The sequence below is a fragment of the Ixodes scapularis genome, unplaced genomic scaffold, assembly GCF_016920785.2.
Source record: "Ixodes scapularis isolate PalLabHiFi unplaced genomic scaffold, ASM1692078v2 PGA_scaffold5__190_contigs__length_132052651, whole genome shotgun sequence".
NCBI classification, from domain to species: domain Eukaryota; kingdom Metazoa; phylum Arthropoda; class Arachnida; order Ixodida; family Ixodidae; genus Ixodes; species Ixodes scapularis.
Window position 1 is genome coordinate 119,231,381 of NW_024609880.1, and position 72,089 is coordinate 119,303,469.

The window sequence follows — 72,089 nt, forward strand, 5'->3', positions numbered from 1 at the left end:
ACGAAAAGGCATCTGAATAATTGGACGCTCTAGATAAAATAACGGTGTCGTCAGCATATTGAAATAGCGAAACTGGTACCACCATGGAGAGGTCATTAACATAAAGATTACATAACAGTGGACTTAAAACCGAGCCCTGGGGGACACCCGCTTTGATTGAAAAGAATCCGCTTTGATACCCTCCAAATGAAACACATTGACGCCTATCCTGTAGAAAGTTTTCCAGTAAATTTAGAAAAGAACCTCGAAAGCCTAACTTTGAAAGCTTTGTTATTAAAATGTGATGGTTAACACTGTCAAATGCCTTGCGGACATCAAGGAACAGTGCGCAGGCAACTTGATTCCGTTCAAAAGATAAATTGAGCATGTCAGAAAAGTCCTCAAGGAGCATTTGAGTACCTCGGCCTTGTGTGAATCCGTACTGATAAGGAGATAGTAAACTGTGTTTATCTAAAAAGCTATTCATAGTTATCCACATATGTTTTTCCAGGATTTTAGCAAAGCAAGACAGAATGGAAATAGGTCTATAATGTTCTACGTTATTTCGCGCGCCTCCCTTGAATAATGGAATCACCAAAGCGGTTTTCATTGCTAATGGGATGATACCATTAGATATTATGTGATTAAAAATCGAAAGTAGAACAGCCCTAATCCCTTCAAAGTTTCTGCGCAAGTCATTAACTGAAATACCGTCGATACCTGGAGATTTATTGGGCTTAAGGCTAAAAGGGATTGACCTAAGCTCTTCTTCAGAGAGAAGAGGAAGATAAGCCGAGTCTAAGACACTTTTGTTTAAGGTACATGAAGCTGGGTGTTGCCCTGCAATACCTGATACTTGAGAGAAAAAATTGTTAAATTCATTAGCAATACTTTGTGTCCATCAGTAGAGAATTGCGAAAGAAGGTAGCTATCATTGCTTTTAGTGCACTTCTTCGTACCATGGAGATCGTTGATGAGCGACCAAGTTTTTTTTTATATCAGAACGAGCGTCCTTAAATTTATTTCTAAAGTGCATGCGTTTGGCCTGACGAATCATGGCATTAACCTTGTTTCTGTATTGCTTAAATTTCAATCGTAGCATAGTGTTACCGGGGGAGCGTTTTGACTGTGCCCATAAAAGATCTTTTTCTGTGACGGCTGCCAATATTTCTGAAGACATCCATTTCTGGTCTATGTTGCGATGTTTAATTTTTACAGTGCGTGTAGCCGCCTTTTTAAAAAGGTTAAACTGAGCTACAAACTGTTCATAACCGTCAGCTGGAGATGTAGTTAGAAGAAAAGTATTCCAATCATGTTCCTCCACAAGTTTATCGAAGTGCCTGGGATCAACTATTGACAACTCCCTCACAGCGCCAACATAAGTCAACGGCTTAGATATCTCTGTTAATGAACAACAGACAAAATAATGATCAGCAAGCTTCGTTTCAATAATTGCAGACTGAATTACTACGTTCTGTGCTCGTACGTTTATATGATCAATGTTAGATACCACCAACTGGCCAGAGATGAATTCCTCCCGTGTTGCCTTCTGAATTGTTCCTTTTAGGCCCCATTTAGACAAAACATCAAGGTAGTCCGCGACTATGGTCACTGTGGGACGAAGTACGTCGATATTAATATCGCCGTTTACACATACAAGCTCTTCAGATGAAAGAGTGGACAAAGCTAAATCTAATTCGGCCAGAAATAACCGTGCATTACAGCACGGTGGACGATAGATTGAGAAAAGGACCAGGGATAACAAAGGAGTGCTTAAGTGCAGCGTAACTACTTCTGCCTGTTGGAATGAAAATTTTAACTCGGCCACCGACCAACTATTTTTTATAAACACAGCCACACCCCCTCCTCTTCCCATTGGACGAGTATAAGAGAACACCTCATAGCCTGGTATTTTATACTTAGAGAAACTGTCCGAAGAAATGTTAATCTCGGTCAGTACAAAAGCATCAAAACAAGAGCAAAAAGGGGAGATTAATGCGAGAAAATGGTCCCAGTATTTCCGGATGCTTCGGATATTAACATGGATAATACGAAAAGTATTACCTTTGAAACTTGTAAAAAAGTTCTGTACTTCTGAAAATAAAACAAAAGTACGAAAGTCATCACAGTCCATAATCAGACGGTCCTCTCTGGATCCAATATCCTTTTAGTTTATCAGTTCAAGATCGTGTTCACAGCTGATGCGCACTGGGGTTGCCTCATCTTGCCGCTTGGCAAAGATCTTGCCATTTCGAACCCAAACATACTTGAATCTTTTCTCCTTTCCCCGTGTTCGAGCCTTCCAGAACAGGTTTCGGTTGATTTGGGTGAGATTCTCGTTAAAATAAAGCTGGGGTAAAGTTCCCGCTTGTGCGAGTTCGCGCAGACCGCCACGTGCCTTCATCCATATCTCTCGTGCAGCTGATGACGAAAATCGAACCAAAATCGGGGGGATCTTATCCTTTTTGCTTGGGAGCCTGTGGACAGCCACTATGTCAGAAGGTTGAGAAGATGTGATTGACAGTTTGTCTGCGAGGTCAAAGACGGATTTTTTTAGGTCTTCATTGGTTGACACCGGCATGCCATGGATTTCTAAATTAGGCAGGCGGTTGTACTGTTCAGCGTCGTTTAACTCGACCTGGAGATGGGAGATGCATGCAGCGTTCTCAGACACAACATTTTTCAGTTGAGTCATCTCTGCTTTCAGGTCTTTTATTTCCTTTTTACTTGTAGTCATTTCGACAAGTAGCTGGTCATATTGGCCTGAGTTGAACTCCACGGAGGTCTTCAGCTCGTTCACAGTGGCCTTCATTTCTTCGAATGTTGTTTTTAAGGTCAACAGGTCATTCACTTGGGCTGGTAGTCCAAGGAGACTATCTACTTTGTCCTTAAGTGAAAGAAGTTGATCCAGCTTTTCGTTCACTTCAGCAAACTGAGCTGACAGGTTCGCAATATCCAACTGTGAGGAGACCTTATCAGGGGCCGATGACTCCCGTCCGTCTTTCGCGCGACATGACCGACAGCGCCATTTTTCTCGTTTCTTAGTTCCCATAACCTGGAACGTAGATTCCGCCACACCTGAGCAAGGAGTACCCATGCGGTACGGAAAAGAGCATTCTACGCAGGTTAGAAAGCGTCCATCATCAGGCAGCAGTTTTGAACATGCTATGCACTCTTTCACAGGCATGGTAAAGTGGCAAACGAAAAGTGCGAATACTTGCTGCAGTTGGGTGAGGCAGACGTCTTCGCTTGTGATGACTGTTGCCGGTGAAAGCCACGCAGTTCCTTGAAGGCGCGGGTAACAGACGTGTCAGCTTCCGTGATGCGATACCTGGGTCGTTCTTAGCATATCGAGAACGAATGTGATCCCGTAGAAAGGCAGAAGTCCGTCACCAGACTGGAGGTCGCCGGATGATTATAGCGGTAGTCGAGTCCGTGGCACAAATCTGTAGTTGGCAAGTCATTTGTGAGTCATCAGGATTGCTATTCAAGATAATATATACAGAGCGGTGGAAACAAACGTTCGGATGCTACGGCTTCTTCTTCTTCTCCTCCTTTGATTGGGAAGACTGAACTTATAGGCAGACCGGCACTACGCCTACCCAGATGCCGTGGTGGTTGGAGCATTCCCTGCCTGCCAACGTTTGCTCGCTTATTGGCTTAAAAATGTGTGCTCAATGTTTAAGAGGACACAGAGTATGTTCGTCGCCCCCTTGTATTTTATTGATTGGGTTACCTACGCTGTTATGAATCGACGCCCAGCCTGGTCTCTCGGGTAGCATAGCCATCTCGCTGGCGTCCAACCTTTCTCGCGAACAACGTCCCAGCCAGACGGTCGGGAAAACAGATCGGGAAAACTTAACAGGACAGAAAACTAGTTTATTTACATGGGTATATCGTTTAGCATGTTGGCAAAAGGAGCGCGCCGAATGGGCAGCCGAACAGGTCTTTATATAATAAAATCGGGGTTCTGGAGCTGCCGTGCCATTGGTTGGTTAACGCCGCATTCCAATGTTGGCCTCGACGTCAGCCTCCTCCTCTCGGCCCCGAAGTTCGGTCGTTGTTCTTCTCCGAATTGTGGGCGACTAGTAGGCGATTGTCTTGCATGCGGTAGACGCAGACACAACAGACTGCCCATCTGCTCAGGGTGGGATTCTGTCTGGCGTTCCCGTGGAATGCAGACGCCTCCGTGGAATGCAGACGCCGTATACAGAACACACCGACGGCAACGTCGGTTCTGATGCCCTTGAGCCGAGGCCCGAGAGAAACGCTTCTCCGGTTTCGGTCGAACGTGCGAAAAGGGTTCGGATCGCACGCCAACCGTCTCGGCGTTCGCTTGGTCGTCGTCCGCACCAGAATGCAAGGTCAATCCTCACAAACACAGGGAGATGGAGACGGGTCATAACAGCACCTCCGCCGCCCGAAGTCGATCCTGAGGTGGAGTCGGTCAGCAGCCACTCGACCGAAGATCGCAGTCTATGACGCTGGGATGGTGCCGCTGTAATCCCAGCCGCTTTAGGTCTTGCATCTGCCGTGTCTTGGGTGGGTTCAACAACAATGATAACCAGGACTCCCGCAGTCGACAACCTCAAACCACCCAGTAGGCAAGCGCCCAGCCCATCCCCCGAGACACACCAGGCATAACACCACAAGGTTCTTAACAAAAGCAAAACAAAATTCAACATTGAAGCAATAAACTCGGACTCCCGTGAAAAGAAACCCCAAGATAACTAGCGTAAATGCACAGTTAAGAGTCAAACAAACTAGGAATACTCCTTAAACCCAGTATCAGTACTTCACTAACAATTCTGTTTACGCACACATAGACTTTCCGCATAAGGGTAAAATGCGTTACATGAATTCCATCAGCCTAGGAGCAGCGGCTCAAGCTGTCGGCGTTCGTATGCAGTTTGCCCCGCTTGTACTTAATGTCAAACGAATATTGCTGCAGCGCGAGGCTCCAGCGGAGCAGACGACCATTTTTGGGCGACATGTTCCTTAGCCAGGTGAGAGGACAATGGTCTGTTTCAATGGTAAACCTCGTCCCGGCAACGTAGCAGGCCAGTTTCTGCACCGCCCAAACCAAACAGGCACATTCTTTCTCGGAGGCGCTATAAGATTCTTCCCGAGTCGTGAGCTTGCGACTAGCGTACAGGATCGGGTGTTCCTCGTTGTTACAATCAGTCTGGCTCAACACCACCCCCATTCCGCGATCGCTCGCGTCACATTGAATGACAAAGGGCCTCTCGTAATCCGGCGCTCTCAAGACTGGCCTCCGCATCAACACGCCTTTCAAGGTGCTGAAGGCCTGCTCTTCCCGATCATTCCAAAGAACCTGCTGCGGTTCCGTCTTTCGGAGCGCGTCAGTCAGCGGGCTGGCTATTTCAGAGTAATTAGCGATATAGTGCTGGTAGTAGCCGGTTAGGCCGAGAAAGGCACGAATCGCCGTCTTTGTGAGCGGACGCGGGTACTGTTCGATGGCGGCAAGTTTTATCTCGGAGGGCCTTCTACGCCCGCGACCGATCTGGTGTCCGAGGTAGGTTACCTCTCCTCTAGCTAGCTGGCACTTTTTGGCTCTGACAGTGAGGCCGGCGCCGCGTATCCTTTCTAGGACACTTCTAAGATGCGCCATGTGTTCCTCCCACGTTCGAGAGAACACCGCGACGTCGTCAAGGTAGGGCAGCGCGAAGCCCTCGCATCCGCGGAGTACCTTATCCATCAGGCCCGAAAAACAAAACGGTGCGTTTTTGAGCCCAAAACTCAACATTAGTGGCCGAAATGTACCTAAAGGAGAAATAAATGCCGCGTAGCGACTAGCACGCTCGGTGAGGGGTACCTGCCAGTAGCCCCTGACCAAATCTAAGGTTGAAATGAAATGGGCCGAGCTCACAGTCTCGAGCCTCTCTTCGATGTTGGGAATCGGATAGGTCTGATCTCGCGTGATTGCGTTAAGTTTCCTGTAATCAATACAGGGCCTTGGGTCTTTTCCCGGCACTTCAACTAGGATCAATGGAGACGTGTAGTCGCTCTCTCCGGGTTCAATTACACCCAGTTCTAACATGCGTCGAACTTCAGCTTCCATTATCTCGCGCTGTCGCGGAGAGACTCTGTAAGGCTTTGACCTTACCGGCGCGTCCGACGTTAACTCAATGTCGTGAGTGACGAGTGGCGTCCTGCCCGGTGTTTCTGAAAATACATCCGAAAACTCTCGGACAAGTTCAGTCACCTCCTTAACTTGATCAGGTTGGAAGTCCCCCTTTGTTACTACTTCGCGCAACATATCTTCGACAGCGACTTTCCCGCCTCCTTCACCCAGTATAGGCATCTCTAGGTCCATTTCCTCAGGTGCGTTTAGAGTCATGTTTACCACTACCTCGCGTTGCCGGTAAGGTTTCATTAAATTGGTGTGGTAAATTCTTAGTTCCTTTCGCCTTCCAGGCAGTTTCACCACATAGTTAGTCTCGGAGAGCTTTTCCGTGACCTCAGCGGGTCCCTCCCATTGAACCTCTAAACGATTCTTTTTCGAAGGCCTCAATAGCATGACCTGATCCTTAGGCTCGTAACCGCGAGCTTTAGCGTTTTTGTCATAATAGGCTTTTGATTTTGTCTGAGCTGCCTTCATGTTGTCGGCCACTACCTGCTTGGCGCAGTGCAGGCGTTCGAGTAGCTGCAAAACATACTCTATAACCGTTCGGTCCTCTCCCCGGTCCTCCCAGGTCTCCCGAACCATCTGTAGCGGCGATCTCAACGTGCGGCCATACACGAGCTCTGCCGGGCTAAATCCGGTTGCCTCGTGAGGCGTTGTTCGGAGCGCGAACATTGTTGCAGGCAAGCACGACTCCCAGTCCCGTTTGTGCTCGAAGCACAGGGCTCTCAAGACACGCTTGAGCACCGAGTGCCATTTTTCCACACTGTTGCTTTGAGGATGGCACACCGAGCTGTGGATAATGCGAATCCCACACTTCTCTAAGAACGTGGTGGTTAGCGCGCTTGTGAACGAACTTCCCAAGTCGCTCTGGATCTCAGAAGGAAAACCCACGCGAGCGAATACCGACAACATCACGTCAACGATTTCAGCCGAGCTGAGATCCCGAAGTGGGACTGCCTCTGGGAACTTGGTTGCCGGACAGAGCATTGTGAGGATATATCGGTATCCCGACTCAGTCACCGGAAGCGGTCCCACGGTGTCAATCACAAGCCGCCTAAAAGGCTCTGTGATGATTGGAACCAGCTTCATGGGCGCTTTCTACTTATCGTGGGGCTTCCCCACACGTTGGCATGCGTCACAGGTTTTGACGAACTCCTCCACCTCTTTGAAACAACCAGGCCAGTAATATTCCTGCAGCAAGCGTGCCTTCGTTTTTTTGATCCCCAAATGGCCAGACCACGAGCTGCCGTGGGACAGGTGGAGAAGGTCTCGTCGGTACCTGCTTGGCACAACAAGTTGATCAAATTGTACCCCTTTGCGGTCTCGATATTTTCGGTACAGGACACCCGATCGCTTGTGGAACGTAACGTTCTTCCGAGCTAGGCCTTCCTGGCAACACTCATTCAAGTTTTGGAGCGAATGATCCCCCTCCTGCTCTGCGATCAAAGTTGATCGCTCGACGCTCAAAAGCCTCTGAAAACTAGCTGACGCCGGTGTCAAGGCGATTCCCTCTGGCTCCAGCTCCCCTGCGAGATGCTGAGCATCTTTCGCCGTGCTTGGCTCAGCCTCCGTGATCTCGGGATCAGTCTCCCTTACAGGCGCCTGAGCACTGTCCGCCTGATCCTTAGTTTTTTCGTCGGTAACTTCTTTACACACCGTCTCAGCCGAATCCGAGCACTCCGATTCGTACTGAAATTTTGTAGCAAGGTCCCGTGCCTTAGAGCGAGTTAGAGCTTGAACAGAACCCACTGAAAAGCTAAGACCCTTCTCTCGGAGCATCTGATCAGACTTGTTTGAGAAGATGTAGGGGTAATGAAGCGGCAGGCTGCTGGACACCGCAGCCTCGGTGTGGAGCGTACCGAACGGACCCTCTATGCAAACTCGGGCGACCGGGAGGCACACACTGTGCTCCTCGACCACCTGCCTGATCCACGCACAACCTCCTGTATACCCGTTGGGGTCTACGTAGGTTGGGTGGATCACGTCCATTGTGGCAGCCGAGTCTCGGAGAACCCTGCACGCCTTCCCGTTCACCGTCAGGTCGCTCAAGTACGGCTCCAGCAGCCGCCGGTTTTCCTCGTTCTCACTTATGTAGGAAAACACGACGTTGGGAGACCTACATCCGGCCGCGATATGCCCCGGTTTCTGACACTTGAAGCACACCATTGGCTTCTTGGCTTCAAACGCCCTCTTTTGTTCAGGCTTTGTGCCCGAACTCTGCCTGATCGCTTGATTTGCCTCATTAGGACCACTCCTCCTTTCGTTTCCTTGGGTTTCGGGCGCAGCCTTCTTTGTGAGATTTTCTCGTTCTCCGAATTTTCCTTTTCGTGAATAACCTTTTGGCTCTGTGTCCCGGCGACCCGAACCATAGCGGTCCTCCTCGCGAAGGTTTCTGCGTACCGCGTACTCCTCCGCCAGCTCTGCTGCCCTCTGGGTTGTTTTTACTTCCCTCTGGTCGAGGATCCAGAGTCGCGTCTGCTCAGGGATGGAGCGGTAAAACTGCTCCAAGCAGAAGCACTCCACCACACTCTCGAGATTGTCGAATACTTCAGCACTCTTTAGCCATTCAATGAGATTGGCCTTTAGGTCATACGCAAACTCGAGGTATGATTCGTCCTTCCCCTTTTTGGCCTGTCGAAAGCGCAGCCGGAACGCCTCCGTGGAAAGACGGTATCTCTTAAGGAGATTCGACTTCACCACGTCGTAGCTCTCAGCGTCCTACTTTGAGAGCCGCGCTACGACGTCAGCTGCTTGACACGGCAACAGGGTTAGCAGTCTCTGCGGCCAGGTATTACGAGCGAACGCTAGCTTCTCGCAAGTCCGCTCGAAATTGACCAGAAACAGGCCAATATCCTCTCCTACCTTATAGGGCTGCATAAGGTTTTTCATCTTGAAGGATATCCTGTCTCCGTCGCCAGAGCCCGCTCCGCTTCCGTCGTCCGATGGAGATTTCTTTAACTCGAGATCTAGTTTCTTAAGCTCTATTTCCTGCTGTTGCCTCTTTAGCTCAAGCTCGAGCTCCTCGCGACGAATACGGTCGCTTCGCTCCCTCTCTTCGAGCTCCTCGTGACGAATGCGGTCGCTTCGCTCCCTCGTTTCGATCTCCTCTCTATGTCTGTCCTTAGCTAAGTCCAAACTCTCCGCTAGCTCATCCGCATCTGCTCCCGTGGCTTTGATGGCCTCAATGATGAGCGCCTTCGTTTTGTTTTTCACCCCCTCCACACCCAGTTCCTCGCAAATCAGAATCAGATCTGCCTTGCCTAACGAACTGAGGTTCATGATTGCTCTGAATGTTGGCTCTGTTACTATCCTGACGGCTTCGTTAAAACCCACGCCTCAGAATAATCTCCACCACCCGCTTCGTCTAACAAAACAATTAAATGTAGCGAAAGCCTGGTGTGTCTCTAGGGACAAAAGCCGAACACTCACCCACATGTGTGGTCATCGGTTTGTGGAGTCTGTGGGGGGGTCTTGATCCGCGTTGTTCAGCATCCCACCGCAGCCATCCGCTGTTATGAATCGACGCCCAGCCTGGTCTCTCGGGTAGCATAGCCATCTCGCTGGCGTCCAACCTTTCTCGCGAACAACGTCCCAGCCAGACGGTCGGGAAAACAGATCGGGAAAACTTAACAGGACAGAAAACTAGTTTATTTACATGGGTATATCGTTTAGCATGTTGGCAAAAGGAGCGCGCCGAATGGGCAGCCGAACAGGTCTTTATATAATAAAATCGGGGTTCTGGAGCTGCCGTGCCATTGGTTGGTTAACGCCGCATTCCAATGCTGGCCTCGACGTCAGCCTCCTCCTCTCGGCCCCGAAGTTCGGTCGTTGTTCTTCTCCGAATTGTGGGCGACTAGTAGGCGATTGTCTTGCATGCGGTAGACGCAGACACAACAGACTGCCCATCTGCTCAGGGTGGGATTCTGTCTGGCGTTCCCGTGGAATGCAGACGCCTCCGTGGAATGCAGACGCCGTATACAGAACACACCGACGGCAACGTCGGTTCTGATGCCCGTGAGCCGAGGCCCGAGAGAAACGCTTCTCCGGTTTCGGTCGAACGTGCGAAAAGGGTTCGGATCGCACGCCAACCGTCTCGACGTTCGCTTGGTCGTCGTCCGCACCAGAATGCAAGGTCAATCCTCACAAACACAGGGAGATGGAGACGGGTCATAACAACGCCGAACTCTCGTACCCAGGGGGCTTGGCAAAATGTGCCCTGCGGCGCAGACTCCTTTTCTCTATCATGTTTCTGTCGTCACGATACGATGCAGCGTCGGACGATTGAAGGGTTAGCAAGTGTACACGTTCAGGAGAGTCCAGCATTGCTAATTTGTGACGCACTTTGTGTGGCTGACGTGTCTGTCCCACACCAAGCCCGGAGTTCCCAGGTAATTTGGAATGACATGTTAACGCAGACGTACCAGCGGACGCTGCCGATACTGGCTCGAAGTGCGTGTGTGTGTGTGTGGGGGGGGGGGGGGGGGGTGGCCCACCAGGGACAGATTATCACATTAGAGCGTTAACACGACGGACATCTGCCCGAACTGTACTTACCCAGAGAAGAGTTAGCTTGTTTTCACCCCTTGTGTTGGTGAGCGTACATTCTTCCCTCTTGTGTCTCGAGTGTTTGGGACGCACGTCCATTGCCAGAGGCGTACATACAATCGCTTTGAGAAACTTGTAGTGATACTAGCACGCCAAGTCCTGTGGAAGTATAGATGTAGGGCCGAGATTCCGCGTCGCCGTTTTAGGCTCATGTTCTCTATGCCTCGCACGTTGCGGAAGAAGATAGCGGACCACCTGGAGAATGAACTGTGGACGCTTCGAGAGCAGGAAGTCTTGTGACAATGGCATTTTTAGTTTTTCATAATGAGTATAACCAGGGTCACACCGCACCCCATATCCATATTTAGAAAATTAGAATTTAGGGTCTCTGGGTGTGGCCTTTGCGCCACTAAATTTGTAAATATGTAGATAAACTTTTCTTAAAGGAATCACAAGAAAAATATTGTGCTTTTTTGTATGTCATCGTGACGACAACATTCAATGCGTTGCCCTTTCAGTTACGAAGAGGCGCAAATTTTAACTCTAGCTTGTTGAAATGAAATACTTGAATACATCCTTACCTAAAAATTGTGATTGGAGGGTATTTCTTACGCTCATTGCATACGCTAGAAGAATATTTGTGGCTACGAATTGGTCACAATAAGTGTCAATCAACGCTCCCAAGGTCACTGAAACAATCTCGACCAAAATTGCAGGGCCCTTTTCTCTGCCTTTTTCTTACAAATGAATGACAAAACTCTATATGTATACGGCTCGGCCGGCGATTAGATTTCCTGTACAGGCTCCCTACGGGAGCCAGAGTTGTGCGCTTATACCCGTAGTGCCGGCTTTCCTGCATGGGATTTGGAGTCTGCTCCTCACGTGAATAAATTCGGAGAATAGCAGCGCCGCGCGTTCCAGGTGCGCGGCACGCTCAAAAGCAGGGGAGCGCACGCCGGAACGCGTGCAACGTCTACTTTCCTGCACGGCATTTGAGTCTGCTCCTCACGTGATCGGATCTGGGCGAATAGCGGCGCGACGGCACGTGGAAAAAAAGACGCGCAACTCTGGCTCCCGTAGGGAGCCTATACAGGAACTCTGCGGGCGACAACCCTTTTGCGACACCCGGCGGCAGCGCTTCGTGCTGGCTCCGGATACGGCACCTAGTGGCAGCGCGCCAACACAGGCGTCAAGTGGTGCAATGTCACGTGGCGACCACGTAGTACGTCAGGCAGTACAGTCACAACAAGGGTACTTCATGTGGTACCACCTCACATCGTACCACGTGATGCGTCATGTGGGGGTTTCTTCTCGACGGCAACTTGGTCACGGCACCTGGCGGCAGCACCGCGCGCTCCGCCTGGCGCCGGATGTTCGGAAGGCGTTATGTCATGATGACGTCGTTGCCCAGCCATGAACAGGTGATTTATGACTTGATAATTGTGCGTGAATCCAGCGTTAATTAGAGCGACTAGTCTTGAAATTCCGCATATCTGCTGGCGATTACAGCTACCGGTCTTGAAATCGCGGAATACCTATTGGAGATTGAAGCTACCGATCTTGAAATAGCGCAAAACCTATTGACTTGTTATTGGTCTGATCGGGTACTTTTCCTACTACTGTAATTCTTAGGATAGCCAGCCGCTCCAAAGCTGTCAAAGTGGCGTTGAAAAGAAGACCCGATCGAATAAGAGGAGGACTTTTTGAGTGCGCTACTGGCAAGATTCCGAACGATGCCAGCCTTGACTTTTTTTTTCAAAGCGCAGCTCTTAGGCGCTCGTTTCCTGCTTGAACGGCCTCGCCATTGGCGTAACCGCGCAGTGTATTATGGGACGCGTGACGTCACAGCGTCATCAGGGACGATGCCGATGCCGATCACGTCATCAGTGACGACGCCGATGACGTCATCAGTGATGATGACATCTTCAGTGAAGATGACGTCGTCGTGATGACGTCATCGTCATCGTCACGTAACCTCACACGGGTCACGTGACCTCGGTGACGTCACGTGACCCTCGTGAGGCGAAGGCGATGCCGCTCGGAGGGAGGACTAGCAGACAGGATGAGGAGGTGAGGAGGAGGGAGGAGGGGTATACCTTCCCCTCAGTACCCTTCCCTCCTCCTCCTCAAGAGCTGCGCTCTAATTCGGTGTTACAGGGAGTTGTAAACGGCTTGCATTTTAGAGCGCAGCTCTTAGGCGCCCATTTCCTGCTTGAGCGGCGTCCCCGTTGCCGTCGGCGTAACCGCGCAATGCATGATAGGTAAATGTCCCCGCTAAATTTAGCGAAAACTTTTCCGCGCGTTTTAGCGGAAAAATATCCCCGCTAAATTTACAGGAAAAAAATATTTTGATCAAATCTTGCGAAGAATGTTCTCCGCTAAGTTTAGCAGAAAAAAATTCTGCGCTAAGTCTAGCAGAAAATTTTTCCCGCTAAATTTAGCGGAAAATTTTCTCCACAAAATTTAGCGGAAAAATTCGCCGCTATATTTAGTGGAAAAATTTCCCCGCTAAATCTTTTACTCTCTAAATCTAGCGGAAAAATTTCCCCGCTAAATTTAGCGGAAACGTTTCCTGCTAAATTCAGAGGAAAATTCTCCCGCTAAATTTAGAGGAAAAAAATTTTTCCATCAAATCTTGCGAAGAATGTTCTCCGCTAAGTTTAGCGGAAAAAAAATTCTGCGCTAAGTCTAGCAGAAAATTTTCCCCGCTAAATTTAGCGGAAAATTTTCTCCACGAAATTTAGCGGAAAAATTCGCCGCTATATTTAGTGGAAAAATTTCCCCGCTAAATCTTTTACCCTCTAAATCTAGCGGAAAAATTTCCCCGCTAAATTTAGCGGAAAAGTTTCCCGCTAAATTTAGAGGAAAATTTTCCCGCCAGATTTAGCGGAAATTTTCCCCTCTAAATTTAGCGGGAAATATTTTTTAGCTAAATTTAGCGGTACATTTTTTCTTAAATGGTGGCGAGCAGGAGAAGAGGAGGGGCATAGCCCCGTCTCCGCACCTTCCCCTCCTCCTCCTCAAGAGCTGCGCTCTAGTTCGGCGTTACAGGGAGTTTTTAATCAGCTTTCATTTTTTAGTGACAGCTATTAAACGGCAGCAGCAGTTTTGATGTTGGTTTTTTGTATTACTAGCACAAATTAGAGGGTTCTTCAGATGAAGATCTAAAATTGTAAACCATCATTGCTCGGTCTCTCAATAGGGCGCTTCAACTCTGGAGCACTGTCGTATACATCCTTCTCCAGTGATGCTGTCACTGTAGAATAAGTACTGCGAACCAAGAGGTCTTCTAAAGAGTGACTTACAAGGACTTCGCATTTACAAACGAGAGCATGCAGATGAATATCCAGATAACTTAGATAAATCTCGGAAAATAGTATCCGGATGCACACTACCTGTTTCTGAATGAAATCCTGCTCCCCTTACCGAACGCGGTTGCCTGCAAATAAAACTCTAAAATTTCAAGAAAATCAGTGATGGCGATTCCAGGCTTCGACTGAAAGCGAACATGATTGCCCTCCAAGAAATGTTTAATACTAGCGAGTAAAATCTTCGGTTCTGTAGTGAGTAGTAAAGGACTTTGATGTTCATCGAGAATACGGTACGCCGTTTCCCATGGAAGGTATCTAACTCTCTCTTCTGAACAAAAAAGCACTCCGAAGGAAAGATGCAACCTGTTTCTGCCACGTACCATTCTCATTCACCACGACTCTGAGGGGAAGGCTTACCTTATAATCTTAAAAAAAAAAAAAAAAATTCCAAATGAGTTTACTGAGATACCGTCCAACCTGGAGGCCAGCGACGAATTTTTCACTATCAAATTTGAGGATGCCGACGATTTCCTTCTTGATCTGCTTTAGGTTACCGTCCAACTGCTTGAACAGACCCTCAACGGCTAAGTCAGACTTTTCACTTTTCTTTATGCCAAGGCAGTTAGAAAAAGGACTTCAAGAACGCGTCTCGGTTCCTATATGCCACAACATTCGTCACGATCCTGGACTAAAGCGGCTTCTGTCTTCGATTGTGTCGAAACGGACTAATCTTGTGGTTGATTCGTTCGGCATTGAACTGTCAAGGGTTACTGAAGTGTGTGTGTCTAACGGTTCTAATTTTTTTTTTAATGTGAGGCCTTCTAGATTTGATATAGCATCGGCGATCCACAGTCTATCAAATGCAATACCGGATCTTACCGAGAAGACTGCCCTTTATTCATGCTCGTTGAAAACACTATATTCAATGATGGATTCCTCCTTGAGGACTAACAACAGTAGAAACTTTCGCAAAAATGTTTCGGTAGTGAAGAAACAAAAACAAAAAACAACAAAAATCAACACGTGATGCATTTTGAAACTAGCAAAGCTGGAAATTTCGCTGTGCTACCCGAGGAATGTATAATTATTCCATAAGAATATTTCGCTAGTAAATAAAATTACATTATGTGACACACCTAAGTAGAAATTATAAGACTGCAAAGTTTGTGATGCTACGTTTTGACGACTCACAAGCCGGTTTATATAAATAAGTGAGAGCAATTGCTGAAAAGTAAATTCGATTTTGACGAAAAAGCACACATATAACTAGCTGATATTTATTTATATTTAATTAGTCTTCAACTTAACAAACCGATGTCTTTTTTTCCGCCCTTCTTCCTCTAATTTTCTTTTGTGCTGGAGAGGCGAAATTGGACAAGAGATGCTCGCTGTTATTTTGAATGCAAATTGTAAAAATACTTTGTGTGTGGACGATAAGGTAATTGATGGGCACTGAGAAAAAGTATTGAATGCAGATATAGATATTATCTGGGTCTGCAGCGAAGTCTATATATTTAGTTCTCACTTGAGATAAACTGATAATAAAGAATATTATATATGTATAGTTTCTGGAAAATTCATATAGTATACTGCATTGTTGAAGTATTCTGTTTATTTTATTGTTACATTACGTATAGAGAAGAATATATATACCCACACATTTATAAAGAAGAATGTATCAGGATTTTTTTTTAACTTGGTACCTTCTTCAGAAAATCTGTCGGAACGCCTGATATAATTATTCCTATTGGAGGTTTTCATCTTAAAAGTAAACATTTCGCCGGAACTCCGCCTGGTTAGTTAAGTAATAGGAAAGGGTACCTTGTAGACTCTAAACAATTTCTTCAAAGTGCCCAAAGTTTCGAAGCCGGCTCGGCTCCTTGTTCACGGGTGACTGTATGTGGGCCCAAAGGTAGCAGTCGGTCGTTGTTTTCTTCTCTCTCTTAGTATTGTTCTTTTATTCGGTTTTTGTGTGTGGCGCATCGTAGCCCGTGTATATAGCTGCTTGGAAGCGTTCTGGTGGATCGGTTCAAATTGTTGCTACTATTTTGTATGTGCCAAGATTCCAATAAAAGCCGCTTTCTCCAGTTTCTTTCTCTGTCGCTTACGTCAAAAGCAAATCCCGGTCGTACCGTTTTTGCAAGCTTGTCAGTTTTGCTTGCGTCACCAGTAATAGAAAGCATAAATGACGCAAGAAAAGTAAAGTTGGAGATTTAACTAGGGCCTTTGCTTGTACATTTTAAGGATGTTATGAAATAATATTCCGTTTGAATGTTCATGACCTTACACGCACGGACCACCACTGGTTCAGAAGCGTCTTGGTCGTGGTGAGATTGTGAGGATAAAAGGGAACTATTTTTTCAGTCTTGCCTTTGCCAAGTCTGATGACTTGCGCGTGAGCGTAGCTTCGCCCTTTGGCAAGCTTGTAATTGCACGCACTTGCCCGCATAATCAGAAATATGGGTACGGCCAGATGCCCTGCTTGCAATCGTATATGCAGAATTTAGTAGAACATGGCATAACCTTGATCGAAAAATAAAAAGTGAACCAAAAATGTTTCGAATCAATTGAAGTCATTTCTTCGTGCACTCTTTTGGGTTATTACACCCTATTTCATGGGTACTAGTAATCGCGCCTTTTTTTACTTCTCTTTCTGGCGGTTGCACACCCAATTCAGTGGGCGTACTGCGCAGTCATAACACACTAAAAAAAGAGCTGTAGAGTGGAATCACACCCTAATTTAAGGGTGTTCGGAATAACGCCGTCCTTTAGGGGTGCTAGCAATAACGCCCTTTTCTTAGAGCGTTTTGCTACACCAGCAAGAGTGTTAGTTATAGGATAATCCATTTACACCCTCAAGGGTTTAATAATGTTTAGTTTGTGATGTGAAGTATGAGCCCCTAGTTTTATTTGCCTTACATTTATTTAATGCGTTCACCTACATGATTTGTTACAATGATTAAATATTTATCTTTTTGCAGACGGAAGAAAGGCAAGGCGTTGGTACATGTTCACTACAACTCCTGACTCGAAAAATTCGAGTTGTGACACCAAGTTTCAAACTTGGAATGGCCCATCACGTTCATTCTCCAGTACTTCTATCTGTAAGGGGGTCGCCGCTCCTGTATGCAACTAGACGATATAGCTTACGGAAAAAGAACATGAACCATGAGTGGCACAAGTGAAGTCTAGCATCTCTCGACAATAAGGCCAACGTGTGGAGAGTTTTGTTTTGTGCAAATTATGTAATCTCTATTTCGCGGGTTGTGCGCTTTGTTCCTTTTTTTCTTTTCAAGCAATTAAGTTGAGTTGTGAATAAAGCTGCTTTCCTTTCGCAAGTGTTCCTTTCGTAGTCGTAATTTGTTTGTAGCTGTTATTCCTATCATATTGTGCTACGAATCCATTTAATTGCAACCTGATTGAGTAAAGAGACAAAACGTCACGGCAATAAGCTATACGTTTTAAATGTGCTGTAGCTTTCCTTGTGTTTGTCTTCCAACGTGTGTTGAAATTATAAAAATGACTTCCAGTGGTGATGGAATCCAGTACAAGTTAAACAGTTATTTGCCATTTTACAAAAAAAAAACCTATAATGTTAATATACTTTCAATATCTGTAAGAGATATTTTAATATATGTTTAGTGTATACCGTATTTTATCGGCACCATCAGAGCGTCAACCCCCTCTGGCAACTAAGCTGTATATGCTAAAATAAATGTTATAACAGTTTCATAAAAATAAAACAAAAATAGTTTGCTGACCTATTCTACTTCGCAAGGTGTTTCATATAAGTGCAACGTTGGTATGCTTTCAGTGAATAATTTCTTATTAAGGGTTATCCGAGTTTTATTAGCACAATCCATCCTTGCTATATAAGTTCTACATACTAAACTTTCTGACATTCCCGCGTATTTTAACAAAATTAAATTGTATTTCGACCGCTCTGGGAAGTCAAATACCTATATATACTAAAGGAAATTTACACAGCGCAAAATTGCTTCACCTGTTCGAGCATCGAACAATTTGCTTTCCCCCGGGAGATAGTAATTAAAATACGACTTATAAATTTGGTATTTTCAAATTTACTTAATTTTGGCACACATCCATGCGATCCAATATCTGTCAAGCAACGTAAGTGTGATGAAAACCTACCAGTGGTTCAGGTTACGGTTAGAGTTCTTGCACTGAGTGGAAAAACAAAAACAAAACAGACACCCTTTATTGTGTATGTAGGTGGCCACCGATATGGGCGGACATGCATGAGTGGCGACAAGACAGTACCGACCAGGCAGTCTGACGGGTGACGAGGGAGGAGGAAAATTATGAACGCACCTTCGGCACGCCATACCTCCCCATCCTCCGCCTGGGCTTGTTGGCTTGCGCGTCAGGAGCGCACGCTCGAAAACTCCTATAGACCCTTCCTTCAAGGGCGCCACCATCTTGAATTGTAGTCACTTCCAGTATGGGCGAAAACATTGTTTTTGCCGTCGCCACGCCAATAGATCGCATTTGGGAGAAAAGCGTCACCGTCACCCATTCTCGTTTTCTCTCCCCTCTATTTTGTACTATCAGGTTGAAACGTTTTAATATTTTTTTCGTCGGCCGTACCGCATATGCTTACTTGGCGGTCGGGGGCGAGAGTAAGTGGAAAAGGTCTATAAATGAAGAAATCTGCAGTGATGGCGCTAGAAAAATAGACAGCCAGGTTGCGGTAAAACGGCGGGAAGGAACGGCAGGCGTGAAGAAAAGCATCTTGAAGGCAGCGCCCCATATAAAGGTGTCGTAAAGCAGGGGACACATAAGCGTGCGGCGTGTGTGAACTACAGGGGGCGCTTCTCTAGATATCGTCATCATCGTTTGTGACGTCATGGGTAGGACAGACTGGGACCGACCGCGGAGATTTTGGAACCCTCGGCTCGGCAGCTCGCTTACCGTGCTGTTTGGGTAACGCGCGGGAAAGACTGTTTCACGCGTTATGTTTATTTGGTAAAATGATAAAATGTTTATTCGGTAAAATGTCGTATATAGGAAATTCTACCAAAGTTTGAAACCGCACGTGGAACCCGTAGTCGTGCCAATAAACACTTTTGGCGCTGAGGTGTCGAAGCTCTCGGATGGTGGTGTGCTGTTCTCTACCATGCAGAGTACAAAAATCTGGATGATGAAAATAGAATATCCAGCATTTTACTTCACTACAACACGGGGGATCGGTGGCTGAGTGGGCTAAAGCATTCTGTTTCTGGCTCTCGCCGAGGGCTGACGCAAGAATGGCTGGCTCCGCCGGAGCTGTGATAACGGCCTTATCGGGCCGCGGTTTTTTTGCTGATGAAGTGCCCGAGGACTACCGTATTGTTCTGCCTCAACTGCCAACAGGTACTGCGGTTTATACCACCGTCTGTTTGCACTGCAACATTACTGGACGGCCGTACAAGATTGGTGACTTTAAGACAGGGCTTGAGAGCACTGGGGTCTTGAAAGACGTTAAAGCTTGTGGTTCATACCAAATGAATCACGTATAAATGGCCACCTTTCACTCGCTGGCGTCCAAGCAGAAGCTTCTAGAAGCTAAAGAACTTCTGGTCAAGGGCAAGCACTGTCTCGTGCTCGACCTCAACAAGTTTGGGGTGCAGTTGAAGCTGCACTGGGTGCCGTGTGACGTGCCCGACGAAGCTATCCGAAGGGCGCTCGAATCGAACGGAAGAACAGAAGACGTCATCCGGGAAGGCTGGCATGAGGACGGCTTTCAAGGCTTAGAGTCCACCACACGGTCAGTGCGCCTGAAACTCAAGGATGGCTTCAACCTGAAGAACATCCCGCACAAACTGCGCCTTCCCCACGGTACGGCCTTGGTAATCGCCCCGGGCCGTGCCCCCATGTGTCCGCGTTACCGGAGGGCTTGACACGTCCGACGGGAATGCAAGGTGCCGTGGCGCGTACTTTGCCGGCGCTTCGGATACGAGAAAGACGATTGTGTAAGGACACGCGCGTCAGTAACAAAAGTCAAGGCGGTGGATGAGCTGTCCGAACACCTTATGTACGAGATGGAAGCCGAGGTCGCCGCTGGAGGCAGTGCGCCGTTCAACGTAATTGCCGACTTGCAAAGCCCCTTGGTTGAAACAGCCACTGCAACCGCAGACCTGCAACACCCCTTCGTTGAGGCAGCCCCAGCAAACACCGCCCCTTCTGCCGCCGTGTTAACCCAGGCCGATCCGGCGCAGGCTCTCGTGGAGAACAGACCTTCGAACACGGACCATGTCGGGGGCAACGCGCCTCCGAGGGACACTCTCCCAAGTCGAAAGACACCGACGACAGGACAAGGCGAAGCCAATGGTGTCGAGCAAATGGAGCTAACTCCACAAGACACTAGCAAGCCGCTCGGCTAAACTCCTCAAGGTGAAGGTGTCGGCGCCGAGGATAGCCAAGGGACGCCTGACCAACGCCTTATGTCGAAGCCTACTGGCCAGTGGACGCAGAGGTTCGGCCCGAAGCAACGCATCCCCGAATTACGCAGGCGAAAGGACTCCCAGTAGGTCGCTCTTATAGTGTTTGCATTGACCGCGTCTTTTTTGCCGATGTCATGAGTGCTAAGTGCCGGAGGTAAACATATTAACAACAACTAGCATATTGCCTGCCTAAAAATTACTTCATTCAACTGCGGGAGCTTGATCGTTAGGAAGAGGAAACAGCTGTTACTAAACACGCTCGTGAGCGAAAGAGCTGATGTAGCACTGCTGCAGGAAACAAAACTTACTTCCGGACACATCGAGCAAGCGAAAATGTTTTTTGAAAACCTTTATGGGGGGGGGGGGGGGGGACTTCCGACATTCCTGCGCTATTTCACATAGCGCTGGCACTGCAGTTCTTATCCGCAAGCATAGAGGTATCGCAGTTCTTCCAGAATGGGAGACTGATCAAAGCGCTAGGGATTTTGCCATAGATGTGCTCTACAAGAACGATATAATTCGTGTTGTGTCGATTCACGCGCCCAATTAACCTGCTGAAAGAAAAGCCTTCTTCAGCAGCCTCCGCCAGTACATAAGCACTTCGGCAGCAACTATATTAGGAGGTGTTTTTGACTGTGTTTTGCAAACAAGAGACTCGTCTCGAGGCACCAACAAGATGCCAGTATCGTCGAACTTAAGTAGCCCCTAAGAGATTTTGATCTTTGATTTGTAGGTGGGATCGCTGTAAAATGTGAAGTTTTCATGGTAGACTCCGGAGTATACCATAGTAATACCTGTCGTCCAAGTAAAAAAAAAAAAAAAAGTTTTTTATATGAGGTGCTTTGTATCTTGTTCTAGCGAGTTCTTCAATCGTACTTTTTAAGATGGCTTTGTCGTCGGGGCCCTTTCATCACTGCGTACGTTTAGCGCATCATTCTGATAATTTCTAAGTTGTTTTCGTACGAATTTCTGCGGTCTTTCTTTATTATATACTTTCAGTATCGAATGAACACGGCAATGGTTTGAACACACTGACAATGACATATGTTGCAGTTATTTATATGTGCGCGTGGACGAGCTTAAATGTCGTGTTTTATGAAGATTTACCCGATGTTGGAGCCGTGCAAGATGAAGTTTCCAATTCCCCGATTAAATCTACACGACACTTCAATAAAACCGAAAAAGAGAAGACGACTCACATTGATTCTGGGAGACACAGCGGGTGCCATACTGAACTCAGGTAAGCCCGAGGTGTCACCGTCTCGTGGAATATACATTAAAAGGAAAAATATACCTTTCGCAATACGGGCAGCAACCTCCGATAGCGCTGCAACGAATTCTAGGAACTGACTGTATAGAGCCAGCTGTAGTGTCACGCGGTTGATAAGAACACCTTACAGCGCGTTCCAGTGATTCACTCCGCGCTTGCGGAATTTCGGAATTTTCGCAACAGGTTCATTGAACGCAAAGATGCATCAGAAAAGGTGTTACACGTTTGTTTATTGCAGAGATGGCAAAATTACTTTTAAAAAGTAATTAAATTACATTACTAATTACTTTTCTAAAAACTACAAAAATGTAAATATATTACATTACAAATTACCGCAGAACAAAGGTAAGGACATTTCATTACGGTTACTTTCCAAATGTAATGAGATTGCTTTGAAATTACTTTGACATTACTTTTGAATACCTTGAGGCAGTAATTGGAGCTCATTTTATTTACCGTATACACCAACACAGTGTTTACAAAACAAGCCCTCGTTTGCCCACACCCCGCGTGTGCAGGAACCAGATCCGGGAGAAGCGAGGCGCTGCGCATGCGCAGTGCCGACAGCAGCGCCACCGCAGTGATTTGACGTCAAGGAGCTGAGTTGGTCTATATGTACCGAAACTCAGATATTCCTTTTTACACCGCAACAACCTTATGTGCCCCAAAGTGAACAATGCTGAACAGCAGTTTTGCTGGTGCACACAGCATAACTGTTAAACATGACGAATAGCGTCTTCAAATGTGACTCAGAAAGACCGTAAACTCACCGGTTTCGCTCTACAATCAACGGTGAAGGTTCTCACTACAAGAATGATGTGTTTCCGTCTTCCTTATTTAGAAGTTGTAGTCCGTATCGGTTTGTTAAGTCGGGCAATGGCAGCTCGTTCCTACGAGGAGTCGTCACGTGAAACGTTTCCCTTTGGCCTCAGACGCACTCTGAATCTATTCTCCCGAGAACACTATACTTGGCGATAACGTTTCTTGGCTATGCAGTGAAGAGGAGGAGAGCCCGCGCACAGCTTTATTCAGCGCTCAAAAGGGGGGAGGGAAATCGTGCCTGAACCCTCTACTGCATCGCCAAGAAAAGTTGTCGCCAAGTATGGTTGACCTATTCCCGGTCATTCCTTTCAAGGAGCATTCTTCCAGAATACCCGAAGAGTTCAAGTTTTTGTGCATTGTCGCACAAAGGGCCCGGATAAGCGCTAAGCAGAAGCGTTGCCAATTGACGAACGGCGCGAGCCTCCAAAATTGTGGACTTTCCCAACAAACGAGGAGGAGGGGGGGGGGGTATCTGCTTGTAGGCTTATTCCCGAATAAAGTTCCCAAGGTAAGGCAGCGAGGCACATCGCGAGCGGCACCTGCTTTGCTCGAGGACGTTCAAAACGTTCTGGGGCTTTGAAAAGGCATTGGGAATTAACTATTTATTCCGGTCGTTTATTGTTCACAATGGAGGAAGCTTACGGTTTGACCTTGCTTGACGAAATTACGAGGGTGGGGATCTGTTTGTCCTTTCCTCTCAGGTTTATAATTATGTTTAACTCACTGGTGATGTGCCCATCGCCTTGTAGCCTATGAGCCGTTCGTCCGTAAGCTGACGCAATGTCAGCTTAGGGATGAACGATGGAAGCTACGTGTTTGTTGAAGCAGTCACACGTCTATCGTCCGCCACGTAACCACGCTCTCGTTCATACCCGAGCGCAGAGAAAGGCACGGGACACGTGATTAAAAGAGGGTGTTCGATTGGTTCTGGTTAGCTTGAAGCTCCCACAACACTTTCAGCTTAGGGATGAACGAAGTATAGCATCGTCGTGATGACGCGATGCCGTGAATCCGTCGTGCCCGGAGTTCCTAAGCCGTTGCCTTCCAGTGATGTCTACACACAAGCTTTTCTCCTTCGCCTTTCCAGTCCTCCTTTGTACGTCTGTACAGCTCTTCGTACAAGGCATTGCGCTCAGGTGGCCGTCGATTATTTCCTTTGATGCTCTTTCACAGCATTTCACCATGCAAAATAATTTTTCTCTTCTTTCTTAAAGCTTGCAAACGAATTTTCTAATTTAGGACAAAAGTAATTTCAAAAGTAATGAGTAATTTTCTCGAAAGTACTGCCTGAAAGTAATTCATTACATTACTAACTTACTAGCCTAGAAAAGTAATTCATTACATTACTCATTAATCCAAAAAGTAATTTAATTACTGTAATTCAATTACAGTAATGTCATTACTGCCATTTTTGGTTTAGTGATTATAAAACATGCCCCAAAGAACCTTCTCAAATGTTGTTCTGGTTCAGTTGCATGGGTTCAGTTGCATTGGCATGTAGACCACAACCACCACCTGTGACTGTCCGTCCAGGGGCCATTTTCTATTCGTAATTCCAGCGCGCCGCTCGGCCTCCCGCGGACGAACGGAAAACCAGAGGAGCGGGGACGGCAGCGGCGACGGCGGCGCGGAAGCTGTGGCAGGGACTGTCGGCCTTGATACGTGAAGCCGCTTTAACGAAAAAAATGAGCGCGTTAAAAAGGGAATTCTTTGTGAAACAGCCTTGCACAAGAGACCGGGAGGTCTACTTTCATTAGGGACTTTTCGTATACCGCATACGCTCCGGATTTCTAATCTTGTGCGTGGCCGCCAGCCAAATCTGTGTTCAACGTGACGGAAAACGCTCGCGCTAATAATGAAGAACTCTAGAGTACGGCCTATGGAAAGTCTATTCTTTGCCGTAAGTAGGAGAAAACTGGTCGCGCAACGTGTTTGTCGAGCAATACAAATCGGGAATGGGTTCGCGTTTCAAGGCCGTTACAAAAAACGTGACCATTTATTTCAAGCACTTTAAAAAGACAGAATGCCCATACTTGCTTTCAGGTAATTACAAAGCAAAGAAAGAAATGCTCGAAGCATTTTAAGCGCGTCTGTGTTAGCCAGCCGTTTGTGACGAGAGCTTAGAACGCGCAGTTTTGGCCAGAGGGACCGCAATTTTGCAAATAACACGGTACAACAAATCTACGGTAAATTAAAATGTATTTTTTATAAAGCAACAAAATATAACTCCTAAACACGCCGATTATGTTAATAGGCAGTTTTTGCATAGCGTACGTCACCCCTAAACTTCAGTTTGACGTACAGCGCACTGGCGTTCAACTGGCGCTACCAACTTTCACGAGCGGCTTGATAGCCGAGTTGTGCAACTTATTAAACTAGCTTAAGTAAGTGTAAATGACTGTAAAAAAACGAAAGTATTTAGGGTTTTCTTGACCCTTCTGCAAAACCACGGTATTTTTTGTTTTGTTTTTCGGTACTCTTTGATGGGTACTTTAGGTGTTTAATATCTTATATTGCGCCGTCATCAAGCCTCTCGTAAACGTTGGGGCCGTCAGTCTGACGTCTGTCGGCTGCACGGCGAACTGAAGTTTTGGAGAGTCACAAGGGGTGTAAGGACTACAACTTTTTTTTTTGTTTTAGAGTGATGAGCACGGCAGCGCTTCTGGTGCGCACTGAAAATTGTGCTTCTAAGGCGCAGCGCGAGCTTGCGGTTGTATTGCTACACCACACGATAGCCCGCGATAATAAGCTTTTTATCAATAACCGTAGATTAGTTTGATTACGTGTTGCAATACACTAAAACCGAGACGGTGTGCAGCGATTTGAGAGGCAGTGACGTGAAGACACCAATAATATTTATTGCTGCTCTTCGGAAGATTGACGGTCACCGTTCGCGGCTCTCTTTTTAGAGCCCTTATGGCTACGCAAAGCGCAAACATATCTTCGTCACCCTCAAAAATATTCTGCCAAAAAACAGCAACGTGGCTGGTGCCTAAAGGCTCGTTGACACTCTTGCACCCGAGTAAGACCGAGAGACCAAATCGGTTTTTAAGCCTCTTGCGATCTCTTAGGACCAGCTCCGCTGCAATGCATCCTGTCCTAAGAAGTCGCAAAAGGCTTAAAAGCCGGTTTGATTTCTCCCGGTCGTACTCAGTCGCAAGAGTGTGAGCGAGCCTTTAGACGCGCTCGCTCACCACAAAGCTTCGCACATTGAGGTTTCTGCAACTTTTAAATAACAGCATGCTCGCTTTCCTAACGTGCATCAGCATCTCCGTCACCTGTTATATGATCCCTCCCTAACCGCTTCGCATTTGTAGACAAATAAATGATTTTTAGCGCGCTGAACAGCGTCAGCGAGCAGGCGCACGGGATATCCTGAAGAATCTATCCCCGTCTCTTCCGCCATCTTGGAACGACCGCGCCGCCACCTATAGGGCGTTGGAGTTGCGAATACCAGACGAACATTTTTTTAATTATTTCATGAACTCAGAACCATGTCGGGTAAAACTTCATGATACTTTCGGGCACAATTAGCAGGTGAATCTGAAGGGATGCAAATACGTTTCACGCTGCTCTAAACTCAAGCTTGTGTTTAAATGAGTTTACAACTTCTTACAAATTAAAAAAAAAAAAAAATCTGTTTGCGCATTTTAGAATATACTAAAAGTTTTGACATTTAATTGCCAGTTCAACGCGCTCGTTTTTCTTTAACCAAGCTTTTCATTAAAAAAAAGTTATTTAGACACCGAACTTTGGATGAAATGCAAATTGGACTATCCACCGCTTAATCATTTCAATTAATTAATCGGCGAAATAAAATCGAATAATTATTTTTCCTAACGTAGAGGTTGAAGAGCGTGCGATATTTAATGTCGAATACCGTTTTATTTCACTACGCCTCAAAAATAGTGAAAGTGAAGAATGTGAAGAAGGGGAAATCTCTAGAAATTATGGCTCATGTTTCCACTGTAGAGGACCGGTATAGCCAATGAACAAGGACCGCACAACTTACTATTGTAACGTACATCTTAGTACGCGAACGCACGCACCGGGTACCACACACGCCGATGTCAAAATAGACATGAGTGAAGCTTGAATTTGTGATGTTTGAATGTGGAGACCTCACTTTCTCATTCATAATCTGCGTGTCTACATGATTGTGGTCGTAGTACATCAAATTCAAATGAACCAATTGGCTGCATAGAAAGGAATAAAGGGGGGGGGGGGGGAGCGCTTTCAACCGATAAGCGCGAGGGTTGAATTTGGAACAGCTGTATTGTCTCACGCGAGAAGGATGGTTCGTGCAGGTATGCGTGCCCGGAATGTGTCTCCGACTGGTACGTCTACCGCGTCGAAGAAATTGGTTCCTCGATTTCCGCCGGATGATGTCATAGAAGTGTCACGCTGTCGCCATGCGCGACCCTGGTGGTGTCACAGGAGCGGCGATGGACGTGGCCGACGCCTATTTTGCTAAAGATCGCCTTCCGTCTTGACAGTCCGCAGAAGCTTCGAAAGCCAGGAGTTGACACGCCGCGACAATGGCGACACTCGCGTATGCTCGTGATTTTGCCATCACTTATAGCACCAACCGTCAGCATCACGATATCCGACAGCACGACACTTCGGCTTTTCTGACGTCATTTGCGGCCATATCGGGAACAAATTTGATATACATTGCAATGCACTTATAACGATAACAGATATAACGATATACCGCTTATAAAAATCTGTTTATAGAGTTTCCAGACTTGAAACTATCAATTTCTAGTCCAGATACAACGATAATCGGTTGTAACAATTGCATTTTCGGGTTTCGTCATTATCATTACAAGTGAATTGCACTGTGCTTGCCTCGTGATTGGTGTCCGAGTGGGCTAGCGCACACCAGCTCGCAGCACGTGGAGCGAAAACTCGTGCTGCCTCACCCCCTGCTCGTTTCGAACTGGATAAGCGTCGTATATGCGATCGTGTATTACAAGTGCGTGGTGCACGTTAAAAGACCCCAGGCTATCGGTTAATACCGCACTAGCTACGTTACTCCTCTACAGCTGAGACACCACACGCCCACCAAGGGTGACTAACGTCCGGCTGTACAAACATGTACACAAAGGTATCATTTATGTACTTACAGGATGTTGCGCTAGACGCACCAGTCGGAGACGCGTTTCATGCACCATAGTGGAGGGAAGCGGTCCGCATACCGACATTTTATCTGGTGATGAGGTGTACAGTAACTTGCAGTTTTAGAAACGCAAACAGGCAAAACGTCGTACATCTTATTATCGCTTGGCCGCCAGTGAGATTTCAGTATTGTCCAAAACGAACGTCGGATAACAAATCATGATGCAAGCAGCGTGAAGATATTAAGCTCCTGCGTTTCTTATTAGGTTGTCATTGAGTACAATACTCAAATGCAAAGAAAATGATAACTTTGGATCGGACGAGTAGATGTGTATTTTTAAGATATCTAAATAACTCAGTCGTCTGTTAAATTCTTTTAATGGCTCTTCAAAACCAAGTAGCAGTCTCAGCATTGAGAAACACTTTCTTTGTGGCAGGTGCTACGATATGGAGATTGTTCCAGAGTCATGTTACAGTTGTCTACATATATTTTTTCGCATTCTTGATGGCATTCATCGCAAGTTGCATTTTTTTCTCGGATGAATAAGATACAACCTGTAAGAAAGAACAAATGTTGCTTTGCAACTAATTCTAACGACAAATAAGCGAGCTCGAGTGGCAATTTTAAAACAGTTAATCTTTTCTCAAAATTTCAAATTAAGCTTGATTTAAATAAGACTACAACTAGCTTTTTATTCAGTAATATCTTCACCCAATTGTTATAGTATGGGTTTAGGATAACGCCTTATGTTTGGGTTGTTAACTGACAATGCTCTTCAAGGAGATTTCGCTGTGGTCACACCGTAAAGCTATTTACGTAAATCCCTTTTAATACCTTTTCTTAATATTACTGCATGGCTCGTTCAGGAACGTGATGAGAGAGGCTCATTTTCTATGTCTTAACGAAAAAGTTAGAGCAGAAATTATGGCAAGATAATTCCAAGATATTATATAAGTTAAACGGCAAATGAAACTCGATCTACCTCAAAACGAAATCAGTGACTATCATTTAGGAAGCCAAAGTAGTCTGACTATATTAGTGGGCCTGACAATATATTTAATTAAAAAATGTACCTAAGGCTAAAATTTTAATGAACTTGGTATTAACTATTGAGCATGCACGGCAAGATATAGTGAAATAGTGGACTTGAAAACCCGATGCATTTGTAATATCGACATTTAGTTTGATATTTCTTCTCTTAACAAAAACAATGTTTTGATTGGAGACGAAATCTGTCATAATTTAATTTTTAACACGTTCATAAGCAGTAGTTGGAAATGTAAAAATATTTTCGATTATTCGCGCGTGCGCAAGCTTCATTAGTGCTTTCCACAAAACGCTCAAATATGTCTTGCAAAAACTGTGTTTTGTCCATGCTAGCATCACAGCAGGAATATTACGAATAGCAGATGGAATATTACAAAAAATTTGCACAACTTAAAGTCTTATTGCGAGCGGATATTTTATTCATAAAGTACGGCTGCAACCAAATACCCGCTTCCCCTCTTCTTTCACTAAGAACAGAGACTACCCCCTCGTTTTACGTAGGGCACGGAAATGTGTTTCCCTAAAATTGTGATCTATGAGGAGTTCTGGGTACGTGAAGCGTCATGCTCAGTTTCGCCATTTATATATAGCACGTCCGCCTTAGAACCTTATATATGCATCATATCTCTTCAGTAACTCTCAGCATCTCACAATGAATGTCCTTACTGCGACTCTGCTAGACAGTGTAGACACGCGTCTTTGCATCTGAACGTTGCAAACGTTAATAAAATAAATATGTTAAATAAATATGGCGGAACATTTCACCGTCGCCATGTTTTTCGCCGGTGTGGAACAAAGACTATTTCATAATTTCGATGGATTAAAAAGCGACGGTGTTTAGCGGATGTTAGAGACGTAGTAGTCATTTAATAGCTTAGGATGTACTGCATAGAAGCCCAAAAACTGAGCAGAGATCTTACGTAACGCTTGTATCCTACTTGTGAGTCGCACCCTGCTAAAGGAATTATGTATAAATGGGAAGAGCCGGCTGTAAGTGGGATTTGGTAATAAGGCTCCATTGGCAGCGACTGATCACCGCAGGATTTCGATTATAATCACAGGCATAACGAGGGAGAAGGGAAACAATTGCGTAAATTTACGAAAAAAAAGAAATAAAGCGTTTGTTGAACTTGTTTTTTCAGGGTTCATAGTGAAGAATTTGTGAAATTCTAAGTCAGTATCATTTATTGGTTCCTTTATTAAAGAGTTTTTATGGACTGTTTTTCGCAACTAAAATGCCACCAATGTGCACGGGCGCGCTAGCCTTATCTGCAGAGCTCAAAAATTTTAGTGGGTTGCGGAGAGCGTTGAGGCACGACGGACAGGATCTACGAAAACGGCCTATTGTTCTTGGCTCTGGGATAAACAGTCAAGATAGGATCCATTGACCTATGACTTGTATACAAACGAAGTGAAGTGAAAACATGTGATTTAAAAGGTGTGAACCCTCTCTTGCCTAGCGGCATCAGGCTGAGAGGAAAGGGAGTTAGACTCAGCCCCGGAGGCGCGCCTTCCGCATGTACGAGAGAAGCGAGTCTAGGACCGCTTTTCGGTGTTGTGAAAGCCCCATAGGGTATAAGACTAGACGCGTTGACTCGTAAGTTTTTTTATGTCTACAGGTAGCTGGGCTTACGCGGCGTCCCGATGCTTTTGTAGCACCAGGCATTCCCAAAGGAGGTACCGGAGGTTAGCAGTTGGTGTCTCAAGCTCTTCTGGGGTACACCGAATGCAGCGACCTTTTTCAGGTTTCTTCTCTATGAGTGCTCGTTTGTATGAGGAGACAGCGGCGCCGGTCCATATCCTCCGGAGTCGAACGGCCGCCCTCTGGATGTAGCCAAAGGAGGACCGGGTCTTCCTCCTCCGGAATCAGGACCCGGAGCGCTTCTCTCTGTTCCTTCTCCGCAAGCTGTAGCGCCTCCTCGTAGTCATAGTGTTGTTCGTGTTTAGCTTCCAAGCTGGCCACTCCTCGGCGAGACAGGCCGTTGCCGAAGACTCGCTGGTGGCCTGGAACCCACTTGACCGTAACCTTGAAGCCCTCCCGTCGAAGTTATCGTACGATTGCGCGGATCTTTTCGACAAAATGGCTTCCGGTGGAATGCTTCCCACACAAAACAAAATCAGCTTCAAACAACGTAGGCACATTCAAACTGCGCTTTTCTGTGCTTCTATGTCCACGTTTCATTCGATACCTGCACCACGTACTGTACGTAGTGCAGTAACGCTTCAAACCCCTTTTATACGGTTCGGAAAAATCGGTTTTTCAACATGTGGTGCAACGATTTACTTAGGAGTGAGGCGACTTGGTGAAAACGTGGAGGGAAAATATCAGCGGATGAAATTACCATTAAAAAAAAAATAAGAACATATTTTGGATAACCTACGGCAGCATTTGCAGACGGTATTTTGGAAGCGCAATGCTGCCGACAGATGTCGGAAGCGTCGAGGACTCCCCGGCGCCGAGCTTAGCAAATCTTCGTAACATTTAATAGGTACCGTTCCTCAGCTCAGCGCGCGTCTCTTTGATGTACCATTTTCAAAGTGAGATCATAAATTTTAGTAAACAAATACGAAAAGAGGTATTTAAATTGTCGAGAGCCCCCCATTTCTCGTCCAAAAATAATCGAGCGAGGCACCGCATCCTCATAATGATGATGATGGTGATGATGATGATGGTGGTGATGATGATGATGGTGGTGGTGGTAATGATGATGATCATTGTGCGGCTTTTCCCTGTGAAACGGGCGAGCTCAGAAAAAATCTTCGTTCCCTAGCCAATTGTCGGCACCACTTACCAGTCGGCGAGCACCGATTTGACACCGTCTGCGAATGCCGTCCTAATTTACCCGACACAGGTTCCTCTTTTTTCTTTTTTGAAAGATGCAACTTTGTCGGTTTATATTTTCGCTCCAAATATTCACCATATTGCCACACCTCTGTAGTAAATCACGTGCGGTACGTTGAAAAACCGAATTTTGCGGACCGTTTAAAAACGCTCCGAAGGGTTAGTGTACATGCTGTAACACCATTAAACAAGAAGAATAAGCTTGACTTCACTCAGTATTGCTTGCACTCACCGTTATTTTGATGTGGAACTCGCACAACTAAACAATCTCCTGTCGGCTTCAGATACATTAAGGGAAATCTTCTAGGTTCAGTGTCATCTGCAATGGGTCATGTAGACATTATCTTGGTGTAATTCCCGTGTCAATCTGTATTTCTCTTCAGTCGGGGAGGACTCCCTTCATAATTAGAATACCACGATTTTATGTTGAACTAATTATATTATCTGGAGCGTTTCGCAACGTTCAAAAACACAGTGCGCCAATAAATACGGCGCCCAAATTCTAACAAAGATCTCTCTCTCTGCTCTCTGAAATCATGCTTACGCGTTGGCTTTTAAAGCAGAATGATGCCTTTATAAAAGCTAGTTTCTAAGCCTAGAGCGTCACGAAGGGTTGTAACCAAAACAAAACATAATAACTCGGATACAACGACGCGGTTGTGCCGGGTTACGCTGTCTCGTGACGTCACGTCCCAGCATCACGTGACCACGTACCTCGGCGTGACGTGTCGCGTGACCCATAATTTAACGCTACAGTGTCGCGTGATCACGTTACTTTATGTCACACTTTCACGTTGACATCACAGTTCCACATCAGCGCGTCACGTGATACCACGCTGCAGCAGCAAACGGCAAGTGGCGTAATGACGTAGCTGGTGTCACGTGACTACTGCCCGCGAAATTTAGCGAAAAATGTCGCATTTAAGCAGCCCCTCAGGTTAGCTTTCTGCGCAGTTCAGACGGTATACGTAAGGTCCAGGCAAATTTGTTTTCCCAAAGCACGCTGAGGTCTCTTAACTTTAGACGAATGATGAAGGGAAGTTTAAATTTTTTTTCGTGAGTCGCGAGGGTTAAATAATAACAGCAATAAAGGCCCGACCATTAATATTTTATTGTATTTGTTTCTGAAACTGGATCGTGATCATCAAAAATGAGGCAGATGGGACATTGATCGCGTTCACTGCATCTGTTACATCAGCGTCCGCGGGTAGCGAATATGACAACTAATGATTACTGTCTTTGTCGGGACGTAAAATGTGTTTTCAACGTAAATTGATGTACAAATAGATGATTGGTTGCGTACTTGGTGTGAGCTTATGCAAGATTACGTTCGGCCGGGTGTGTCCTTCGCTGGTGTTGAACAGGAGGGGAGTCTCAAATTGAATTCTGTGCAATGCAAGAGCGTTTATGAGGAGACCTTCGAAATATCATCATCGATAGAGAGTGTTTATAATCATTGATAACGTAAGAACGCCTGGACGGGTCCAGCCACAACTATCTACTTGGCAGCCTGAAAAACCACAGCATCGAAGGACACGTACCATGAGGAGTCAATCCAGGTGAAGTAAAGCACGTTATAACAACTGGCCACATCCTATTGTTCTTAAGTTTCCAATGACTTTTAAAAGTGATAAAGTGAGCATTACGTTTTCCCGCCAATACTCATTCCAAGTTGAAGCATGTATCGGTGGTCCACACACTCTACAGTGTTCCAGAAGCAATCCGCCCCGGGAGGAGTCCGATATGTGGTGTATTTTATGAAAAGCTTTTCTCCTGGATCACGAAACTGAAGGACAGAAAAAACAGCCCAGATTTATTTGTTGACCGAAATATTTAAAGAATCCGAATGTGTAATTTTGACAGTCTGTTAGTTTAACTTATAGCAACAGCATTTTAGTAAGCAGCTCACAAAGAGCTGAGAGGTAGTATTAATAAATTTGCGCTTCGCTTCCCGCTTCGTCTCTGTTCCTTTCTTCGACCTTGTTTATTCGGCGCTTTCCATTCAGTCATCCCTAAGTTTTAACTGAAAATCGAAAATCGAAAATCTTCTATAGGACTAGTATTAGAAGAAAAAGAAATGCCAATGACAACAAAATGTTTATTGCGATTGACGGCGGCAGCTGTTGCACTCTTGAGAAATATGTTTTAGGAAATAGTTTTCTAGTTGATGTGCTTTAGGATATTTCCTTTCAGAGCTTTACTTTTAGTAGAATAGTTGCAGGAGATGTGTTCTTTCTTCGAATGTATTCACAAATGCGCCTCTTTTTCGCTAATATGAAGGTCTCGATGCCTTTGGCGTTTACGCGCAGGGCTGGGCAGGGTTACTCCAAAAGTATTCCGGAATACAAATCTTGCGATATATGTATTTCAAGGCCAAAATACAGGGACTGAGACAAGTTTGTTTTACATGTGACGGGATTCCTGACATACTTGTGCAAAGAAGGCAAAAAAGCTTTTCGTACAGAAATAAAACTATTTTTTTCCCGAGCAGAGTGCGATAGGGTGCAATTCGTGGTGAACGCAAATGGCAGGGCTTGCATTCCCCCATGTATGTGTAGCTTACGCACCTTCACTTACATCAAACCCTTTTTATCGATTCAAATCTACAATGCCGAATGCCGGAAAAAAAGTGGTGGCTTCCATTGAACAATTTGAGACAAATGACTGCTTTGCAACCTTTACGAAAAGCGTCTGCCCAAAATAAACTTCTTTTTTTTTGGCCGTTAGAGGGCTGTTGAAACGGTCGTCCTAAGTGCTTTCGAGTCACCAGAGACAGGAGGATTGGACAGCGAAGTCAGACCTAAAGTCGGCGACGGGTTAAGAGTTCAGGGGACGCTCCTCCCACTTTACACCTTAAGACAGCGAACGCTGGAGAGAAAACGACCTCCTCTCAGGTAAAACGAAAAATGCATGCGAGCTGGTGTAAGTTGAACATGATTGTAAACCTGAGACTGGGGCAGAAAAGAGAACATAACAGAAAGTAGAAAAAGAGGAGATTTACAATCATGTTCTTCTCTCAGGTGTTCGCTCTGCTAAGGTGCAACAGATGGGTGGGAGCTTACCCTGAAATTTTAACGCGTAATTAACCGACCATACGCCATTTCCACAAGGGCCCAGTCATCTTGTATGTCGTCACTTCTGGTATGCGTTAAAACATAGTTCTGGGCTTTCCATGCCGCTGGAAGGTGTTCACGAAAAACGTGTGATTGTCACACGTTCTTGTTTTGCCTCAGCTATATTTATTTTCTCGCTCATTCCAGGTTGAAACGACAACCCACGTGACTGTGAACTAAATGAAACAAAAAACGTCTATGGTTTTCATAAGACCTGAACAGGTTCCGTGCAGGAAGGTAAGACCTTCCTAAAGTTCGCGACAGTTCATGACTGATGATTTCCTCCTTTCCAGTAACCTCCTTTACAGCGTCTGCTCTGCTAAGGTGGAAAGGGTAGAAGGCTTTCTGAAGGAGCTTATCCTACTAATCTTGAAAGCGTCCATTCCGGTAACACTTTTTTTTTTCTTTTTAAAAATGTTGATCTTTGTGGCATACCAGGCAACCAGGCTTCCTCCCTGTAGAGGGGGTTATGCACCCAGTTCAGATTACAAACTCTGGGACACCTTGCCCCAGAAATGTTTAGTTCATTGTAAAACACGACATTTATTTTCGACAAATGTAACAAGATCTCTAAGACTGGCAGAGTATCGCGATACGAGCGAAAAAAAAACAACAACAAAAACAAATGTATTTTACTATTGAAATAAAAATATATATATATATATTTCAAAGGTGTCTCAATACAGATATACAGACCCTCGAACGTATCTCTGAGGTACTATCTCGATTCAATTGATTTGCGATACTGCCCAGCCCTGTTTACGCGCTGCTCCCATTGCCTCATAGTCGTGGTCCATAACGCCCTTTACTGTTCTCGTGCTGCGGCGGCCCTCCGTCTACTGTGCTCAGCGCGTGGAGCTTGCCGTTCTCTCTCATTAGATGGAGAGTGAATTTTGCATGATTTGTTCAGATACTTTACAAGCGAATGTATCTTGCTCCGCAAATATCCAGTGGCCCTGTAACCGACAGCTTTTGCGAAGTTAAAACGGCTGGAAGCACGCAACCTCGCTGTTCCCCGTTGATTTCGGAAGGGCGACTGCCGCCATCTATCGTCGTTGTCTGGATATGTCTGGGGATAGGGGTGGGGGGCTGGAAGGGAGAGGGAGGGGGGGGGGGGCTTCTATGGAGATGTGTGAAAATAGTAGAAAGAGTGGGGGGCGAGATTTTAAAATGACACTTTGGCTTCTTTCATGCGGAATTTCGATAGAACGAGTAAGTGGAACAAATTTGTTTGGAGCTTTAGAATTCTGAGACGCCATTTTTAGATGTCGCGTGGTACATGGCAGCTAAATCTTGAAAAAAATGAAAACTTACCTCGCGTGCATGCTGGAATTCCGCATAGGCGGGATCATCTTCGATGGGTCTCTTCACCGTAGGTTGTCCGCATACGCCAACAACGATGGACATTGCGCATACAGCAAATATGCGAAACATTGCTTTTTGGCTTTCGATACAATACAAAAATATGGTAGCAGTGGATAGCCAACGCTGCCCCATTTATATTCTATGGTCTCGCGAACTTATCGGACAACAGTAACATAACGTCGGAATAGCAGTATGACCGGCTGTGTCCTATTCTTTTAAAGATATGCCACGTGGTTTGACGCCACTTCCTGCAAAATAACGTGATCTTTCTAATATTTCAACTTCAAAGCCCAAAGACACATGCACACACACTCACCTTAAAGCCGTATCTAATGAAACAACACCCGGCAATATAAAATCCTTCTGCATAAATGTCAGGTTTCGTAGCACGCCCTTTTATTTTTAGTGAAAAAAAATAAGCATATGATGAAGTTCAATGTTCGATCTTATTATACTGTCATAGCCTCCTCTATACTCACAAAGCCTGGCAATTCGACGACGGAACCATAGAGTGCCGGTCGCAGATTTGGAGCGAGATGATCCGGTAGCACAGCGCGTCAAAGAGCCATTTCTCGGGGAACCAGGACGTGAGCGCACAGGTTTCGCAGCGGCGGGGACCCGAAACACACTTGTTCGCTCGGGAGTGGGTTTCGGCGTGTTGCCGCAGCGGAGCAGCAGTCAAGTGGCTCTCCTCTCATCCATCGTCTGCCGCTCCACCTTTTCCATTTTAGCGGCCGCTTCTCGTGGCGATCTGCTAGTCTTTGCTAGCATATAGGGGGCTAAGATAGTGTCTACTGGGCCGTTTTTTCCCCTCGGTATTTAAGATTTCAAACGCAACCTGTTTTAGACAAAAGCTCCTACATCATCTAAACCCTGTTTTATATAAACTAAAAAGGATAGAAATGCATGCGCATGCTGCAGCCGCCTAAATGCTCCTGAGATAATCCTCGTTCTTCTTTTAGAACGTAGCTCTTAGGCGCCCGTTTCCGGCTTGAGCGGCGTCACCGTCTCTGTTGGCGTAACGGAGCGGTGCATTAAGGGAAACGTCCGATAACGCACCGCGCGGGACACTTGTGACGTCACTCATGACGTCATGTGTGAAGTCACGAGGGTCCCGCGCGGTGCGTAATGTGACATTTCCCATGATGCAACGCTCGGGGGAGGAAAGAGGAGGAGGGGGAGGGGAGGAGGAGGAAAGGGAGGGTATGGGGAGGAGTAGAACGGGAGGAGGAGGAGGGGAGGAGGACGAGGAGGAAGAGGAGGAAGAGGAGGGAGGACGAGTAGCAGGGAGGATGAGGAGGAGGGAGGAACGTTATACCCTCCTCCTCCTTAAGACCTGCGGTCTAATTCGGCGTTACAGGGTGTTGTAAACGTCTTTAATTTTTTTTGTTTCTTTTTTGGTCCTCGCTGCTGCGTTGATGAGTAAACATTTAAATGGCGGCATTCTCGCGACGCTGTTCCGGCATTTTGCTACGCCCTTGTGTATACCGCAGCTTTTTCTTTTTCTTTATTCTTCGAATTATACTTTAATACGGATTCAGATAAAAATGTGATCGCTGACGACGCATGGGCTAACGCAGCTGAAAATAACAACACGCTGCCGAAGAAGGTTCAGTCGGCACAGAAAAAGGTCAGCACAGGGAAGCGATATCCGGTTCGGGGAAAGGTCGACATGTGGCATTGCAGCCCCCAAAACACCTGGCAAACAGATGGGGGCCAAACCGCTTGGCTCGGACAACCTTTGCGGCTTGGGGAATTTCCAGAGTTGCCTCAGCGCGTTTTTAAAAAACCGTTGCAGTGCCCCAGGGGTGACAATGCCCATTTTGTTTTCCCGCTTCCATCTGGAGAACATCAATCAATTCATGATATGTCACTTAGGAAGGACTGAAATGAAGCTTACAGCACTGACCACAGTTAGGCAGGTAAAGTCGCTGACAACTTAGGAAATGGAGGGCGTGGCTCAAAATGTTTTAGAGCGCAGCTCTTAGGGGCCCGTTCCCGGCTTGAGCGGCGTCGCCGTCGGCGTCGGCGTAACCGCAACCCTCGTAACCCTCGTGAGGGTTACGAGGGTTACGAGGGTTAATCTCATGAGGGTTACCCTCACGAGGATCACGAGGGCCACGAGGGTTACTTACCCTCGTAACCCTCACGAGGGTTAGTTACCCTCAAAAGGGTTACCTTCACGAGGGTTACCCTCACGAGGGTTACTTACCCTTGTAACCCTCACGAGGGTTACGAGGGTTAGTAACCCTCGTGAGGGTAACCCTCGTGGCTCAAAATGTTTATTCTTCTCGTTTCAGGATTCGTTCTTCGCCGTTCTTATGGGCCGAGAAACCGAGGGACAGGAGGAGACGAGAGCGCACCGGGACGTCAGAACTCCCAGCTCTGGTTGGAGGAAATAGGGGGTAGACCTAGAGCTGAGAAATGTTTTTAAAGAATTATATATTAATATAAAAGCTGACTAAAAAAAAAAAAAGAAACACCCGTAATATGCGATGATTAGTAAGAATAGGCAATTAAAATACCGAGTGTTTTCGGGAAGACATTAAAAAAATTTTACCAAGAGGGAGGGTGAGAAGAAAAAAGAAAAGCTTTTTCTGGAACAAACTGCCAGCGGCGGCGGACGTGAGGGAATGCAAAAAAACAATACTGAATAGCTAATATATATATTAACTAAAATTAACTAAAAACTAAAACTAAAATGCGTCAATTTTAGAAAGAATTTAAGAACGTGTGATGCGCGGGAGTGCTCTAAAGTTACCACTACTGCAGCAGGCACAAGGCTGGCGATGCCACAACCCAGATTCTATTCTTACAGTCCGCGTTTCAGAAAACAAGCCTATACCTATAAACCCCTCTAATAAATCTGATTTATATAAAAAGACTATACCAAATATGGGTTGAGCCATGTTATTTTGAGGTCGTTCTTTGCTTATTTTCGATACACATTCAGAAAAAAAAATAAGTGTATTTTATTATTGTTCCAAATATTTGTCTGCTCTTATAAGTCGTTTTGTTATATTTTCGACTTTTTATTATTTTGAACTGCGTATCGTTTTCTGATCATATCTGCTTTCTGGCTGTTTTCTTTCTTTTTTCTTGTTTATTTAATAGTATTGAAGGCGTAGAGTAAACAAAAACTCAGGGCGACACTTTTACCATGTGGTGTGATAAAAGTCGCCCAGAAAAATGCAAACTGTTGCAGGAAGACCTTGTTTATATACACGCTGAACTTCATTGTTACTCTACGGTCTAGTGAGTTGAGCGGCACGGCAACAGGCTACTGAAAACATACTAGCCCTTTCATACGAGGGCTCTATATTAAATCTTGTCACCGTCATGAGGCGTGGCTCACCAGTAGTTTAGGAATAAATTCCGAGCTAAAGATGACAGTAACAAGATGCGAGTCTTTAAGAAGCAGGAAATACGCACATGGTGATTATTCCAAGACTGGGGGAGAAAAGAGTTTGAAGGGAAACTGAAGCGGTTCTGTATTTGAGAAAAAACACCTAAATCGTCTTCATTTAGCCTCCAGAATCACGAATATCGTGATTATTTTTCAATTTGGTGCACGGAGGCTGCAGAAAATCATTTTCAAAGTATCGTTAAAGTCCCCATTTTTCCGGAGCGTGCCACCATTTGAGGAATTTTTTATTCTTCGCATTCGGGCATCTTCAGCTCCTATCAAAGCTATGCACGAGACCTCTCGCTATCTTTAAAAAAGGTCACAAAAAAACGTCGCGACGGGTGTCAATTCGGTGTCCGTGCGAGGGAATATACCTGGCAAGCTTGAAATTGCACGCACTGCCCACACGAGCGACACGCGCTTGGCGGCCGAAAGATCCTGGTATGGCGTAACGACTGGTTGGAGGTTTTTCGTGTTTTCTCGCGTTTAGTAACATCTTCGGGGAAAACGCACGAAAAAAGATGACAGAAAAAAGGGGACAGTCACCCACAAGAAAATCAGTACTTTTTTTGCTATTCGAAACTTGGCATAAAAGACATAATATGGTGAACGTAAGATGTTCATCATAACATATTGTGATGATGTTACTCAGTGTGCAAATGAAGAAGTGCAAGTCAACCATGGATCGGCTGAGAGGAAGAAGGAAGATGACGAAGAAGAGAGGAGATTGGTAGTGCGTGCACGCAGAGCGTCCAAAGGACTGGCCGGGAGAGCGTGCTGGGTTGGAACGACACCATCGACCAGGGCAATCGGGGTTCGCTCCTACTGTCTGACCGGCAGCCTGTTCCAACGAGGGCAGCGCATAGAAGCCTACGCTACCCGGCTTCCTACTGCGCGAGCACTTGGTGCGGTGACTCGGGTCATCGAAGGAAGCCAACCGCTCCCGCTCCTGACTGCCTGCCACAACCGTCGGCCGACAACGACAGCCCCAGACACAAGACCCGCTGCTGCGCATGGTGACTCAAAGACATGGTGACAGTTGCGTTTTCCTTCCTTGCATTTTTTTAAACTAAGTTTTCCTATTTCTTTTAGTATAAGCATATGAACTCTATGATTTCTTTTGTAAATACATGTATTAAGAAAAACGAAGGACGTTGTATCTTGTCAATTATTAACCCCAAAGAACCTCGCAACACGTATGTTTAAATCTCTTGAGATGTGCGTTTGAAAGTGCATTGTAACGTGCATTTCGTGCTGGTCAGCAGTATATTATTTGAATAGTAAAAAGCACATAGTACGAGCACTAAACAAACAACTGGAATGCCAGATATAAAATAAAATATTTTATAAATATTTTATTTTATTTTCTTAATAAATACCTTATTAAGAAATAAGGTTGTTTTTTTCACGGCTGTGGCTTTGCAAGTTTTCTATATTTTTGAGATTTAAGTCGCGCACATTAAAGATTGAGGTTCTAAAAGCAGCCACACTAACGCATTTGAACAATTTTATCATTATATATTATAAAGCACTTCAATACTTCACTGCAAAACAATATATGCCAATAAAAAATCTGACTATTGAAAACAACGATTTTGAACTTGCAAGGCTTTCGAACCTCTTGTGTATTCAAATGTGTGTAGACCTTCACTTCAAAATGAAATATTACATTTATAACGCCGTCAGTGACTGCATCTCCTCGCGCGAGAAAGATGACGTAAGCAGGGGTTCGGTTTGCATGCCGGGGCCTCGGTTGGTTTGCAGGTAGCACTCAAAGACATAGAAAACGCATATTTTAGATCAGAAATAAAGGGGACAATTCTTCTATGATATATAAAGGACTCAATTTTTTATTTCTTTATAACTGCGTACAAACACATGAAGACTCCAGCTTATACATATGGGGCAGTTTCAACATATCAGGCAGTTTCAACCTTCTGTGTGACAGGTGCTTTTATATGGAGATTCTGCTAGAGTCATATTACAGTTGTTTTCGTAAATGCCTTCGCAATTTCGATGGCAATCTTCGCAAGTTGCATTTGCTTCTCGAATAAATAAAATACAACCTGCAAGAACAGAAAATACTTTTTTTTAAATAATATTGAGTCATCATAATAATATCATCAAACTCGACTGGAACAAAACGTTTTAATCTGAAACTTAACAAAACTCAAGAGTCATTATGTTCTAAAATTGGCTACGGCCGACGTTTAAATAAGTGCCTAACTCTCTATTATGGCGTCTGGTAAAAGTTTTAATATTTGCTTTGTTAACTAACGATGCTCTTCGGTTAAGGTCGCTATGGGTACACCGAAATCGCTTTCATGCAGATACCTTCATAGAAGAAATTAGGGCCACTAAATAAGCTACGCTTATTTAGTGGCACTCATTATTTAGTGGTAGTCATATGCCACTAAATAAGCTACGCTTATTTAGTGGCATATGACCAGCACGCTTAATGCCGACTACGTCTCTATTTATTTTCACCGGGAATGAGGGTTCGGGTATCGGTCAAACATCCTATAGAACCGAGAACATTATGACCGAGCACTGCGTAACATTTTCTTTAAAATGAGAAGGTCGCCTGGCACGGAAAAATAGAAGTTAAAATAACAGAAAGACCGCTGATATCCCTGCCTAGTACATGTAGTTCAACCTATCCAAAGTCATCGTAATGAAAAGAAGCAAACTGCGAGAATAGTGTACTTGGATGCGTTACTTGCGGGCCCTGTGTGTGATATTTTGCGAGAATGCGTTCTCAAGAGCCGCAAAACGTTTCTCATGAATGTCAATATTAAATGCTATGGTAACGTAACTTGGGAATCCTCTAAATGTTTATAGCCATAAATGTCATCGCCAAGGCAGAAGAAAGGAGGAGGACTACGCTTGAATGGTTTTTTTAAGGGCTTTTTTCACGCTAAAATTTCTTGGCCAAATCTAAAGGGTTTTTTTTATTTTTTTTTAAAGCGGTAATTTTATAGACATAGATAAGCTCGTGCAGTACCAGTACCGGGTGCTCCATGTTCCGGGCAAGCTCTTGGCAACGGCGGACACCCTTTCTCGAGCGTCCCTGGCGACGACTACGAAAGTGAACCAAGGCCACCAAATCGACTCGGTCGAGCTTTTCGTCAGCGAGGTGGTTAAAGTGTTTGAGAACCTCACTTCCTCTCGTTTCAAGCGTGTAATGGTAATTTGTGTAATGGTCTTTCTCTCTCAGAAAGGGGGATGTAGCCTGACTCGATATTTATGATGCGGCATGCCTCGTGACGTGCCCAAGGCGCATGTGCGAATCTAGCGCGTGATATTGCCTTCGGCGCGGGAGCTGTTAACAAAGCTCACTTGGGTTTCGGGACTCTTCGTGTCCGGCTGCTTCCTTGCCCACGTATACACCAACTCATGTTTATAAACAAACCGGAGCGCCCATAGCGGACGCCACCGGCGCCGCGCATGCGCGGTGGACGGTGGGCAAGAAGCTGGACGTCGTCCATAAACAAACCATTAAATTGCGTTGTTTTCGGCGCCGGTGAGAGTCCCCGTGCTCTTTTTCGCGTTGAAATTGTTGATTCTACGCCCTTCTAACAGTGTCTGACTACTTGAGCGGCTTCAGCAAAATTAACGAGGCTCGTTACACCGCAAGACTTTGCGTGTAACGAGCCTCGTTACACGCAAAAAAAGAAGTTAGTTAAAATATAATTTGAAAATGACTCATGGGGAAGGAGAGCAGCAGTAAATTTAGAAAATTGCTGTTTGACTGCGTGTGCAGCAGCTTCATCTGTGGTTTTCCGAGAAAGGCCCATATATGGCTTCCGTTTTCAGAACGCTTGCATTAAAGAGTATTGGGACATTAAACGCCTTTTTATAAGAACTTTACTTGGATTGTTCTCATGACTCCGATAGCGATACTCGACACTCCGCCGACGCCCTTGCGCACGCATCGTATCGTTATCGGAGGTGTTGGAACGATCTACTGAAACTCTTTATGCTCAACTCTCGAGCGTCTACGTATTTTAAAAAGTATCCATACAATCAAAAAGCGCAAGTTTTGGATTGCATGAGTCCAGGCTAGCCGTGATTTATTCATTGTGGAAACACACAACCATTTACACATATCGAATGACACAAATACCTTTAATTTCTGAAAATGTAATATGCGTTGAATTCTGGTCAGCTGAAATATTATAATCGGTGTTACCATCTCTACAACGTTTTTCCTTTTAAATAAAATATATGCATCACCTACTGAAGTATTTTTTTCAACACATCACAATGATTATACTTACACAAACACTGCTGGGAGGTAAACGAGCACCCTTACACCCGAAAATAGTGAACTAATTCGTCTACATTAAATAGTTACCGGGCTTCGTTAGCCTAAAGTCAAGTTCTTTGTCAGTTTCGAATTATGACTATTTCATTACGCTCATTGCTAAAAACATGACTGCGGCTAACAGACTTGACATAGCAGTCCCTGGATAGCTTATAAATCCCCACATAGAAACAGAATACTGAACATAACGCTGACGTAGCGTTTTGACCCAATTGTATGTCGCTTCCCGCTAAGTGGTATGGAGCCATTGTTAAACGCCATGTTGTAGGTCGAAGTGAGTATCACGGCGCTACTGGCGCAGGACCTGCTGCCGTATGACTCTGCAGGCCTCACGATTAATGGCATTCCGGAAAAAAAAAAAAGGCAGTGCGTTAATTTTTTACGAACACGAAAATAAAGCTTTTCTGAGACGCTTGTTTTAATGCCAGTGTCAAGCTGCACCACGAAGATTGAACTCATAATATTTCACGGTTCCTCTCATTAATTTCAGCTAGAAAATCAATCGGCAAGATATTTTATTGTCTCGAGGGTGGTATTAGAAAATGTTTGGTCATTGTATTTAACAACAAAACTTATATAGAAACATTAATTTTGTTACGTCACGTTTGGCTTGAAAGACTTCTATTGGAATCGAAGATTGCTTTTGAAGCATACAAAATTTGCACGATGAAAATGCGCTGTTGACTTTGGCAATGTTTAAAAAAAATGACCCAATCAATCTTTAGTACTTCCTTCAGTGCTCAGTGGGAAGCCACCAAAAGACGTGCCAACCGAGCTTTTGCGTGCTTTTCTTTTCACGTTAAAATCAATTTCAATATTTAGAAATGAGAGACATACGCTTCACTTTACTATGCACTGATTGTACTCACCGTTTTTGATATGGGGAACTCGAAGAACGAAACAGTCTTCTGTCGCGTCTAAATACATTAAGGGGAATTTGGCAGGTTTGGTGTCATCTGCAATCGGTAATTGGGACATTAAATTGCGAGACCAAAAGAAGAATAACCCAATATATAAATTCTCTAATAATCTGCGCCTTACGGAGACGCGCTAACCTGAAAACTTCAATAGTACCTGGCTCAATTAACATTAATATTAAAGAGCATTATATATATGCCTCGTTCGTGACGTCACACCAGGGGAGGACGGGGCCCCGCTCAGTGGTGGACTTCATACCGCGCGGATGCGCTTACGAAGACATAGGTTGACTGCCCGGACAATCGTTGACATGCCAGTATTTTCAGCAATGGCACCTAACTTCTTAACTCTATCTTTAAAAAAAAGAAAAGAACTTTTAGCTTTTTTTTTATTTTGGTGAAGAAGAAAGAGCAACGAAGCTGTAGCTTCTGTTCTCGACGGTGGCTTTCCAGGCCGGCGATCTGCTCTTCTTTCGCAAGAGAATCTGAAGCGCTGGACGGCAATTGAATCTTAAGCAATAGCCGCCTCACGGCGGTTGAGGAACCATTAGCGCTGCTGCGCACCATCGCCGCTCGTTCCGTTCCCGTTCTTTTTCTAAAGAAATGATGCCGCCATCTATGAGCGACGGCGGCAACCAGTTGTCTGGTTGCCGCCGCCGCTCATAGATGGCGGTAGCTGTCCAGAGTTAGGTCATCATTTCTTTGCCGGTGGACGCAATCCTGGGGCACATAGCCTTTAACAGCTGTACTATAAAAAATTCCGAGATTACGATGATGACGTTCAGCCAGTACGTGCGAAATGTTTGGGCGTTGGTGCGATTGCGCTATGACTAGACAAGTTCGACATGTCACCAGAGTGTCGAACCGAAATTTTTATCGGTTCGGTTACGGTTCGGGTTCACGGCTTTCGGTTCGGTTCCGGTTCAGTTCCGGGAAGCAAAAAATAACGGTTCGAACCGGTTCGAACCGGTTTGAACCGGTTTGAACCGCTAAATTGAGAATATAATTTCCACGTTGTTCTGGCCATATACACTATTTACGCCGTGAAACGTTTAACTATATAGCTTCTTCGATCGTCCGTGCAATTTACTTTTGTTTTTAGGTACCAAAATATGAAATTTAGTTAATTAATTTTGACGCAAGAGTAAAAGAAAATCTACATTAACGCACATAACGTCTTGTTCATACCACTCTACATCCCTTTGTTTACCAGTAACACATATTTTACCTCAATCAAAATGTTTGATTACAAGAGTGAAGAATTGAGCTTGTTGGTACATACCTGTAAATAGATCAGCTAGAAATTTAGAACTATACTGTATTTTCTTGTCCTTTCTTCGTGTTTAAGTAAAATTCTAAAGTTAAAGCTGATTTATTTACACGGTATAAAATATTGTCGCGAAGTGTGTTAGGTCACCTAAAATACCCGTGATTGGTTCAACTTTGTGTCGCAGTACTAAAAGTGAAATCGTGATTGTGTTGTTGATCCAAGGAATTAAATACATCAGATAAAATTAAAAAAATGAACACCTCGTGGCCATATATATATATTACGAGATATTGTTTGCAAAATACGCTTCACAATATATATGTATAAGATGACGACACAACTAAGCTGAAAGCAATGAAATTTTCAAAATGTCACAAACGTTTTAGAATAATTCCTTTCAGATTATTTTTTATAGAAACACCGAGCGGCAATCAAAATGCTTGTTGTTCTCACCAAACATTGTTTACACTCAGTACCGCATGCATGCGACTAATCATGCAGCAAGGAGTAATCGCAATTGTTCACTGTAATCTATAAGCACCTTCTCACTCAGATCGAATCTGGCCCAAAATAGCGCTTGTCCAAGTGAACATTTTCTTATACAGGAGAAGCTGGCATAGCCTGGCTATTGAGGTTTGTTCTTAACGAGATGCCGGGTCAATTTAATTAGTTAATGAGCATCACCCTTGCTAACTGATGATTTTAACGCGATAGCGTTAAGGAGCTCATGTCGCAGACAACCCGATGTGGTGGCGTGACTAGAAAATCTTGATTGATCGATAGGGTGATGACATAAGAGCTAAATGCCCTCGCGCAAGAATTTCAAACAAGCCATAATGCTCATGTGAAAGGTGACATCACGCGTGAACTGAGAGTGATTAAAACATGACATGTAATGCGAATTAAAGGTCAACGTATGTCTCAAATAATTACACTTTTTATAGTAATTCCTTTGCCTTACAGAAAAAAATTAAGAATTTTAGGGGGGACTCGAACCCACGACAGTTCGGTTGCGAGTCAGATGCTTTTGACTAGGCCACGCGAGGCACGCATTCGTGGAAAATGAGAATGCGATGCAAACGAGACCCGTTAAGGCTATTGCGTTCCACTTTTAAAGGCGAAGCTTAAGCGTCCTCCAAGATACTTTTTGGTTAAGTAAAACGAAGTAGTATTTCATGTTCTACTCGAAATGGCAGCTACTTAATTGGACACTTTCTGATGGTTTGCGTGCGTAAACGTCATAGTTCCGCCGCGCGCCCTTGTTTACTTGTTTTTGTCCAGCCCACAGACACCATAAAAGTAATGTTCCCCACATAAAAGAGGCAATAACAAACTTCTATATGTTTGAGAAATGTATGTGTGAGGAACACACAGTTACTTAAATTAGCTTCAAAATCAGGACTGTGCGTAAGGCTGTCACATATCACATATCACGTGCGTGTCGAGGATAAAAACGCTGGAAAAGATTGGCACAACATTTTTCAGATAATTTGGGGGGCATTGCTTTAGGGTGGTCGGCCACTTATATATGTTGTGAAATATTCAGTTAGTAATTAAATATATTTTTATAACGATCAATAAATTTTACTTCATAAAGTTCACTTAACCACCTGAGACTGACGCGAAAGGACGATACTCGAAACTACGCGAGCTGTGGAATCTGCGTAAAAAAGTGTTTTTCTGTTTGCTGATTGGCAGTGTGAAACATCGGGTTGCAGGGTACTCTGTACTCAAATAATAGATTGGAAGTCAAATACATGAAATGTTCAAAAATACAGAGATAATTAATGTTATTTTTCTAAACAATCCCCTACAGAACGCCTTACTACACAAAGAGATGCGTAAAAATGCACACAATGAAATTTATGATATTACATAGATAGGGCGAAGGACAGACAAAGATTCTTAAAATCTTGGTATGAATCACATTTCATCAGCTTGCATGAGCTCGAAACTACACGAAATACTTCCTCGGGAGGCTAATGTTATATTCGGTTTTACCTGCACTTGTTTTGGGCCCTCACTTTAGAACCCTATGCTTGAATAGTCATGCGCTCTAACATTTCTCTAGGCTGCCGTATATCACCGCGAGACTGCTATAAGTACTGCGCAGGTTTACAATTAGGAAGTCCATTGCTAGTGTTGCAAACATCACATTTCACCATAAGGCTGAACTGTTTAACATGGTATGCACGTGACGTCATCACACTATAGGCTGGTGGTCATTGCGATTTCTTCTTGCTGAGAAAATCGAATTCGAAAGTGCAAAATTCACGCTGCAGGAGGTTCAAGCTCAGTGAAAGTCAAGCTTTTTAAAAGCACGTATTGCTATTCTTAGTGCATCGTCGTGAGGAACGGCTCGAGCGTCTGGAACGACAAAAACGTGCTTTTGGCAAGAACGTTTTTGCACACGAAGTCGTTTCCGGGGTCACGCTTTTTGGTCTGCACCAAAGATGCGGGGAAGAGGAACCTTTACAACACAGTAGGTTTTTAAAATTAACCCCCCTCCCCCCACGCACGCACACACGCGCGCACACACATACACACACACACACACACACACACACACACACACACACACACACACACACACACACACACACACACACACACACACACGCACGCACACTTCTTTTTACAGCGGAGCTGCAAAGGGCTAGTTCCCCCAGTACCGTGTCCATCAGCAAACCAATGATGAAAATAAACTCTGGACAGCTCCCGACACCTATAAGTGACGACGGCAACCAGACAACCGGCTTGCCGGTTGTCTGGTTGCCGCCGTTGCTCATAGATGGCGGCAACCTTTCGAGCTTATCCACTCTGGCTTGCCGACTTGCGGCCGGCCACTACTTCGCTGGTCTTCCTTCTTCACCGGAGTGGAGAGGCTGATAGCATTCCTGAAAAATGGCCTCCTCCGTTCGTGTGTGCTAATTCGACAATTTTAGTTGTCACTTATTAATAGCAACCCTTCACTGCTTTTATTTTGCACCCCGTGAAGTTTAAAGGGGTCATAAAACGATATCGGGTTGGAGTCTTCATGACTTTTCCGAGGCGTACTGGTCCTGGTGTGACCCAAGTATACTCGCACAGGCCGCCACTGATTTAGAAACTTCTTTGTCGCGGTGAAACTGCGAGGCTAAAATGAGACCATTTCTTTTAGTCTTGCCTTCGCAAAGATTGATGTCGTAATTGTGGGATCAACCACACCCGCCTGTCGACAGTTGAGCGCGGCTCAAGGATTGGACAGGAGAACTGCGTGAGCATTGTACATCGGCTCGTAACAAGCAATGCTTCGGCGGACACTTGGGTAGTGGCTCGTGTCCAACCACTACGGTGATGAGAATAGCCGAATTCTAACAATGCCTGGAGCTCAGCACGCGTTTTCTTTCTTTCCGACCCCAGTGCGGGGGTATGATCAACGTTGGCGGCATAAGACAGGCACCAGGCCACGTGGCCGCTTCTGGCTCCGAGTTGAGGGAATGAACGATGCTCATATTTCTCGAATTTTTTGGCGACTGCCATTGCCTTGAAAAAAGACCAAAGCCAAGTTCAATCAGTTATTAACGCTATAGGGGGTGATCCTGAGTACAATTTAGTGATGTATAGAAATCTTTTTATAGCTTCTTTAAGCAAAATACAGAGGGGGTCGAAACTTGGGCAATAACTTGAGAACGACGCTCGTGTGAGACTTACAGCGACTGCCAACGTTCGGCTGTCCCTCTGAGGTCATTAAAATCTTATTTTTTTTAGGTATTCCTTCCGCACACACATGTACTTCTATGTAATGTCATATTAGTAAGTCTCATCTAGTCATTTCAATACATCTATTCTCGGGGACATCTTTCGGATGCAGTTCAGCAACAACGAAAAAATGTTTGGGTCCCTCAATGATGTACAATTGGTCTTGCAACATTCTTTTGTAGGGCTGGGCGTCGATTAAAAGTTTTAACCCGATTAATCGCCACCCTTTAATCGATTAATTAATCGATTAATCGGTCTCGTTTATTTCATTAAAAAATATTAAAAGAAGTCTTTTTTTTTTGCTGAATCTGTGATAAACGGTGCAATGCACAACTTGGATTATTAATTAATCAAGATCACTATCAGATATCTTTCACAAAATATTACTTTTGCTGCGTGAGGCAAAGATGTTCGTTGATATTCTCTAGAAAGAGCGACTTCCTTTCATTGTTCACAATAGTCTCTACTGCACTAAACAGACACTCGAACGACATTGAAATGGCCGGGGACTTGCGTAACCTCTGCACTAAATCTGATGCTAAAAATATATCGCCTCTATACAGTTTACCTTATTCTAAAATTTGACCTAAAGTTCGCCCTTCGTACAGGCGTACTCGTCCACGTCTGCGTTATGGAAGGGTTTGACGGAGGCTTATTGCGGAGAAGGCGCCGTGTAACCGAGCTTTCGGTTGCACGTCAAAAGATCCCCAGGTGGTCGAAATTAATCCTCAGTCCTCCGCTGGGGCGTGCCAGATGCCCGTCGTTGGTTTGGCACGTAAAACCCCCAAATTTGACTTTGATGGAAGGGTTCAATTTAGAGTTTTTTGGTTCGTCTAAATTTTACCGATTAACCAGTTAAAAAATTTAATCGCGATTAAAGCATTAATCGATTAATCGGTAGGTTAATCGATCAATTGCCCAGCCCTATTCTTTTGTACTTTCAGTAAATACTGTTAAGAAGTAACCCCTGACGTTGATAGCTTGCGAAAACGTTCATTAGTTTTCCCCTCCGCGCAATAGCAGATGCAGAAAAAATAAAGGAAAGAGACAGCTGTCGCTCTCCTCCTCAACTCGCAATCTGAACAAGCGGCCAAGTGATCTGACGCTAATTATATACCGTCAGTGTTCATCATAGTCATGCCCTAGGCGGCTAGGGTTTGGAAAGCAAAAGCTTGGGCTGTGCTTTAGACATTTTTAGAGTTGGGCTTTTATGATATTTAGTTGACATGAGCCGTTACCCGAATGTTTGACGATGCTGACTGTCAAGAACCCGAGCACTCGACTCGTGGTTATAAAAATCGCTTACGTCATGGCGTCACGTGACTCTCGGTGCAAAATCGCGATGTCATGTAACATCACGCTGTCAACAAGGTTAACAGATCTAGTGACTTCCTCGAATTAAATCGAGTTGACGCAGTGAGTCATGTGACGTCATGAGGTCACGTGGCATTACTTGGCAATATGTATTGACACTATGGCGTCAAGTGACTACGTGACACATGGTTAACCATAGTGCCGATACAAAAGCGCCACGGAAACCCAATTTACCATACGTTGCCTTCTGTATATGACAATTTTGAGCAATAGATAGAAATACAGCCGCCAATTTTTTATTCCTATTCGTTCATTTCGTGCTACTAACAAAAAATAAAAAATAAATTACCTTGAACCGTTTTGAACCGGTTACCGTTATATTTTTTTTCGGTTCGGTTCCGGTTCAGTTCCAAGATGGCGGCGAAAATTTCGGTTCGGTTCAGTTCCGGTTCGGCTAAAAATAACGGTTCTGTTCCGGTTTTCGGTTCGGTTCGGTTCCGGTTCGACACCCTGCATGTCACCGACGACGTTTTGTCGCGAAGGGCTGTCGTGTCGGCAAGACAAGCTTCATTACGCGTCCCAAAATTATTTTACCAGGGGCTCTAAAATCCTCTCGTAGTGAAGTGTTTACGATTTCGCGAAGTACTGGTAAATAACTCTAGTCCACCGTGCCGCGGATGGCACAACCCTATGTCCCGGTGTTGGCGTCTCGGCGAGCGTGCACTCGGGGGTCGCCGCCACACCGACGGTGCGCTCAAAGCGTGGAAACAGCGTGATGAAACGAAAAGCACAGTGCATCCACGTCACGATCGGGAAAAGCCGATGCAAAGACGTGCGCGAACATAGGCAACGTTAGAAAAGTGTCGTCACTTGCTGCTACGAAATGCGTTCCGCGAACTTCATAACGCGCATCCGCATCTCTTCTCTGCCACTTATACTTTTTCTAACTTGACGGCTACTCTGTCGCGGGGCATGTCAATAAAACGATCTTCGCGATTCGTAGCAATGAACCTTTTCGAAATACCGACGGCACCAGGCGGTGGCTGCACGATCTAAAAATCGAGGAAGTGACCTACTTGCGCTACCAATCGCTAATGGGAGCTACGCTACCAGTTGCTTCGATCTCTGAGCTGCGTCGCGTGTCGAACGCGATTTTAAAGAGGGAAATCCCTAGCGTCCACCCAAACGTGGTGTTTTTCTTTCCGTCCACTTTCTTTTTTTGTGTAACCCAATTATATATATGCTGCAATTACCTGTTCTACTCGCTTATCCAAAGGTTCATTCCGAATTTCCTCGATTTTTCGTTTCGACTTCCGCCGCTTGGCATCGGCGCTCGAGCATGCGCAGAACGCTTCACGGAAAAGCTCCATTGCCTCAGCCCAACGCGACGGAGTTTACCATGGCTCTCGCTGCCAACGGCCGTCGACTCCACCACCAGCATGGTGATTGCCGGCGCACGACATTATGTGAGGTGGGTACAAGGCGTGTATGCTGTGTAAATTTGCAGAGCATAAAAAAATAAACAATTACACTAGCTCCATTTGATTTACTTGCACCTCCTTGGACGGGTGTAGAAAAAAAGTGAAAGCGGTTTACAACTCCCAGGAGCGCAGCTCTTGAGGAGGAGGAGGGAAGGGTACTGGGGGGGGGGGGTGAAGTGACCTTGGGGGGTCACGTGACCTTGGGGGTCACGTGACCTTGGGGGTCACGTGACGATGCCGATGATGTCATCAGTGACGATGACGATGCGGACTCCGATGACGTCATCAGCGATGATGACGATGACGATGCGGATGTCAGTGACGTCATCAGTGACGTCACTGATGACGTCATCCGTGATGATGACGATGACGATGCGGATGCCGGTGACGTCATCAATGACGTCACTGACGACGTCATCAGTGATGATGACGATGGCGATGCGGATGCCGGTGAGGTTATCAGTGACGTCACTGATGACGTCATCAGTGATAATGACGATGACGATGCGGATGCCGGTGAAGTCATCAGTGACGTCACCAACGACGTCATCAGTGACGATGACGATGACGTTGCGGATGCCGGTCACGTCATCAGTGACGATGACGTCATCGGGAGGTCACGTGGCTTCGGCAGGGGGTCACGTGACCCTGGGGGATGGTCACGTGACCTCGGGGGGGGGGGGGGTCACGTGACTTCGGCTGTCACGTGACCTTGGGGGTCACGTGACCCTGGGGAGGGGTCACGTGACCTTGGGGTGACCTGGGGGGTCGCGTGACCTTGGGGTGACCTTGGTTACGCCGACGCCGACGCCGACGCCGCTCAAGCCGGGAACGGGCCCCTAAGAGCTGCGCTCTAAAAGTGTAGGCCAGTGTACTTGCGGCATGTGTATTGAAATACGACAGGAAGTAAACCGCCCTACACTTTTCCGCACCGGCGCAGGAGGTGCAGATAAATCAAACGAAGCTGGTACGACAGCTTCGCTCAAATCCTCAATAATACTTTATTACCAGCCCTGGAAAAAACATGCCTGAGCGCGAACATCACAGTCAAAGACCCGACTTTACATGACGTGCTGCGTGTTCATGTGCTGATTCAGTAGTCGCGTTAAAACGTAACACAAGCCGTATTATTTCCTGTACTTCGTAACGAACGCATGGCTCAGCATACTTGTGATGTGTTGGTCAGAATGTCGGCTCGTGTGACTCTTGAATTCTTTTTGTTAATTTTCTCTAGGCCCCACTTAATAAATTATCCCTCAAATGCAATTTTTTTTTAATAATCAGATTATATTTTTAGCAGCGGAGTGTGTAGCCTGCTTCTCGGCAGCCGTCCGTTCATTAACCACCTAAATTATAAAAAAAAACTTGATCGGCAAGATGAATTAATTCGCTTTTTGCATACTTAGTGAGAAATTCGGCACAAAAGCCTCTTTGTCGTTGTAGCATCTTGTATTAAAACGCTTAGTGCCCCAGCAGAATTCGTACGACTAGGTCACACCTTTTTTTAATACTCACAGCGGTTAAGTAATACAGGAGATGGAGACGTTTATAAAGAGATTTGGAATATAGTTTAAAAGGCGGTCTGGAAAATATCTTTGCATGTGACCCTCAAACCGCAAAACAGAATGAGGCACGGCATTGATCGGGCACGTTCACGGCAACTACAATCTTAGCGACCGCAGGGTGCCATGCTAACGTGTGATCGCGTTCCTTATCAGAGAGGGCGATGTTTCCCACGTGAATATAATATGCGTAAGTGTATACATACTTGGTGTGAGTTTATGCAAGATTATATTCGGCTTGGTGTGTCCTTTGCTGGTTTCAAACTGGAGTGGGGTGTCGAATCCAGTACTGCGCAATACAAGAGTATTTGTAAGCAAACTTTAGATATACGAGCATCGGTAGGCCGTTTTAGGCCACTGACAACCTAAGAACGTGATGGACGTGGCCAGTCGCAACTATCTCGCCACCTCTGGACAGTCGGTAGAATTGAAACATCACCGAGTGCGTTTTATGAGGAACGAATGACGTGAAGGGACGAAAGCTGTGACCGCTGGTCACGTCCTGTTGTTATTAGGTTGTCGGTGACTTTAAGAGTGATGAAGTGAGCATTACGTTTTTCCATTGATTCGCAGCCGAAGGTGAAGCACATATGTGCCGTTCACGCATGACACAGTGTTCCAAAAGCAATCCGCCCCAGGCAAAGGATTATAAGTAGAATACTTTATAAAAAGTTTTTCCTTATCATCACGAAACTGAAAAGAAAAAGAGGCAAGAAAACAGATTACTAGTTTAATTTAATTTTGTTGGGCACGGACGACAAACTACACAGTGTCGATCAATTAACGCGCGTTTCACACGCACCGGCCGCTCACTGTCCGGAGTACCGAGCGCTAATAAGCGTTTAGATGAACAAGTTTGTCTAGCACAGGCAGCCAATCTGGTGAATCACTCTGCGACTTAAAAACTTATCGTAAACAACAGACACTTTCGATGAAGTAGTTTCGGACCGGTCGAGCATTTACGCCGCCGTGTCGTACCGCCATCCTAGATTTCCACAAACTGTGGAGACTCAACAACGTCAACAAGTCTTAGGGCACGCCCGCTTCGTTGTCTGTCGTAAGCGAACGGATGCCAAAAGCCGATAGCCGATATAGACCAACGCATTTATTAAAGTAGGCTGCAGAACGTCTTAGTGAAACACTCCGTCCCAGCGGACTAGAAAATATGGTTTACAGTTTCTGGCTTTTTACATATGGCAGACTCCCCCCAAAAAATAAAGACGTCAGAAATATTAAAGAAGGCAATGTTTCCTTCTTTCCCTGAATTCCTCCAGCACACGACTCCAAATAAACTACAAAAAAGATCGCAATTAAAGAAGCACTCGATAAATCTGAAAGTTAATCGATGAACTGCCCAGTCCCGACATGCATTAGGTTAGGGCGGAGGGTTATCGGAAAGTCGCGTGAAAGTCGCTAACTGTCATTAGTAGAAGTGTGTTGCTCCGGCCGATGCTGACTGTGTCGTGGTGCGGCTCGTTTGTCGGAGTTGCAGAGCCTACTACGTTTGGATAGAAGATGATATAGCCAGAAATTTATAATATTAGCCTCATGACATCCGCCGGCCTTCCCGAGAAAATTGAAGCGGGTGAACCCACACTATGGAGAAGAGCATCTAATTACACGCACGCTGTTGCGTTGCTCGGTTACACTCGTGTTGTACACTTGCGGCAGATATATTAGAACAGTTTGTTTCACTTCAGGCACGTAACCAAGATTTTGTCTCGGGGGAAGGGGGGGGGAGGGGGGAGGCCGCCCATGACAAAATGCTGTATGAGGGGGAGGGGGAGAGGAGGTCCCAACAAAATCGAAGATTTCGGCCCCCTCCCTCCCCCCCCCCCCCCCTCCCCTGGCTAAGTGCCTGTTTCACTTGTTTCAGTTGTCCTGACAACGAACAGATTGCGGATCGTAACTTGAAGGGGCACTCTCCTCTGATCGCAGCGTAAACACATTACTCCGACTCTGAAACACTTACCCATACCTTTGGCACAGTAAATGGAAACACTGGCTACAGCAGAACTTCCTTACTCATACAAGTTAACAATATTACGGTAGTTTCCAACACAGCCTAACTCTACTTCATGTGAAATATTTATATTACAGCAAAAACTCTAAGTTACGAAAAGAAAATGCATAGAATCTGCGATTCTACAACCCACAATACCAGTATCATGCAAATATGCAGGTTGGAATTCCTTGTTTTGTTTAATTTCTACGCTGGTGAACCAATACATGTCTTTTGAAACTAAACCAATATTTAACATATATGGTGCAGTTCACCCGGAAACAGGCCTCAGTTGTGGTGATCCATGCTTCCTTATGTCAGCCTAGCGCAGGCGACGCATCCACACAAGCGATTCTTTATATTTTGGGCCGTACGCTGGTAATACGATTCGATCTTCGCCGTAGCACTGAACAGTATCGCACCATTTTCCGCTAAAGTTGTTTTCTAACCGGTACTATGGGACAAAATAAACGCAAGAATTCACACCGCCATGCGCGCGAACGTGGAGATGCTATGGGGCGGCCATGCTTCTGCCCCCGCTTTGATAACGAGGATTGCGCGACAGTAGCACCTCCTCAGGGTCGATCTCGAGACCAATAGCACGAGTAGCTGACACGTAGCTGAAAGAAAATTTATTTAAAAAGTGTAGAATTCTTTGCTTTGCTCTGCCAACTTATATATAAGTGGATGATCAGCTACTTGGTAAATAGTGATTTGATGTGGCGTATAATTTTAACAACATAGCAATCGGTAATATGCTTTTTGAAACTTCAAAATTCTATTTTAGTCGCGTATGATCCCGTATAGAAAACGTGTGTTCAGTGTGGGTCGTTAGCCTAATACTTGCCCTGACAAACAACGACCAATTCGCCATAACTTCAACTACAATAGTAAATAATCCCATAAAAACTTGGTTACGTCCAATGAACAAACTAAAATTTCAAGATATTGTCTTCGCCAGAATTTGTTGAAAAACATTTTTATAATTATCTAATTTCTCTATATCACACGCTCATGGTATTACTCATATAAGACCAAGTTTTAACGTTTCTCTCGGAGAACTAACCATGCCTGATGAAGTGCCTCACATTGCATCCAGGCACGCTTCTGATAGGCAAACAGTGAAGTTGAATAATAAAAAAAGCTTAGTTCATCAATGGTCGGCTAGAAACCGCACATGGGGTCCCTGTTGTGAAAAAGATGAAATCTTCCCGAATATTTCAACGAACATTTTGTGAACGTGTTATCACGATGTTATATAAAAAAAACTAAAAACTAGGGTCAAAGAACTTCAGAAATTTGAAGGACTAAGATAACTCCACTACATGAGCCACACAGCACCTATGTAGTGGTCTCATGTGACCCCTACACGGTGCAAGAACTGGAAACATACCACGTATGCGTGCTGGTATCTTTCATATTCAGGATCATTCTCGATGGGTATCTTCGCAACTTGTCCGCACACAAAGATGCACATTGCGCATAAAGCAGTTGTGCGTAACATTCCGTATTTTGCTAGAGCAAAGAAAAAGCAAACAGGCAGAAGCTAGCCCCGGTCCCTTCTTTTATATTGTATTATCTCTGACATTAACGTATGTTCACTGACAATAAAAGAGCGACATCAGCTACAAAGCTTTCCCGGATGTTTACTACCATTTTTCTACACAGCTCGTACGTTCGATGTCGGCTTCCGCACTATTGTGACCTTTAGAGTATTCTCCGCACAGGCCTTTGGTAGGAAACAAAAAACAATCACAAAAACAACATGCCTATAAGGAAAACTATTGAATTGTAGAGCTTCCGGCATTACAAAATCCTTGTTCATGAATGTCAGGTCTTCCTTTCCGGGAATTCGTACTTTATGACGAAGTTTAATCCTCAATGTTATGCTGATAGCTTCTTAGCTAGATGTTACCGTTCGGCCTTCCCAGACTTCTAGCGGAACGTGTTCGTATAAATAACTACTGCACCTGTGAAACTATGTATAAATTAAAATAAAATAAATTCTCATGCACCCACTGCATAAATGAAAAATTTTCAAAGCCTCTGCGCATGTGTACACGCTTTCCCTCGACCTCGCTTAGGGTAAACCCATGGGTGATTTCATCCCAAATCTGACAGAGAAAAGGCGTGGAATTTTTAATTTTCATCCAACAAATGCATATGTTGGGGGGAATTTGTGAAATAAGAAAATGCGTAAGCGGGAACTTCGGTGCGTTTCTCGTTTTGAAGTTAGAGACGCCTGAAGCAGACGAGGCGGGAAAGGACTTATTTCTCGACTGTAGGGATCACATCTCTAGCGCATCCCGCTCTGTTTCACGCTTACGTTACTGCGCGCTGACCTTATGGAGGCATTCTTGGGATAAGGATTGTTATGTTAAACTAGTTAAAAAGAAGTTGCGCAGTGAATTTTCAAACATTAAGGAAAAACCTGATTGTGCTCCTTCCTGAGTGATTAGCAAGGTTTGTCAAACTCCACCGTGTAACCATATTAAGCTTTTTTAATAATGTTCTTCCATGAAACTTGGTGTCCGTCGTTTGTAGTACATACAAACGATGAACAACGAGTCAAATCGAGTTCAAAATCAGAGTACTCTTTAATGCAATCATCCGGAGCGTCTCACTTTCTTTTTACCCAGCCAACTTTCTATGCGACATGACACAAAAATAAAGTGTTTTCAATTGAAATGCTTCCGTCACGAAGAAGGCTTTCATTTTAAAGATTGAACCAATAACCATCCCCAGTGTATTTCTAAATCCTGTTGTCCAATCTATTAAAAGAATTGTCAGAATTCCAGTGGCCGATTGGCTAACTCGAGTTTCATGCCATCGTCTTCCAAAGTAAGATATTTCACTGATTTGGCGATGGCAGGGTGTTTGGTAATAGATGAGATTAAGCACACGTCGAACGTATAGAAATGAAGGATTTCCATAATGTCCTATCTTAGCCCTCGCTAAGATAGGACATTTTAAGAATTTTTTGTTGTTTTAGCCATGTTTTATGGAAAAAGGGAAAAGGGGAAAGGGGGGGGGGGGGAGTTACACCAAAAGGTCCATGGCCCAGACGCAAATGTGTCCACAAATTTATTAAAATATTATTAAACTGTAACTTTCGGCGAAACATGTGTTTCTACGCAATTGGTTTTACAGCAGTAATATGCACCTGTTTTAGAGTCCATATGGGACAAATCGCTGAAGTACACCAGCTTATAAAAATAATTAAACAGTGAAACCACGCAAATATTTTGACATAGAGAAACAACGTAAAAGCGGCAGCTACAGTTATGATGCACATACAAACGGATATCTGAAGAGATATATCACCAAATAAAATATTGCATTTTATGTTAATAACGAATAAGCTCTACGATTCGTACGTAGCCTATGAAAAAACTTCGCATATACAACATTTTGGTTTTGAGAAATATATAATTTTGCTTCCTGCGGCGATGGCTGGATTTTTTTTTCGGTTCCTTTTCCTTTTTAAATGTCTCAGCGTTCCTTTTCAGGCAGTCATCAGCTCACACACAACGTAAATTTACCAGGATTGGAGCCTGTGTGAGGGACGATGTCGCATCGAAAATTCGGGGCCGGTTCATTCGAAAAGTGTGGGGACCTGCGGGACTGCACGTAGTCTCGCGGTTACGGGGATAATCCTAAATATAAATTTGATATTTTCAACCTTGGTAACACGTTGTGTATTACGTTTATATCATATATACAATAAATCGAAAAAGACTGCGCTTTTAAAACGCATTTTAATGTTGGGTAAACGTGCACGAACACCCACGCGCCGCTCGAGAAGAAACATTTTTTTCACGTCGATAGCAGAAATTTTTTCACGTAGTCGCGCCATGGCCTTTCTTCCTCCGACATTGTGACGTAAGCACTCGGAGCGATACGGCCTTATTTCTAGGAGGTGTTGCTCCAACACAGGAACACGAGAACTTCACACGACACAAGGCAAAAACGGCGGTTTCACATCGAAGAAATTAGCGTTTTGCGAACTCCGACTGGCTCCAACTTGCTTGTCCTACAATGTTGCCAAGCGTCTCTTGTAAAAGAAAAACATATGTTAAAAAAAAAATTAGCCTTGTTTTGTTTCCGAAACATTTTAGTATGTGCTACGTGGCTATTTTCATCCCAGTTAAAACCAAAATAAAAATATAACCGCTCACAAATGAATGCAAACGAGGAGGAAAGTAAATAAGCTGCATGGCCATTGCATCAACAATGGCTTCTGCGCTCGCTGCAGCGCTGACTTTCACGACGTGCTGGTACGGCGGCTGCGATCGTTATAAAGTCAGCTCCAACCCTTAGACATGCCGCCTCATACAATATTTGACGCTACGATTGGTTGTGGATACCTCCCACTGAGATTCGAAGCAGCAAGTGCGTCGCTAACGCTGGCAATCGGGTATGAAGCAAGCGCCGCCATATTCTCCGCGCCTTTTTACTAGCTATTTACTACCGCAAATTCGCGGTAGTAAATTGCTAGTAAAAAGGTAGTAACAGTCAGAAAAAGGTAGTAACGCCTGCATTTGCTGACTTTTTAGTACCTATCGCGCGTTTGATTTAGTAAATGGTTAGTGAGAGGTAGTAACGCTCAGAAAAAGGTAGTAACTCCTGGGCCCGTTTTCTCGAACGCGAACCGTGGGTTAAAGTTAACTATTGTGCCTAGAAGAGGGAATTCTAGGTCACGTGACTGGGAGAGCAGAAGCGCCGAGGGAGGAGCAGTACCTACAAGCAAAATGACCGCGACGTCGCTTAATTAGGGCTAATAGTTCTCCTTGGTTCTGCTGAACATTCATTTCGATCCGGCTGTTATATTAATGACGCACCATCAACCTATTAGCACGTCAAGCAAAGCGGTAGTTCAGAGGGACTACTAAACTAACCTACGGCAGCATTCCGCGAACGCATCACTCTTCAGCAGTCCAGGATCCAAGACTTATGACGGTACGTAAGCCTTGACAGTGTTTTTATGGTGAGCAAAAAAATGTTTTGCGAACGAGTGTTGGTATATATTTATACTAAAACGTTTAATGTGTTACACTATGCACGCCAACTCGTGAGCAGCGATTACTTTGCGAAGAAAGGGGGTTATTTTCGATAAAGTCTTCGTTCCGGGTGAACAGCTGGGACATTGTACTGTTTTCTTTTTGTTCGCAGTGCGCCGACAGCATCGAGGTTTCTACATATCCCAGGTGGCCAGCAATTCAACGGTGACGAGAAGCTTAGCTCCTCGTCACCGGTGGATCGGTTGGGCAAAAGGACAAGGGGGCAAACAGTTCAGATCAGCAGGATTCGCAGAAACGTGCGTCGCAAGGAACAAAAACGAGACTACAACACCGGCGTTGCCAGACTGGAAGGGACACGGGAAAGTTATGCGTTGTTTATGGCGAAACATATTGAGGGAAATGTTTCTTACATTTTCGAATATTCGTCGGCAAACTCTAGCATAGTAGCTAAAATTTCTTCGTACCATCTGAAGCAAATAAATTGGTCTTCAAGTGCAACATTACTATATTTTGACTTAAAATATCACACTAGATCAATAACACCCAGCGGAAAAAGAGGATAAACAAAATGACTGGCTTGTTTCACCGATAGATGGCGCATCTTACTGCCCAATCAAAAATAATTATTGTTGTTTTATATCCAGCAATTATTACAGTACCTAGGTACTTTTTCCTTCCTTGGCATCGTGGTTTACCAAAATGGGTTTACCATCGCTTCGAGAAAACCGGCCCTGGAGTTACTAGCGTTTTACTAGCTTTTTTCAAGGGTATACTTTCCATTTCCAAAACGACCGAATTATGGTAGTCCTTGTAAACTAAAATACTTAATTGAAGAGGATGTAGGAGCACTCCGTTCACCAGTAAGCTGACAAGGCAAAAAAAGTTGCAACCCCACACACCATCCCGCTAGCCTACGGCTACCGGAAATGATCGCTGCAATTCTGCAGACAAAGCTAGCGGTGCGCATTCTCAGTAGCAGCGTCTACCTATGCTAGGAGAGTCGGAGGTAAGGAACCGACCAGCGAAAGCTCCCTTTTGAAACTGGCCTTTCGAGCGTGAGCGCAACGTCTCCAAGCGGCGGTCTCCTGCCTGTAGCTTTGTGCAGGTGGCGAGAGTTCTCGAAGAAGTTGGAAAGCGCGAAACCGTGTAAATGTCAGAAACAAATAAATACGAAGAGATTTCTCCTGGCCATGAGAAGTAAAACACAATTGGAAGGCGGTGGAAAGAAGCAGAGCTGACTCGGCGTTGTCGTCTTGATCTTTTTTCGCCCGCATCTTCGTATATGCCTTAAAAGCTTTTCTAATGGTTCTAGTGACCGGTCATAAAAAAATCGCTTTTTTCATTTGACCGTTCTTCTCTTCACGATGCTTCGACTTTCTTGTACTTGCTCTATCTTTGTGCTACTGAATTTCCTGCTCTCATTGCTCGAGTTCTGTATTATGTTCATATTTTCAAAAAGTAACCATTAATTAAAGCAATCCGTTACCAATATTTTGTAACAAAATTACATTACAAATTACTTCCGAAAAAATATAACGTGGAAATTACAAAATTACTTGAATAAGTAATTTTGTAATTAAAAAAAAAAATTATTGTGCGTCTACTTTCACGCACGACACTCGGAGAGCCAAGCACCGCAACTTACAGAGGCGGCTCAGGGAATGACAACGCCGAAACATATGATTAGACCAAAAAAACGCAGTCTGAGTTGTGACATTAAGCAATGCGAAACGTCACGCTTGCATTGCTTAATGTCCCAACTCAGACTGCGTTTTTTGGTCTAAACGTATGTTTCGGCATTGTCATTCGCTGGGCTACCTCCATAAGTTGCGGTGATTGGCTCTCCGAGTGTTGTGTGGGAAAGCAGACTCACGGGCCTTTTTTAGAGTTAATGATTGAACGAGCGATTCCTTGCCGGGGTCCCAAACGGAGGCTGCGTATTTCAGCTTCGATCTAATTCTGATTAAGCCAAATTTTACTGGAAGAGGGTTTGTGTGTAATGGTAATGAAGAAGGTTATTACAAAAGATTGTATTGACATTTTCTCAACTCTAGATAACATTCCTGCTCTGAGCCAGCATGAAACATGAAACGGTACACGTGTACAGGAAAGATAGTGTAAATAATATCTCGCGTAAGGCGTTTTTGGGTGACACCCGACAAATATTCGAGATAAACGTACAGTAAAAAACCGGCAGGCGTCAATCACTTCGCCAAGAAAACTACCATTCGCCTTTGCTTTGTGTAACACGTAGAAACAACGAAGGAAGGAATTTTCTCTGCAAGTTTAGTCTGAATGACAGCACAAAAAAAAAAGGATTAGCTTTCTCTCTAAAAAACAAAAACCGCGAAACATCTTGCTTGACAAATACCTAGATGTGATACGGATTGCACTCTTCCTTGACGCAGCAAAACAGATTGTCGCGATATACTCTTTCCCACCCAGACCGCCAAATGAATACAGCGTAGAAACGGTGTAAGTTTTGTACATTTAATTTAGCGCTAGCCTAGGCTTGAAGTAACATACCAAATTTTTGCAATTACAAAATATATTACAGACAGTAACACACGTAAAAATTGACATACCCCACCCACCCCATTTACCAGCTTTCTCTCGCGTATTCCTAATTACCGTCGACCAGTATTCATTTGATCTTGCATAATGTTGAAGTGAAACCCTAAGGTACTCAGTTGGCGTTCACACAAAACTCATATCTCCAAAAATCTTCGGACTTCATGGCCTGTGTCCCATGCCAAAATTCGCAGCGTTTTAGCCAATTAGGGGCAGCGCCTGTCAGCTCCTAGTAATACTTTACTTCACGCACCGCCTCGACAATACTTCTCCTATCCTCATTAAAAAAAAAAAAAAAAAAGCAACGTTATTGGCGTAAGCCAGAAGTTTTACTTCTATATTTTCGAGAGAAAATCTATTTATACGTCTCTTTTTTTTTTAGGCTCCTACAAAAAAGCTCGAGAAATATACAGAACAGCAACAGAAAGGCCACGCAGATATGTTTTTTTTAGACTTTATTACATGGAAGTTACGAACTTTAAAAAAATCTAATACCAATCAGGTGAGCATGTCACTGGGTGAACTTCAAAAATTTGTAATACAGCACCCACGAACACAAAAGGAACAGTTCAAACATCAGGCAGCATAAGCCTATCAACGGGTCAAACGGCACGGCTTCTTTGGGGAGAAATACCATCTGGGCTAAGGGGAACGCCTTTCTTAATTGTCCGCTGAAGGACGTCCCAGAAAAGATACAACTTTCGATAAAATAAAGAAAACTATTTTCTATAATTTAATGCTGGTTACCAAGCCTACAGTTTACGGGCCAAGGCACACATATCCCCTTGTCCTTTAACCACGTTTTAACAGTCAGTGTGGATGTATGGGTCCCGCACGCCATGAACTAGACGCATTGGGAATGATCACGAACGACATGACCTACAGTACCAAGTCGACAAAAGCGGACTCGAACGTTGTTAATGACTTGAATAAAGCTCTTCTTTCGAGAGATGCCAGTGAAAAGCTGGGAATCGTTCGAAAGGTCTGCGACGTTGCGACTTTACACACTGGAGACGCCAAGCCGGAAACTTGAGTTTTCCAAATTTTTTTCTGGGCTGCGACTCGTGAAAGAAGGTTATAAAAGTGAAATACGAGATGACGCAGTTCCTTTTGCAGTGATGACTCCTCGGAGAGTAGCCATTCCTTTGCTAGGCAAGAGAAAAGAGAAGCGCGAGGAAATAGTCAAGATGCAAGTAATGGAACCCGTGGAAGAGCCGACAGAGTAATACTCTGAGACAATTATAGTCGCCAAATCCAATGGAGACGTGTGCTTCTGCGTAGATTTGACCGAGCTAAACAGGTACGGGAAAAAAAAGTGCATCCTTTGCCAATTGGAAAACACGTGCTGGGACAACTCGCTGGAGCGAAATATTTCTTAAGATTGATGCCAACTCCGGATTTTGGCAGCTTGAGCTAGTCGAAGAGTCTCAACATCTGATTACCTTCATTACACCTTTTGGAAGCTTGAGGTTCCGGAGATTTCCCTTCGGTATCACATCACCGGAGTTTTTCCAGAAAAAAATGACACAGTTTCCCGAAGGTCTGCAAGGGGTCCTGTACAACATGGACGACGTCCTTATCTACGGAAGCACTTCATTAGCATCATGAAAGTTTTCGTTATGTTCTCCAACGACTCCAGTACAGGGGAATGACCCTAAACGTGGAGAAATGCAAATTTTTCGTTAAGCAAGTAAAGTTCCTTGGAAGAGTCATCGACTAGGAGGGTAGCCGAGTAGACCTAAACAAGATCAGAGCAATTGTCGACATGAAAGTGCCGTCAAATGTGTCTGAACTTAGAAGTTTCTTCGGAATGGTAAACTACCTTACCAAGTTCGTTCCAGGCATGTCAGAGTTTGCCTACCCGCTAAACTGCCTACTAAGCACAAATAACGAGTGGATCTGGACAAGTGAACAACAAATAAGTTTCGGCAAATGGAAGAACGCATTGAAAAGAAGTGCAGTGTTGGCACATTATGACCCAGGGAAGCACAGAATCATTTCGACTGATGCTTCATCGTGTCAGCTAGGAGCAGTACTGCGCCAACAACAATAAGATGGAACGTACCGACTCGCCGCCTTTGCCTCAAGGACTTTGACTGAAACCGAAAGGAGGTATGCACAAGTGGATAAAGAAGGCCTGGGGGTCGTGTGGGCATGTGAAAAATTCCAGGATTCTATACCGGACTCCACGTTTTTGGTTTTGATTGAAACAAAACACAAGACCCTCGTGCCCATTTTTTCCTTAAAACGCTTAGCGGACATCACTCCACGACTTCAAAGGATGAAACTCCGGATGACGCGATTCTCATACGACATGAGACATATTCCCGGAAAAGCCTTGATTACTGCCGACCTTCTCTCTCGGAAGCGTCTACAGGAGACAGGTCAAGGGGACTTAATTTCAGGGGAAAATTGCACTGTATATCAATGGACTTATAGCATGATTGCCGGCCACCAACCATAGGTTGAAAAAGATCCGAGAAAACAAGCTGCGGATCTCCCGTGCAGGACAGTGGTGAAGAACAGTGAAGAAGGCTAGCCGACACGGAATGGGGTTCAAGCTGCCCGCAAAATTACTTGCCTCATAGTTCCGAAATCGGTTTGCAAGACGGTCTCCTTATTAGAGGGTCTCAAATTATTATTCCTCGGTCAATACGCAATGACATCCTACAAAGTCTTCCCGAAGGACACCAAGGCGTTACCAAGTGTATGGCGCGTGCCCGAGAGTCTGTGTGGTGGCCAGGACTTTCGCGTAAAGTGTAAGATAGAGTACGCCCATGCACACAATGCATCCAAGAAACACACAACCGACTCGAGCCACTGCTTCCATCGAAGATTCCAGATTGACCATGGCGAAATGTCGCAATGGACCTGTTTTACTTGGAGGGAAATGTCTATCTCCTCGTTTCCGACTACTTTTCAAGGCTTCCAGAGATTGCACTTCTCAACAGTTTGACAGCGACGACGATAATAACTCACTTGAGGTCTTTCCTTGCAGGACATGGAACAGAGAAGTAGCCTTCAGTTATAACGAACCATAATTTCGAAAAATACAAGAATCGGAGTTCGAGAAGTTGGCCGAAAGTTGGGACTTCGGACACAGAACATCCAGTCCACGTTACCCCTCAAGTAATAGCTTCGTGGAAGCTGCTGTTGGCATCATCAAACGTAGTCTGAAGAAAACTTGGGATAGCAACGTCACGTTAGAAGCCTACCGCTCGACATCGTTAGATAATGGCTACAGTCCAGTAGAATTGTTGATGGGACGGAGATGCGCATTTCTCTACCGGCGGCTGACTTCCTTCTTCAGCCAAGACAGGTAGGTAAAGAAGCCCCCATCTTTGGGAAGAATTCAGGATCATGAATCAAAAGCATAACTATGACCGACGACACGGTCCCCGCCGGCTTGAACCTTTGAAAACGGGGGGCATTGTATAAATAACCGATCGACGCGACACTGGAATAGTAGAGTCGCCTGCGGACACTCCAAGGTCCTACTCTGTCAACACACAGGTTGGGAGCCTCAGTCGGAACCGATTTCATCTCGTTCCGATTCCAGCAGTGCCCAAATCACCTGACCTTCCACCGCAAGATACGATTGCGAAAAGATCACAGAGTCGACCGATGGGACGCCGCATTCCGATCCCGCAGTTACCAGAAGTGGCCGAGTAGTCAAACCCGTACTAAACTTTAGCCCTTAGCTAAAAGTGGGAGATGTGCTAGGAGCTATGGTCATCGCGAGACGGCAGCCGGAAGAGACGACGGTGAAGAAAAGGGAGGTGGGCTCGAGGATATATGATTAAATGGCTGATTCTCGACGGACGCTGGCTTGAGTCCTCAATTTTTGAGGCTTTGGCAACACAGTGTCCTTTCCCTCCGCTCTCCTAGGGTAGCAGTCCCGTCGCGGGTGTCTACTTTCCGCCGAGTAGCGGTCCCGTCCCGTGTGGTTTCCTTCGGCTCCTAGGGGCGGGTCTGTGTCGTTTGCTAAACAGCTTCGCTGGTTATTGACTTTCACAGAGTGGAATGGCTCATAATTTTTCGCTGTTTCCTCTTCGGGGATGTCATCGCGTTGTTCAGGGGTCCGTTCTTGACATTCCCATCTTCCCTGAATTTTGACCTCCAGAGTATCAACTGAGCTCTCTCATTAAGGTTAATGTCGCATTGCGGAACTTCAACTAAAATAAAACTAAGACAGGAATTAATAAGAATGTAAATGAAACAAATCCCACATGACCAGAGTGCGAGCCAAAGAAGATAAAAGGCAGAGGTCTAAAAAACAGAAACCGTCGTTAGTAAGGGTAAGCAATTAAAAAAAAAAAAAGCAGCATATTTAGCTGTATAAAGATAGCGCACAAAAAGGCACAAAGGAAAGACTCAAAACAGACAAAACAGAGTGTACGAACCGTACGCTGAGTAAGAAATAGGAAAAAAAGAATTGCGCTGCTTTCTTACATCCACCAGGTATCATATGGTGTCAAGAGGATTGCAAACCAGATAAACTTAACGGTAGCTTTCTCAGCACCAAACAAGCTTTCTAACTTGTGAAAAAAAGTCAATTCGTCATCACATCAAATATCAAACTTCGCATAAAAAAAGGAGGACCCGTTTTTTTGTTTTTTTTTTTCTTTTGCATCGAAAGGGCAGTTTATTTTACGTTTCCTTCTTTCCTCTCACCTGCGGCGAACAATACATCTACCAAAGAAGAAGATGCATAAATGATAGACTAGGAGAACGTAAATATAACATAAAGAGAGCCATTTCCGGACACTTAGGAATACACTGCCGAGGCTGTGAATGCACAACTGATTAGAAAAATGTAAACTAAATACCGGAAACGGTAATCAGCTAAAAAAAATATTGATACATAAAAAAAAGTCATTACACGAATAGCTCGGTGTCGGCACCCGTTCCTTAACGTTATCAGGAAAGGAAATGGAATATTTAGCGGGACATTTTTAGCAAGGATTCTTCTTGTATGAGGGTGTATGCATGTTCGAATCTATTTACTGTACGATTGGATCTATTTACTGATTTCGGTAACGAACCCGTTCCCCAGTTCCATCTAAGCATGAAGAGAATTAAGAAAAACGAATGAATTATAATCGGAGTTGTAAGTTCGTCTCTTATGTCTGTCTTTGTAGCTAGTCTTTTGCACGCTATTTTTACACGGCGGGAATCACCAACTCGCCCAAGCCTTCATATTAAAGCATACTTACCGTCTTTACTTATTGCTTTTTATAGCATCGCGTGAAGTTCGCTCTCCTCTAATTGCATATTTATACTGTAATAATCATACAATAATAATATTAAAGCAAAGTAATGGTATAAAAAAAATTGGGATCAGTGGCCGAGTGGGCTAGCGGACACCAGCTTGGAGCACGTGGAGCGAAAGCTCGCGCTGCAGAACCCAGGGCTCCTGGGCTCCATCCCCGCCCCTGCCCGTTTCGATCTGGATGAGCATCAACCGGCGTGCGGCCGTGTATCACTAATGCGTGGTGCACGTTAAAGACCCCAGGGTAGCGTTTGAACTGCACTGGCTACATCTCTCATCTACAGCTAAGAGACAAGTCGCCCGTGGAAGCAGACTAAGTTCAGGCTGTGTAAACACGCACACACCCCAATTCGTATAATTTGTGATAACGTGACTGAGAACTTAATTCTAACAAATGTGCACCACGCGAGCGAACTAAGAAAAATGTGTGCGTGTCATAGTCTGTCAACACTTGTGGCGCCATCTCTCAATAAGCTTAGCAAACATGGCCGTTGCTCGATCTCGCCCCGACAGCTGTCGCTGCGTCAGCGGGCGGGGAATAGGGAGGCTCTAGTTAGGGTGGGGCGGGTGCAAATCAAAACCTGGAGAGCGTTTGCAATTTCATGGCGGCGTCGAAGGTGGCGGATTATGCACTTTTTCGCGTTTAAAAGATTTTTATCCTATCGGAAAAAAAAGTTCTGTGTATAGAAAACTATAATTGGCAATCGGGTCAACTGAACACGGCAAAACAAGGACACGAAGGAAAGGACAGGACAAACACACCGGTGACTAACAACTGACTTTTACTTTATCCTCTTCCCAGCCTAGGACCTTTCTTCTACGTCCTACGGCACAGTAAACACGTCTAAAACAACCTCTTGCCATACCTCTCAACGAGGTGTGGCAAACCGCAAATATTGGCGTTCTTTTTCGTGAACCGCAATTGACGAGGTGCTCACGGAATCTTCTCCTGTTTCTTCAATGGCCAAGGCCTCTAGCACTTCAAGCGGGAGGGAGTTTTTGTTCCTATGCAGGACGGTTTTGCTAGTGAGCTCGGCATCACATCCACAGGTCCGGCAATGATTGACAAGCCCATACAAAAATGGTCTATGGTCGGCTATAGAAAATCCTTTGTATGGCCGGCTATAGAAAATTGGCCCAATTAGCTATAGCCGCTTCTATGGCTGTCTATAGCTTTTCCTATGGTCTACCCTATGGTTGTCTATAGCTTTTTCAATAGAAATTTGGCTATCGAATTTCGTATGGTTTAATCTATGGGTCTCTTTAGAAAAGATGCTATAGCCGCCTATGGCTTTTCTTTTGGTTCCTTTGGCCGTCTATAGCTTCTTGTAAGGTCTTCTATAGAGATCTCTATGGCTTACTTTATGGTTCGCTTTAGACACCGTGCTATAGCTGCCTATGGCTTTTCTTTTGGTTCCTTTGGCCGTCTATAGCTTCTTGTAAGGTCTTCTATAGAGATCTCTATGGCTTACTTTATGGTTCGCTTTAGACACCGTGCTATAGCTGCCTATGGCTTTTCTTTTGGTTCCTTTGGCCGTCTATAGCTTCTTGTAAGGTCTTCTATAGAGATCTCTATGGCTTACTTTATGGTTCGCTTTAGACACCGTGCTATAGCTGCCTATGGCTTTTCTTTTGGTTCCTTTGGCCGTCTATAGCTTCTTGTAAGGTCTTCTATAGAGATCTCTATGGCTTACTTTATGGTTCGCTTTAGACACCGTGCTATAGCTGCCTATGGCTTTTCTTTTGGTTCCTTTGGCCGTCTATAGCTTCTTGTAAGGTCTTCTATAGAGATCTCTATGGCTTACTTTATGGTTCGCTTTAGACACCGTGCTATAGCTGCCTATGGCTTTTCTTTTGGTTCCTTTGGCCGTCTATAGCTTCTTGTAAGGTCTTCTATAGAGATCTCTATGGCTTACTTTATGGTTCGCTTTAGACACCGTGCTATAGCTGCCGATGGCTTTTCCTGTGCTTTCTTTAGCCGCCTATTGCTCTTTGTATGGTTTGCTATAGCTCATTCTATAGTTCGTCCTATGGTTCCTTCTACCCATCGTGCTACGGCCGCCTATAGCTTCTTGCATGGTCTGCTATAGAGATCTCTATGGCTTACCTTATGGATCTTTTTAGACACCGTGCTATAGCTGCTTATGGCTTTTCCTATAGTTTCTTTAGCCGCCTATGGCTCTTTGCATGGTCCGCTATAGCTCATTCTATAGCTCGTCTTATGAGTCTCTTTACCATCGTGCCATAGCTGCCTGTAGTTTTTCTTTTTACCGCAATCGTATGAAATGTGAAACAAATTATTTGTTGTCACTGGACATCTTTAAAAAAAAACCTTGTGAGACGTGCCGAACTTCATAGCCCCATTTAAAACAAATAGCTAACATTTCAACAAAACAACAACAAAAAACAAATGCACTCACTCAGGTGTTTGCAAAAGCACAGGTAAACAGACACAAGGTATTGTTTTCAAATCTCCTAGAAGTTTATTACACACAGCCCATTCTGTAGACAAGCACACATTAAGCAATCTCTACTATGTGAAGAGGTACTACTGAGCTGTTATACAACTGAGAATATTGCAAAGCAAACAAGAACCAAAGGCAATTCCTGGGTAGTTTCTAGTCCCCCGGCAGCCGGCCGAATTCTCCCCCCCCCCCTTCCCCCCGAAATTCTAATGCCAGTCGCCACTCATTGGCGCTGCAATCAGTTTATCAAAAGACGTTTCATCGAGATCGTTTCATCAACACGTGACGTTTATAAACAACTCAAAATATGTCTTTTTTTTTAATAATTTGCCAAGAAGTGGCGTGAACAGGTGGGCTGAGTCGGTGAGCACGCGCTTCAGGAATACAGGCGCGACGAAATGTCCCTGCAGCGTGCAATTCGCGTAACGAGTGCCGACTAAACGTGTGTCCATGAAACGTCTTTCCACGCAAAGGTGTCCATGAAACGTCTTTTCACAAAACGCTGGGAGAATAAGAATGTCAGTATTCTAACTACAATTTTCACATGATTTCAGAGAGCTAATGGCAGGCGACTGCGTTAGAATTACGGGGAAATTATTCTCCCAGCTGTCAGAAGATAGGCACTGCCAGGAGATAGACACTACAGAACGGTCAATTGTCGCCAAGTAGGTTGCAGCGCACTTACGTTCAAAATACCGGACTTGAAAGATGTAATCCGAAATATACGTCGACA

At 44.9% G+C, this 72,089-nt stretch overlaps 2 protein-coding genes across 2 annotated transcripts; both read right to left on the reverse strand.

Moving 5' to 3' along the window:
* Window positions 1-27,998: 27,998 nt before the first annotated feature.
* On the reverse strand, window positions 27,999-36,215 carry LOC115328440. The gene is made up of 5 exons (XM_029989649.2): window positions 35,957-36,215; window positions 33,176-33,315; window positions 32,833-32,915; window positions 31,762-31,848; window positions 27,999-28,194 (listed from the first exon to the last, which is right to left on the reverse strand). The coding sequence occupies exons 1-5, from the start codon at window positions 36,137-36,139 to the stop codon at window positions 28,046-28,048; spliced, it is 642 nt and encodes a 213-aa protein (XP_029845509.2). The 5' UTR covers window positions 36,140-36,215; the 3' UTR covers window positions 27,999-28,045.
* Window positions 36,216-41,342: 5,127 nt separating this feature from the next.
* LOC120847902 lies at window positions 41,343-57,531 on the reverse strand. Its single transcript, XM_040219839.1, has 5 exons — window positions 57,421-57,531; window positions 54,579-54,718; window positions 54,232-54,314; window positions 44,610-44,696; window positions 41,343-41,479 (listed from the first exon to the last, which is right to left on the reverse strand). Exons 1-5 carry the CDS (start codon window positions 57,529-57,531, stop codon window positions 41,343-41,345), a joined length of 558 nt encoding a protein of 185 aa, XP_040075773.1.
* Window positions 57,532-72,089: the final 14,558 nt, after the last annotated feature.

Coding starts and splice junctions, on each gene's coding strand:
- LOC120847902 (XM_040219839.1), bottom strand. CDS start 57,531: ATGTTACGCACAACTGCTTTATGCGCAATGTGCATCTTTGTGTGCGGA. Junction 54,719..57,420: donor GATACCAGCACGCATACGTG/GTATGTTTCCAG, acceptor TTTTCTTTTCAG/TTTCGTGATGATAAGGAAAA. Junction 44,697..54,231: donor CTTGCATAAACTCACACCAA/GTATGTATACAC, acceptor TACCGATTGCAG/ATGACACCAAACCTGCCAAA.
- LOC115328440 (XM_029989649.2), bottom strand. CDS start 36,139: ATGGGGCAGCGTTGGCTATCCACTGCTACCATATTTTTGTATTGTATC. Junction 31,849..32,832: donor CTTGCATAAGCTCACACCAA/GTACGCAACCAA, acceptor GACCCATTGCAG/ATGACACTGAACCTAGAAGA. Junction 28,195..31,761: donor AGTTCCACATCAAAATAACG/GTGAGTGCAAGC, acceptor TCTTTCTTACAG/GTTGTATCTTATTCATCCGA.